At 41.3% G+C, this 72,089-nt stretch overlaps 1 protein-coding gene across 5 annotated transcripts; it reads right to left on the reverse strand.

Annotated features, from left to right (window-relative positions):
* Positions 1–4,311: 4,311 nt before the first annotated feature.
* On the reverse strand, positions 4,312–53,727 carry elavl2 (ELAV like neuron-specific RNA binding protein 2). 5 transcript variants are annotated; one of them, XM_042070789.1, is made up of 8 exons: positions 53,356–53,727; positions 34,114–34,204; positions 31,888–32,128; positions 21,303–21,406; positions 11,602–11,755; positions 9,045–9,270; positions 7,656–7,694; positions 4,312–5,329 (listed from the first exon to the last, which is right to left on the reverse strand). In XM_042070789.1, exons 2-8 carry the CDS (start codon positions 34,183–34,185, stop codon positions 4,999–5,001), a joined length of 1,167 nt encoding a protein of 388 aa, XP_041926723.1. In that variant the 5' UTR covers positions 34,186–34,204; positions 53,356–53,727; the 3' UTR covers positions 4,312–4,998. The 5 variants fall into 5 exon arrangements, with proteins under 5 accessions (XP_041926723.1, XP_041926724.1, XP_041926722.1 ...); XM_042070790.1 differs by lacking the exon at positions 53,356–53,727 and adding an exon at positions 52,815–52,937; XM_042070788.1 differs by lacking the exon at positions 53,356–53,727 and adding an exon at positions 51,819–51,956.
* Positions 53,728–72,089: the final 18,362 nt, after the last annotated feature.

Consider the following 72,089-nt stretch of genomic DNA (forward strand, 5'->3'; position numbering starts at 1 on the left):
CTAGAGTGTGTAAAACCTGTGAAGGTGCTGCTGGTGTCTGTGTGTGTGTGCGCGGAAGAGGTGGGAGAGGGGAGAAAGATACGGCGCTGTATTTCAGGTGAAATTTATGTGGCCCTTCCAGCACGGCGGCCTGATAGGATTGGATTTGGCCAAAGGAAAATAAAACGACCCAGACTCAATTTCGAAAGCCATTTTGGCCAAACGCGGCCTGCCATCACTCACTCTCAGGGCCATTAACCGAGGCAGGGGGACTGCAGTGGGGGATGATGGGCTGGGCAGGGCCTCACAAAGCCCTCAGACACACACACACACACAGACAAATGCATGCACACAGCTCAGGCGTCAAATGCACAGCCAATTGCACATACAGTATATGCAACTGCCTCCATAACACATTTATATATACACCCTCATTTCCTCAAAGTTTCCTTATCACTTGGCTCCAATGGAGATGATCACTAGTTTTTCACACACACACACGTGCATTCACACTCATGAACACACTCTTAGCATGCATTTGGAAAATCCTGGTGCTCAATTTAAAATACACAATACAGTAAATAACTACACAGTGGTTATTCACAATATGGTGCACTATGAGCTACAGTATACGAGTAGCTGTTGGTTGAGAACAGGAGTGTTGGTAGCATTAGTGATGGTAATGTTGCCCAGAAACACAGGTTCTGAAAAAGCATCAAGGAGTAGAGCTTTCTTTTATGCTTTTATGCTGATAAGGTTATGGACATGATTCTATTAATGAAACAGGTTCTTCCAAATTGACTCTTTACTTAAATTACATCAGAACAGATGGAATTAAGGCCCTGAATGTCTTACTGTCTTGAAGCCTGAGCATTTTTTTTTTTTTGCAATTTGCAAAGGTCTGTGTACGGGCTTCATTACCCAGCCCAGTTTCCATTCTTCCGAAGATTTTAAATGCCTGTTTGTAGGGATGAAAAAGAAACAACTAAAAAGTGTTGGTCCAAGAGAAAAATAAACCCAAAACAAACCAAAACGGAGCACGGAGGCATCTGTTGGTGTGCCAACAGCACTGTACAAAGTCAACCAAAGGTCATAGCGCTAATGCTAACAGAGTGCTGGGCGCCTCTGAGCTACTTAGGGCTTTGAAGTGTTTCATCTTAGCGAAGCAGCCAGCTTTAAGTGGAGCTACGCCCGGCCCTGGGAATCAATACTCTCGATTGGGTACTTCCACGAGATGTTTCCTCCCCCTAGTCTTTGTGTTCAACCCACACACGGCTGAGCTGGTGCCTAAAATCTGCGGCAATTACAGATGTCGGCAGGGGAGAAGAGCTACAAAGCGGCAAGCTGAGGCCTAGTCCATTAATGTTACCCAGGCCCTGAAACCACAAGGCTTTCAGGATAGCACAGCGATGAATCGATTGAGGAGGAACCGTCTGACACTGAAGTTGTTTTCCTGTCTCGTCACAGAAGTACATCAGAGGATTCGACTGTTGTAATCCTGCTTGTACAAGTAAGTAACACAAGTGGCAAGGCACAAAGTAAAAACTCTCAACTAACTTTTAAAAAGGCTTTTTCTTCTTTGGCCAAAAGTAAACCTTCAGTTCAGAGCTAAAAGCTACCTGTTAAATGATTTTCACTGGAGCTAATGCTTAAATACTACTCATTGTGATTGTCTTTTGCCAACTGCTCCAGAAGGTTGAAATTGCAGGAACGTTGTATTTCACCTCTCCAGACCAGATTGTGTGAATCAAATAATAAACAGCTGTTGGATGGATACACACACACACACACACACACACAGCACAATGATCTCTCCATTTACTTAAATGCAATGTAAAAGGTGCCGTGGACAGAAAGTGAGGCGCACGGTACCTGTTATAGCAAGGACAGGCCGGTGGCAGAGGGGCTCCCCGTCTGAACAGAGTTCTGGTCTGTAAACTGTAGATCTTTTGCCACGGTCTCGCCATGTGGAATCTGGTCCTCAAAGAAGTGCCTTTTTGACAATAACCTTTGTGAAATCCAACTAGTGTATTAATTTGACATTTCATAATAAACTGCTCTTCATACGCTAGCCTGGATGAACACAGATGAACCTGTTGGCAAATTTGAATTTGCTCTGCGGGACCAGTAAATTCAAAGGTTTGTCTGGGTTCTCTCAGGCTATACATTCATAATTGCCAACAGTTACCATAGCGCCTCGCTGATTTAACTACTACAACTTGGATAATACTGGCAAAGGTAGTCTTTAACTTTATGGATAAGCTTCAAAAACAGGCAAAGACCAAGCACAATTGGCATAATTTGCCTTCAACTTATTTATTGATGTACTGAACATGAAAAAATACAAAGTATTCCAAACACAAAGAAAAGAACATGTACATCTCTTTTAAATCTTTTTTTTTTTTTAAATACTCAAAAGATATACTCTATATCCCAAAAAAAGAAAAAAAAAATAGAAAGAAAACGGCTGTGAAATCAAGTCATACTGTACAACTTCAAATAAATAAATCATCCCCACAAAAACAATAGAATTGAGACTAGGTGGGATGGTGAACCTCTGGCCCAAGTCCTACCTGCTCCACCACACCACACCACTACCAACGCCCCATCCTCTGACCAACAACAACCCCCCACCCACCCCCGTATCTTTTTTCGATCCACCCTCCCTGCCTCCCCCCAATCTCAATACCTTCAGTAGAGGAGCAAGAGAGGAAGGTGAAAGGGGAAAAAAAACAAAAGTGTGTGTGGAGGGGACAGGCATGAAAACAGAGGTTCCCAAATCCCACAGCAGCAAGTATCTCACAGCTCATTTAGACTCATGTTAGACCTCTACACTTCCAACAATCAACCAAGAATAAACCAACTTGGGAAAACAAAACAAACAACAATAAAAAAATAAATAAAAAAAACAAGTAAACAAAAAAGTTGCAGTCGCAAAGATAAATATATAATGCATAGCACACTGCTTGTAATAAGAGGAAGGAAGCATGAATATTAATCAGTTATAAATACAAAGCTGGATGCAATACAGTCATCAGTGCATCTAAGGCTCGACATGCCTTCCTTTGCATGAGAGTGAAAGAGAGGCAAGACGTTCAGGATTATTTATTTTTCCCCCTCTTTAAAAATCGGAATCCTTTTTTATAGTCACTATGGCCGCAGAACTGCCTCGTCAAAACTCTCCCTTGTCATAAATTAAGCAATATACACCTTTTTTACGATTTTTCTTTTTTTAAAACAGGTTATATGCATTATGTATACATGAATATGGAAACAAAAAAAGTAATCAAGTAGTTCAAAACTGTGGCTTATATTCAATCTTTACCACATAAATATATATTTATGATGTATATTTATATAGATATAAAAAAAAAATATCAAGTCAACTCAGACCAACTTAAATGCCTATAATTTTTTTTTTAGTAGCATAAGCAATACTATCTACAGACCAAACAACCAACAAATCTGATACACTTAATGCTAGTCCATATGAAAACAAAATAAATCAAGTATTTCTTTTTTTAAAGTATACCATACTTATTCTTATAAAAAAGGAAATAAAAAGCACTTCGCAAGTCCAAAGGAAAAAAAAAAGAACCAAATAAACTCACTCAACATGAAAAAGTACTTATATACATATAACTCTGCAGGAAGGAGCAGATACCCCTCACACAGAGTCTCATTCAAACTAAATTTTTGTTTGTTTTTTTACCTATTCTTGAAGCTGCTGTTTTTGTTGGCCAAGTTTAATTTCAGCCTTCACACAAAGCATGTCAATCCCTTAATTTTAAATGTATCCTCTCTCTCGCTTTTTATTTTTTGAAAGACAAAGCGTCTTTGACAATAAGTACACCAACAAAAACACCATGAGCTTTTGCCTGAAGGGAGTGCTGAGGGAAGATCTGATTTGTTAAACCCCACCAAACCCCAAACCTTTTGAATGATATCCAAGGACAGAATTTTGCATGCAAGTTTTTTTTTTCTAAAGTGGAATAAACCTTTGTATTTTACCTTGTGTTTCAGAGGAAAAAAAAAAATCTAATCTGAACACGGGTTGCTAGTCACAACAATCAGGATGATTGGGCAACCCACAGACGATTTTTTTTTTTTAAATAAATGAAACACTGCCATTGATTCTAGAATCTAAAGATATTAATACAAAGATCTCAAAAGGTATCTTTTACATCATAAATCTTTCCAGAAATTTGAACCTCTGCAAACTCTCTGGTAAAGATCAAAAGCTCACAAGGTGTCATATGAAGATATTTCTCAAAGTATCCAAGTCAAAATATTTGTTCCAGGTCCTGTAAAAAGTTTTTCCAAATGTTTCTGTTTATAAAAATAGATGCTCTTAAACCCACATCAAAGAGGTTCTTAGCTCTTTGGCAAGGTACTGCTTTAAGAGTTTTTTTTTTTGTCTTTTTTTCCCATTCATTTTACATTAAGCAACATTACGCAGCCAATCAATAATACAAAATGAACAAAAAACAATGCAATGAAAATAAATACTTTTAGCACTTTAACTGTAAACACACCTAAGGCAACGCAGAACATAAAAAAGGCAAAAATCTACACAGAACCATAAGCTGATGTGCAACAAAAACACAAGATGCAAAAACACCTCATTGTTACTTTTTTAGACAATGCTTCTTTATTCAACATAACTCAAAATTTGCACGTCTACTTAACAAAAAAAGCACAAGTTCTCCATACAGGTTTCTTTTTGACGTTTTGAAGATTAAGCAATGAAGGGGGAAAACAAAAAGAACACTAAAAACCAAACCAACTGAAAAAACAAAACAAACAAAAAAAGACCACATTGCTGGACGCTGAATACTGGATCGTTTTTTGTAACACTGATTTAGAAATGTAATTTTGTTTCTTTTTTATATTTTCTTTTATATACTAATGTAGAAAGGATACCGCAACACTCCCCCAATCCCCTTCCCACACCCACACCACAGGGATGGGAGGGCTTGGGAAGTTTTTTTCTTAAGAAATGATCACGAGACGAGAAAGTTAAGCCTTGTGCGTTTTGTTGGTCTTGAAGGAGACCTGCAAGACCCGGTCGCCCAGGCGGTACCCATTCAGACTGGCGATCGCCATGGCGGCCTCGTCGTAGTTGGTCATGGTGACGAAGCCAAAGCCTTTGCACTTGTTGGTGCTGAAGTCGCGTATCACCTTGACGTTGGTCACAGCGCCAAACGGCCCAAACATCTGCCACAGGATACTCTCGTCCGCGTCCGGCGCCAGGTTGTACACGAAGATGCACCAGCCCGTGCCCGCGTGCCCCGGGAGGTTGATGCCCGCTAGGCTAGACACGCCTTCAATAGCCATGGGGGAGAATCTACTGTAAGACAGAGCGGACAAGGTGGTGGTGAAAACCGAGGAATCACATAAAAACCACCAACCAATTAACAGACCAGGAAATGGTGAAGTGATGAGAAATGGTTATTGTGCATCACACAATCATTCCCAGTGAACTCAAAAGCTATGTTTGCTTTTGTCATTTTCGACTGGCATGCTGGGGTCCATGAAGCACCAATAACAGTACTACATTTGACAACCACGGTCACTTAGGTCGAGAGAAAAGGAGGGTGAGTAACTAAGCTATATTTCAAATCATGTCCATCTTTTAAACAGCTAAAGACATAAGTAGCACAAAATACTCAAACTATTTTTAAAAGTGCTAAGAGTACAATTTTAACCTTACAACACAAAGGTCAAAATGACCGATTCAGTCATCAAAAGCATGCCTTTAAAAGGCACTAAATGCTTTCTATTAAACCGTAGTCGCAGTAAAATAATAAAAGCCCTTTTTCTTTAGATAGAATAAACAGCCCTCTGAAGAAAATAAATGACTAGAAAGAGACTTCCTCTACTCTCAACCTTTTTCATTGAGAAGAGAGAAAAAAAAAAAGAATAATGTGGGAGCAGCTCATTTCAGAGTGAACACTGTACAACAAAGCCAGAATACAAAAAGGTAAAAAAAAAAAAAAAAATGGTGAACTGACAGCTGTGGCAACGCAAGCAAAATGTGACCGGGGGGGGGGGGGGGGGGGCGGGGGTGGGTAAACTACAAAAAGGAAAACGAATAGACAGAGGTGGAGCGGTGCATTATCCAGGAGTGCATGAATTATTGCAACTGTTTCACGTGAGATTAGATGCCCTAGTTGCCATCTCTGAGCACACACGACCTGACAGGTGTGTGTGTGTGAGAAGACTTCAGCAGGCCAAGAGCCTAGACAGCGCCTGTGTGCATGTCTGAGTGTAAGTGTAAGGGAATTAGCATGCGAGAGTACGCACGTTGGGACAAAATGTGCACATGCAAGGGTAGGAGGGAGTGTGGGTTCGTGTGTGTGTGTGTTTCTCATATGAGTGTTTTGTTAACCAGGGTCTTCTAAGAGTGACTACAAATCCAGCCTGTACGAACATTAGATTCTCATAATATAAGCCTACTTTCAGATGTACAATCAACAGTCTACACAGCCATGCCATCTCAGTAGCAGCTGAAGAGGGATGTATTGGTATATGGTATATTCCCTCATGGGATAAAAAGACTGTACTTATACTTGAACCAAGGGGATGGCGGTACATTTTAGACGTGAGTCTGAGTTGACAGTGTGTGTGTGACTAAGAAAGAGAGGAGGCATTGGGGGTTGTATGAGAGTTGTCTGTATGAGCTGGGCAAGTGCTGTGTATCAGTTGTGTGCGTGTGATGTGTGCCATGCTTAAGGGAGGGAAGGGGGTTGTGTTTAATTGTATAAGCAGTGTGTAGGGTATTTGAATGTGTGCGCTAGACTTGATTGGGGGTAGGGGGTTGTTTGAGCTGTATAAGCGGTTTGCGCAGTGTGTGTGCGCGCGCGAGAGAGAGAGAGAGAGAGAGAGAGAGAGAGAGAGAGAGAGAGAGAGAGAGAGAGAGAGAGAGAGAGAGAGAGAGAGAGAGAGAGAGAGAGAGAGAGAGAGAGAGAGAGAGAGAGAGAGAGAGAGAGAGATAAGTGTGTGTGTGTGTGAGAGAGAGCGAGCAGTGTGTGTGTGTGCACACGCTTGAGGGGGTGAGGGGGATGTGCCAGAGGGTCTAATGTGCCCAGGGAGCAGGTAGGCAGCAAGCAGCAAACCATGTGACCCGTCACTAGCCTTTGCCCTGCCAGACTGAATCACACTCACTGCCCGCTCGAGCACAGGCTTACAGACCATCACACAAACACACATCCACCCAAACAAACCCACACAGAAATTGCAAAGGAACAGGTCACAAGCCTTACACCCACCTATTACCTAGCTACACCTGAACACAAGCTTGGAAGACAATTGAGGGGGAGGGGAGAAGGGCAAGAGAATGCAAGAGAGAAATCAAAAAGTATTTTCTCTGCATCCATGTAGCTGTAAGGTCTGGGGGGAAAAGCTGGGCAGTGACTACACATCTGTTCTAGAAGCAGAATTTTCAGCAACGCTCCGATTCCATTCCACTGAGTTCTGACTCAAGCTGAATGAGGTGGAATGACTGAGGTAACAGACAAAAGGAAAACAAACCCATAAAACAAAAATCAAAACAAAATAATAATAATAATAATAATAATAATAATAATTTAAAAAAAAGAAAAGAAAACTCACATTTCATAGGGCAAGCTTAAGCACACACAACAATCACAGGAAAAAAAAAAAAAAAAAGTTACCTTTTTACTCCATAGGCCATGTTTAGCAGATTGTCCAACCTAAAATGAAATTCAATGCATTAGCCGATGGACTTATTGAAATGATTTAAACGGCTAAAATAATATAAAATAAATAATTTTTTAAAAAATTACAAGAATGTCTAAAAAGTCTAGCCATGTAGGCCATTTCAGTACAGTTCCTAATCTCTTTGTCTTGTTGTCAAAAAGCATCACTTAGGTTAAACAAGGCAAAGGAGGAGGATGAGTCAACTGAGTCATATTTTAAATCATGGCCCGTCACGTCCAAGGCTACCACCACTAGGTAGCAAAAATATTTTTGTTTTTCTTGTTTTTTTTAATGCTTAATTTACAGGTAGAGTAAAATGTGACGAGACAACAGACAACAGCAGCGCGCAAGCAAGGATGATGGTGAAATGTGAAAGCAGGTGAGTCATCTTTGGCACCATTTTAGAACCATGCTCCACCTAAGCCGCAGTGTCCCATGTTGCTAATTCTTTCGGAGTTCATTCTCTACTGTCCCCGAGACAAAAAAAATCACGGTTCCAGACACATCACTGACTTTTCATTCTCAAAACAGGCACTCTTCACATCCTCCTACTCTTAACTCTTCACAAAGCTAGACTCATAATAGCCCATTTGAGAATGGCTATTTAATGTGACTAAATGGTCTCTGAGCCTCCTTTACCGTTACCATACGCTCTTGCATCCTGCTCTCTGAAAACACACTGATCAAGACTCCATTTTATTTGATGGCTTTTTTGAGGTCAACTGGACCTCCCCTAGTCTTCATCTGCCACTTCCAGACTGCCTCCGCCCTACTTATCCCTTTTCTATACCAAGAACGATGGGGGCAATGTGTTCATATAATAAAGTCCTGAACTAGCTGTAGTTGAAAAAACAAGACTCCAATGCATTTGTTCACTTGTACACTTGTTGAATAGGACAACTAGTTTAATTTAATTAAAATCACCATTAATAACATTATTGCAGTTGAATAATGGATAATACTTGAATGATTTGGTTGTAATAATGCACATTATTGACGACGACAACAACAACCTTAATTGTAAGGTACTAAACAAGTCTCGTAAACAGAACCAACTACATTCTGGTTCTCACTCCTGATGTTGAACCGTTCAGAAAATTTCAACTAAAACATAGATCTAAATCTGGCAACAAGAAAATAGTTGTTTTCCCTGTGAAGTGGGTGTGTAATTCTACGATTAAGTTATGCATGCAACAAACACTGTTGATGATGTACCCTTTCCATTCAAGACTGGTGGACAAGACTGCTTCACTACATAACACCAATGTTTAAAGAACTCTTGAACGGAACCGGCTCAAGACCCCACCCTTTTGTGGTTAACGTTGTGCGGCGTGTTCGTTTACCTGAAGCGCTGCGCTTGCTGTGCGAGGGGTCCAGGGTACCTTCGATTGGGCGACTGGTAGAGCTGCGAAAGCAGTGCCTGACTGGTCTTCTGGCTGGGGTTGTTGGCAAACTTCACCGTAATCGGCTCCGAGGCTCCAGGTGGCTTCTGCCCGTTCAGGCCCTTGATGGCCTCCTCCGCCTCCACTCGACGGTCAAAACGGATGAAGCCAACCCCCCTGGACACCCCTGAATCGGAGGGGAGAGAAGAGAGGGAGACAGCGCACGCACACACACACACACACACACACAAAGTCATGTCAGAGAAAGAGACCGACAGAGGAAGTATTCCCAATTAACCTCTGATGCATCTGCATACCATAACTCTGCTAACTAGCTAAGGCTGAGGTTGTTGGGGTGGGGGTGAGAGTGGGAGTATGCATGCATGCACTAGCAAAGATGGAGATTTACTGGTTACATACATATACTGTATACAAATTGCACATATGTTGCAAATTCTGCACATTCCAGGTCGTTAACATGAGCACCCACATATTGGCAAAACCCATCTGCACAGGAAGACCCAAATAAAAAACACACACACACACACACACACACACACACACACACACACACTCTTACTGGTTCCAGTCACATGAACACACACTTGATATATCAACACGCATTCCTATAACCTAACTGGCAGAGCAGGGAACAATTTCCTTATGTGCTTTAGACAGGTCCTTCAGCCGTATTCTAGGAGAATATTAAAGACGTGCAGTGATGCATCGATGAGAGAATGTCAATGAAATTATTCAATAACTGAAACAACCACTGCCAATCAAAAAACACTGCCACAAAGTTACGCCATCAAAGCTATCAGAATCTCAACTATTGAGACGACAAGCGATGAGTGATGAGCACAGAGTCTGCAGCTGTGTGTGTGTGTGTGTGTGTGTGTGTGTGTGTGTGTGTGTACACATGGCTTTATAGTAGAGGCAGAGAGACTGGACGTTGAATGTAGTCTCTGTGGTGAGGAGTCTAACATTTCCAAGGATAGTTTGGATAGAAATTGTGAGATTTAATTTTCTGGCTGCAACCAGAAACCACTTCCCTTCTCATATTAGAGCCTGTCAGCACGCTTTCTGGAGCCCCATCGGCTGCACTGAGTAGACGAGGACGGGGAGGAGAGAGGAGGAGAAGGGAGAGGAGGGAGGGGGGAGGGAACCTTGGCAACAAAATATAAAACAAGAAGCGAGCGTGTCCCTAATCCGTGTTGGCAAAAAAACACTGTGCGTCTCTCGGGGAACAGGGAGAACGTGTGTGTGTGTGTGTATACACGTGTGTGTGTGTGTGCGCGTGTCCGAGAGCATGTGTGTACGAGTGAGTGTGTGCACTGAGGGGTTGGGGGAAGGGCTAGCGTGTGAGCAAGCTGCAGTTTATTAGCGCTTCATGGCTAACACGCTAACACACACACACGTCCCTCCTCTCCAGTTGGCAGTCGGGGGAACAGATTATAACAGCTGTACATTTATTTTATTCCTCGCCGTGAAAAAAAGACATTAAAGGGCACCTCAGGGTAGAGGTTTTGGGGGAATGGGGGGGGTGTATACGTGTGTGTGTGTGTGTGTGTGTGTAAGTGTAATGGCAAGCAGCATGTTGAGGGAAGGCAGGAGAAGAGACAGAGGATGGTATAGTGGGTGGGGGGTGGGGGTGACGAAACGTGCTTAGTGGTAAATTGATGCTCCTGCTGACAGAGAGGTGGTAGGGAAGGGCACCGGTTGGGCTGGCTGTCGGTGGTGTCTGTGGTGTGTGTGTGTGTAGGTCAGAGAGGGCATTTCAGTGTTCAGTGTCGAGGATGAGGATCAGGGTGTGATTTAAAACGTGTGTGTGTGTGTGTGTGTGTGTGTGTGTGCGCACGCGTTTGCGAGCCCACATGCATGTAAAGGACAAATGGGTGGGTAATGTGACGTGGTATGAAGTTCTAACAACAAGGGGAAATACAAACAGTAAGGCGAGGATCACATCAGCAAGCGGCAAGCGGCAGCGGCAAACGTAACACAACGCTCAGACCATAATAAGTTGTATCTTTCCTAAGCAACACAAACGGTTTGTCAATTGAACACATTGCGCTTTGAGAGTTGAACGTTGCCACCGTTCCGCTGCCGAACCATAGAAAACAATAGGAAACCTGCCGCTTGCCGCTGGCTAATGTGATCCCTGTCTAAGAACACACTGAGAGCAAATTCTCCAGAGAAATGGACATTTAAACATAAACGAATCCCATGTCATTTGATATAATCTTGATGCCCAATGCAAGCAAATGTGAGACTTGTTTGACAAGGTAATACAGCAGCTTAATTTGCAGTGTAAAAATCTCAGCGGCTCCTAAGAGTACTGCGCAACGAATGACCACAGGGTCGAGAGAGAGAGAGAGAGAGAGAGAGAGAGAGAGAGAGAGAGAGAGAGAGAGAGAGAGAGAGAGAGAGAGAGAGAGAGAGAGAGAGAGAGAGAGATAGATAGATAGATAGATAGATAGATAGATAGAGAGAGAGAGAGAGAGAGAGACGCTTGGCTCACCTGTGACCTGGTCGACGAGGATGCGTGAGGTGATGATACGTCCGTACTGAGAGAAGAGTTGCTCTAGCTCCTTCTGGGTCATGGTCTTGGGCAGGCCGCTCACGTACAGGTTGGCATCACGAATGGAGGCCGAGCTGGGGCGTGCGTACGACACCTGGGGGGGGGGGGCATACAAGATTCGATACATATTACATATGGATGCATAAGTAGGGCACATACAAGATTGGATACATATTACATATGATTAAAAACACACCCACAGAGCAGTGTGTGGATTGAAATACACAACACATCTCTATACTGCTGCAGCACAGACTGCATTCTTATGATGGGGGGGGGGGGGCAGAAGGTTTGATGTCAAGATGTGCAGAAACATCAATACTTACACTCTCTGATATCTATGCCCCTTGATGTCAATATTCAAAGCCTAAGCATTTACCGCTAAAACAGTACCAGGTCAGTCAAAAGAAAATCTAAAAAGGGCCATGGCCTTTGTTGCCATTATATTACATTATATTACATGATCCTACCGAATTACCTTAAATTACAAGATCCTACCCATTTACATTACATTACATTACAAGGTCTTACCCATTTACATTACATAAGATCCTATTCATTTACATTACAAGATCCTATCCATTTACATTACATGATCCTACCCATTTACATTACATTACATTACATTACAAGATCCTACATATTTACGTTACAAGATCCTACCCATTTACATTACAAGATCCTACCCATTTATATTACAAGATCCTACCCATTTACATTACATGATCCTACCCATTTACATTACATTACAAGATCCTACCCATTTACATTACATAAGATCCTACTCATTTACATTACAAGATCCTACCCATTTACATTACATGATCTTACCCATTTACATTACATGATCCTACCCATTTGCATTACCTTACAAGATCCTACATATTTACATTACAAGATCCTACCCATTTACATTACATTACAAGATCCTACCCATTTACATTACATTACAAGATCCTACATATTTACGTTACAAGATCCTACCCATTTACATTACAAGATCCTACCCATTTATATTACAAGATCCTACCCATTTACATTACATTACAAGATCCAACCCATTTACATTACATGATCCTATCCATTTACATTACATTCCATTACAAGATCCTACATTACATTACAAGACTCTACCCATTTACATTAAATGATCCTCCCCATTTACATTACATTACAAGATCCTACATTACATTACAAGATCCTACCCATTTACATTACAAGATCCTACCCATTTACATTACATGATCCTACCCATTTACATTACATTACATTACAAGATCCAACCCATTTACATTACATGATCCTATCCATTTACTTTACATTACATTACAAGATCCTACCCATTTGCATTACATGATCTTACCCATTTACATTACATTCCATTACAAGATCCTACATTACATTACAAGATCCTATCCATTTACATAACATTACAAGATCCTACATATTTACATTACAAGATCCTACCCATTTACATTACAAGATCCTACCCATTTACATTACATGATCCTACCCATTTAAATGCAGTCCTTTAGCTGATGCTTTTGCCCAAAGCAAATCACAACTATCAAGGTTCTACAAACTCCTTGTATGCACCAACTCCCATGATCAACAATGTTCTATAGTGCAAAAGCGTTCAAGAGTATCAATGTTCTATAGTGCACAAGCATTCAAGAGTACCCAGTAGCAATGTCAGAGACGTCTTTTATGTATTACAAGTCAGTGAGGAATCAAGTATTAAATCAAGGGTCAGAGCGAAGTAAATTCCTTTTGAATTTCAGAGGGTGCACTAGTGTTAATTTCGTCAGACGAGAGGAAATATGTTCGTCAACGACCTTTTTTTAAATGACTAAGACGAGACGATGAGACTGCAGTAATGTCCTGAAACACTGACTAAGACTATCTTAAGATGCATTATTGTTGACGAAAAAAGACGAGACTAAAATGTTTTGCATGAAATAAGAACTAAGATAAAATCTCTCTTCATTTTCGTCTACAAAATGAGAAGACAGAATATCTAGCTGTTACATTTTCAAAATATTCTGAATGAGTTCATACGCAACAGCTTTCCTGTAGGCTAGTCTACGTGCTGTTGCTGCAACCCTGTGGCTGCAACACGAAACTACATGGAACAAGAACACTGGAGATTTCTGCCAGAGTTAGCAAGCTAACTACCTAAGCTTTATGCCACAATGCTACATACCCAGAAGTTGAAGCTTCTCTCATACAAATTAACATCCCCCAGAATGTCCATACGAAAATGTTCATCATGTAATGTCAAATATTTAACTAGTTAGACCGATGATGCAAGTTTGCTAGCAAGTAAGCTAATATGGAAAGTTCGCTAGCAAGTTAGCTATGGCTAAGATGGAGAGTCTGTTTGGGGAATGTGTTGTGTTTGAGCGCATATCGCCATCTAGCGAGGCGGAGTAAAACATTAATACTTGGCCTATGTCAGTGTTTCTCAAACTTTCAGTTTCAGGACCACTTAACTAACCCTAGCTAAAAAAAAAAAAAAAAAAGATTAGACCTACTTCAACAGTAGCCTATAATTAGTCTACACAATAGGCCTACTCACTGAACCACCCTACTTATTGTCTTTGCACTTCGCTTATTGTGTGGATTCATACTGTATGATTTAAACTGGCATCTCTTACATAGACAGTGTTGCAGAACTGTTTTTACATACAAGTTGGTTCAATATTGCAAACAGCTCATCTATATTATATTTTACCACGTCTGCTCACGGACAACTTGGGATAGCTTGCGGACCACCAGTGATCCCCGGACCACACTTTGAGAAACACTGGTCTACGAATATGACAGTGGTCCAGTCAAATCTTTTACCGTCTATGGTCAAATCCCAGCCGAGCTATAACTGTAGCTCGACTTACCTGTGCATGTAATCATACTGACTGACAAAAAATCAGAATGAGTAATTATAACAGACGAGTAGCCCTGTGGACATACAATATTGTTGGAAAATTGAGATGTGTGAAACACTATTTGACTCAAATCGTAATTAGAAATAATTTGTTATAAAATAAAGACTAAAATGTGTTGACTAAAACTGACTAAGACTAAGATACTTTTAGTTTTCTTTTGACTAAAACTAGACTAAAATGACGAGACTTTTAGTCGACTAAAACTTGACTAACAAAAATGATATTCAAATGACTAAATATGACAAAGACTAAAAAGGACATTTCGTCACAAGACTAAGACTAAATTAAAAATAGGTGACAAAATTAACACTAGGTGCACACGTGTCTGTGCGCAAGTTATAAAGACCTTATCATTATCACAGGTGTCAATGAGAGAATGCTTAACATATTGTCCATACTTATAGGATTTCAGTTTTGATTTTCTAACAGGAGTAAATCTTTTTGAAAATGTATCAAGACATATTGTTAACATATGGTTAAAATTGGGCCACACACACACACACACACACAAAGGACATAGGGGGTGATATCAAAATGCACACGCAGTCACACAGCCTGTTCAGACATGAAGAGACGCGAGCATAACAGGGATCATATGTAGATAGACATGAAAAGCATCGTTGGAAAGGCATACAAGACATGCATACCAAAACGGTAGTTTTGCATTTAGGAATTTCAGCACTCATCCCTTGTGCCGTTATTGTACACACACACACAAAATAATGGCAGCACGTACACACAAGACAACACAAACATAAACATAGCACAAGCCCCGTCGTCTCATCACGGTTAATGAAACCGAACCAATTAAAATCTGCGAATTGGGCGATCATCTTGTGCTCGTCTGCCCTCCGCGAAGAAAGGGACTGCTAATTTGGCGAGTGCCGCGTTAACGCTTACAATGAAACACTTCTGCCACAATTATGTAAATGGAAATATTCATGAGCAGCTTGCATCTCCCTGTTGACTTTCACATGCCTCGCACAAAAAACATGCCCGCCAATGCCAAGGGTGTGTGAATAAGTGTGTGCGTGTGTGTGTGTGTGTGTGGTGTACATGTGTTTGGAGCGGGGGAGGGGAGGAGAGAGAGATGGAGGAAGAGCTGGAAGAGAGGATGGTTGCTTTTAAAAGCATCACAGCAAGGGCTGGAAGAGATTCATTCATCACATTATCAACGCCAAGTGTTGAACAAGAGAAGAGGGCGGCCATATTGCTTTCAGCTGGAAAGGCCTGACAAGCTGGAGCGGCCAAGGTGAAGAGAATTATGGGTAGGTGGAAGATAGGTGTAGGTGTGTGTGTCTGTGTGTAGGTGGGGGTTGGAGGTGTGTGTGTATGTCTGTGTGTATATACTGAAAGTGTGTGTGTGGATGTTATGTGTGGAGGTGTGTGGAGGCATGTGTGTGTGTGTGTTGGGGGGGGGGGGGGGGGGTTGGAGGTGTGTGTGTGTGTAGGTGGGGGTTAGAGGTAGGTGGGTCTGTGTCTGTCTGTTTTAATGGGAACCTGCTACTCAACTCTGGAGTAAATGACAGGGTATTTGCATGCACCTGAAATGTCACTGAAGCATCGCGACGCATCAAACAAAAAAAAACAAAAAAAAAAACAGGCAAAACAGTCATCATACCGTCAAATGCATAGTAAATATCAAGGAAACAAACAGAAGCCCAAGTGCATTGGCTCATTATTGAGTCAGCGCAGGGCATTATTAAGCCCGCTGACAAGGTCTTCAGAGTCAAGCGTACCAACAGCACCAGTGGAGAATAGAATAGAATAGAATAGAAGCTCGGCTCATACATGCAATCAATCATCTCAGTCACATGATCTGCAACTGTGATTCTCAAATCCTACTGCCAAGTCTACCTGCTCGACATTCAATGGGGGTACTTTAGATAGTTTTACTAAAAAAGCAAGAAAAGCTTTTTTCCCCCCCGTGGAAAGCAGTTAGCAAGCAGCAAGCATCCATTTAAAATAAATAAATAAATAAATAAAATAATAAATAACTGGGAACATGGAAGCACTTGTTCTATAAATACTATTCATATAATCAAGGCTTGTGCTGCCAAATTCTCCATGGAGTGGTTATCTTATCAACAATCAGCAGCGACCTCAACATATAGGCCTACAACTCAAACAGTGTGCACTGCACACCGCATGAATTGTCAAAACAAGCCTGTAAAAGGCTTTCAGGACAGCAACAAAATCCTCTTTTCCCCTTCCGAATGGAGGTAAGCAGTGTGATAAATCATCTGAAATAAGGTGCTTTGAAAACTAGCAATGGAAGACGTACGCGTGTGATTTGAGTAACTATAATCCTATGAGTGACAACACACACACACACACACACACACACACACACACAGCCCTGCGGAGTAGAGAGTTTTGTTTGTTTGTTTAATTTAAGGCCATTTCCGCAACTAAGGCTATTTAATGGCCAGAGCACTGTGTGTTTGCGGAGTGGAGAGAAGGGACAGATCAGAACCAGCAGTGGATGTTTCTGCGGTTCGACATCTGGCAGCTGCCTTCAGTAGGTTCTCACTGACTCTAGTGTACATTAATCCTCTCTCTTCAATGGCCATGCTGGCTCAGTTGGATTCACAGGGTTTCCTCATCTTCCCTACCTACCCACCCACCTACCCCTACCCCCTCCTCCACTAGCCTCTCGCTCACTTAGAACACAATAGCCAAAGACCAGATTTACTTCAGCTGTTTCATCTCCTGCTTATATGAAGAGGTGAAATAGAGTTTAAAATGTTCAAGTTGTGGCCAAATGGTGTTTTTTTATGTTTTTTTTTTACCTAGCTAAAGAGACATTTTGTACTGAGTTGACTAAACATAGCTGTAAATTATGATTGCACAATTCAATTGAACTGATGATGCTATACTCTTAATTTTGACATTTCTAACTGAGCCAAATAAAAGCAGACACATCACAAAATATTGCTTTGGATATAATGTCTGGTCAATTCCCACACATGACACTGGTTTGAGGAGTCCTGATGGTGTCACTATGCAGGTGACAGACTGACCATAAGAATAGTTGATTTCAGATCTTCCAAGTTGGATCCTAATTAACCTATTTTTTTAATTTGCAACCATCTGAAAACTGAGGAAAATCTCCTTTTTCTCCTGCGTCACACGAACTCTGTAACAGTGTATATTTGGAACGTAAATATGTTATGCATCAGTGTGGTCATGCATACACACATTTAGAATTTAGGCTGGTCCCGTGTGTGTGTGTGTGTGTGTGTGTGTGTGTGTGTGTGTGTGTGTGTGTCTGCAGTGTTTCCCATACATTGACTAATCTGTGGCGGGGCGCCACAAAATAAAAATCGGCCGCCACAGATTAATATTCTATGTTTAATTTAAATTAAATATAAAAAGGTCAAATCCTTGCATTGCCATTGAGCTGCGCTTTTTACGCACGCAGCCTTTCCTTGCCCCGCCCTCTCTTGTAGCCGGCTGCCACTACTCTGTATGTGCATTAACAAAATATTCACGATTGTTGAAGGATTGTTGTTGCCACATAGATGCATGGCATAGAAGACGTCTGGCTAATTGCTATTAAATCCGCTTAGCATCCATGACCATGCTGTGCAAATATGTTCAAAACTGCTGCATTGAAATGAACTCTGCTAAGGTCTTATCACAACATAGTAGGCTACGTTGAAGAGACTAAACTAAGTTCAGTTATGAAATCAAGCAGTATCTCAAAGCTAACGTTAGAATACTGTTTGGATGTCGAATTTAGCATGCTTAGCCTACTTACAGCTGCTTGTCAATTTCTTTGAAGGGCTCATTTTATTGACTCGGACACTGAATGTTTGCAAAATCCCAATGTAAATGGAAAAGTGTTTTCCAAAATTCAAAAGTGCTTGTCCCAAGGAGAAGTACGAACCTTTATTTTAACTATGTAGAAAATGTTATGAATTGCATCCACACATCAGCAGCCTTTCAACTGTGTTACAATTGCAAGGGTTCCCTCAAACGTCTTAAAGTGACAAGCACTCAATTAGACCTATACACTACCAAGACGATCTTAATACCCCCCTCCCCCTTGTCCAAGTCAGCTACCGCCACAAATTGAATCCAATTCTATGGGAAACACGTGTGTCTGTGTGTGTCTGTTATCTGGACTCCGCAGATCTTCTGTCTGTATAATCACAGTCTAGCGGGCCGCAACATGCCTCCTTTAAGACGCGTCTCTCCCTCTCCCCACTTCAGCCTCTCTTGCTCGGCCCGGCGGATCCCCATCAATAAACGCCCCCACGCTAATTAAACCTCCAGATGGGATCCTTTCTCGGCGCAGCGCAGCGATCGATGGACGCCCCCCCATCTCCTCTCGCAGACACCCCCCGCCTCCCCTTTACTTACCCCACCTCGCTCAAGCAGCCTGAAGGGCAGACCATCAAGGAGAAACCTTCATCTCACCACTCATCCATCCCTCCCTCCCTCCATCCATCCATCCATCTCTTCTCTTTCTCCACACCATCAGGCTTCATTTTCACAGTAATGCTTGCAAAGTATATTCCATCAGCTCATGGAAAAAGGTTATTTGCACTTCTGAAAGAACTGCTGGAGTATTTTGGGGGCTTTTGTGTGTGTGTGTGTGTGTGTGTGTGTGTGTGTGTGTGTGTGTACTGATGGTAGTGGTGGTGTTGTAAGACCTCATGCTTTAGTTCTCCTTTATGCCTCTGTTCCCTCCTGTTAAATTCCATTCCATCAGAGATGCCAGTCAAATCAAGCAAAAATACAAAACATATGTGGATACAGGCCATTTAGATATAATTTCCTTCAGTAGCAAACACAAGTACACACACACCGCACAGGAATTTGACTAGTGGGTTGCTGTGCGGCTGTTATGTTTGAAAGACATGGGATACCAAGGACAGGATTCACATGCATCTGCCATTCCCAGAAATGTGTAAGCAGAGGAAAGAGCAGTGTGTGGAAAATGACACCTCAACCAACCATTCATCTGTTCTACATCTCCCTCTCCCTCTCTTGAGGTCGTGTGTGTGTCTCTGTACATGTCTGCGTGTGTGTGAGCTAGAGGGTGTGTGTGTGTGTGTGTGTGTGTGTGAGCTAGAGGGTGTGTGTGTGTGTGTATGTGTATGTATGCGTGTATACAGTATGTGTATGTATATATATATATATCCGTCTGTGTGCGTGTATATGCGTGCGTGTCCGTCTGCGTGCGTGTATATGCGTGCGTGTCCGTCTGCGTGCGTGTATATGCGTGCGTGTCCGTCTGCGTGCGTGTATATGCGTGCGTGTCCGTCTGCGTGCGTGTATATGCGTGCGTGTCCGTCTGCGTGCGTGTCCGTCTGCGTGCGTGTCCGTCTGCGTGCGTGTCCGTCTGCGTGCGTGTGTGTCCGTCTGCGTGCGTGTGTGTCCGTCTGCGTGCGTGTGTGTCCGTCTGCGTGCGTGTGTGTCCGTCTGCGTGCGTGTGTGTCCGTCTGCGTGCGTGTGTGTCCGTCTGCGTGCGTGTGTGTCCGTCTGCGTGCGTGTGTGTCCGTCTGCGTGCGTGTGTGTCCGTCTGCGTGCGTGCGTGTCTGTCTGCGATAATATCGTGATTGTCGTTTTAACGATGTGCAAATAGTATTTAAATTACTTATGGGTGTACTTATGGGGAAAAAACACTCGAAATCACACACTGAAGACTCATACATTCCCAGGAGGTAGGCTATGCGGGAGAAGTGCAGCAGAGCAAGTGTCACGTGATCACTAGTGGGTCACAACGTTGTCCCACGCATGCCTAATGTTTATTTTGTGCAGCAAGAGTAGCCTACTTGGGATTTTATGCGGCTACTTCTGTTCAAGTAGCATTGATGAGACAGTCACGTTTTGTCCTACACAGTATTATATGGAGAGAAAACATTAGCCTTTGAGTATTTTAATAGTCAGTTGTAAACAAATAACTATTGTCATGTAACTCTTTTGTAAATGGACTGAAGTTCGCTCTAAATATCTACGTTTACTGATTATGCTAACCATTAGCATCTCTATGGGATTTCTCATATACATTAGCCATAAGCTAACGCATTAGTTTCTATTCTGTAACTTGGAATGCTAACCTACGTGATTGCTCTAAAACAAAACATATAAGGAAATAACTGAGATGTAGGCTACTCTGTTGGTCTGCTCTTAGTTTTACAGTGAATCCTGTAAAGGTTTGAAAGGAACTTCAGCTTCAGACTTTCTCTTGGGAAACTGTTAGGCCTAATTATCTTCTCTAATGTAGCTGGCTAGACCATGTCATTGCCACACACACACACAAGTGAGGGCAGAATTGGAAATGTGTCAGAGTGACAATGCATTGGTTGATTTGGTTAAAAAGTCACAGGTTAGGTTATTGGTTATTATTGTAATGATGCTATTCATAAATAATGAGCTGTAAAGTAACTCAGACTTTAACAAAAACATTTTTTTTTAAAGGATATCAACTAATTATCGTTATCGTCAAAATCACAAAAAAGAGAGATATTATTTTTTGTCCATATCGCCCACCCCTAGTGTCTGTCTGTGTGTGCGTGTGTGTGTGTGTGTGTGTGTGTGCGCGTCTGTCTGTGCGTGCGCGCGTCTGTCTGTCTGTGTGTGTGTGTGTGAAATCGAAAATCTCCCAAGCTCTTTGACCCCATCCCATGGCCACGACGGTGGAAGGGATTCTGTTTTAGGGATCGCGTCCCTGCTGCTGCTCACCTTTATGGTCTTGGTCTGGAGTCTGAGTCCATTTAAAGTGTTGATGGCTTTCTCTGCGTCCTTTGGCTCGGCGTAGTTCACAAATCCGTAACCCAGACTCTGTCCTAAAACAATAAACAGAAAACAAAAGAGGAATGTCATGAATATCATACATTAACCTTTAAAAGTGTGGGTTTTGGAACAATCCAACATGAGATTCCGTTCTGCAACAATTCAAGGTTCTAAAATTCTATGTTGAATTCAATGAACCCAGATATTCTTTAGAATGTTTATTTTCCAACATTCCCATCACACCGTTATTTATTAACCCTTGGGTTAATTCATGCAAACACACACTGTTCTGGACTGCAGACAGCATTCTCTGAACACATATCCACCCACCCTTCCTAATTTCATTAGGTCGTAATACTGTGCAGCTCCCTATAGTGCAACAGTGCAGCTTTCATGTTATCTACAAGGTGAGGTTAAAGGTTTTATCAGCAATTGCAGGCCCAAAAAAGGCCCAAACATAAATGATCACATTCATCTAACCTTTCTAACGATCCGCTAGCTGCCAGCTGCATAAGAGGAGGGAGTAGCGAGCTAGCTGTCTTTTTTGTTTGAACGTCAACAGAAGTGGCGTTATCCCGCCATCGCTGATACAACCTTTAAGACCAGAAATGGTCAATTTCTTTTTACGTTTTGCCACATGGTTCTCTAAAAAGTAACTTTCTAACCACCATGTTAAATGCAGGGTGAGAGAAGACAATGATGATGCATTTACTCTATTCACCCCTTGCATGTGACGTCACGTTTTGTTCGCGCCACAGCAAAATAGCCTAGTGGACGGCAAGAACACGAATCAAATCAATGGGTTGTAATGGGACATATCGCACAGCTAGGAGATTATAGTGAGATTTAACCGTAGTAATGCCCTTCCACGACTGTTGGCTTATTGTTTGGAATACAACGACATCCCATGTTCTTGCATAGATATATTTTGGTTTGTTTTCTTTGTGTTTCGGGAGTATTTCAACCACAATTGCATGGTTATCTCGTCAGTGTATGAAGCACAGCAGCGGTTACTATGGCAACCATAGACTCTGAACAGGACGGCAGACTACAAGCACTTAGGCAAAGTCTATGGCAAGATCTGAATGTAAACAGATAATACTGTTCAAGGTTTTTTTTTATTTCCTATTTCTTTCCTAATTATTTAAAGACATAAGAAGTAAGTTTATTCGCTGGGCAATGTACAAACTGACGAGTTACATTAGCGTTAGCCCTAGCACTATGAGCTACGATAAACGTTAGCTAGAGCTAGCTTCTGTGTGGCAGCTAAGTTATTATTTAATGTTCTGATGTGACATTCTTAACGTTTTGACTATGTTACAACTGATAAAAGCAAGATAAATAGTAATAAAATAGTAATAAATAGCAAGATAAAAAGTAACCAAATCACTTTGCAATATTTTAGTCCAGAAATACTTATGGGTGTTCATTTACCATAATGTTATTTACAGTAGCCTATGACCTAACATTATCTCCCCCTGCTGTTACCACCAGTTTTAATAACTTTACATTTGCGATCATGACCCATTTCATCTAACAACACCACTGGCATCTTTCTTTGACTATCAGACCCCAAACAGCAATACATTGAACTACAAAGATGCTATAGTAAAATTGTTCAGTTCATCATAATGTAATTTGCCGTCCGTCTCCCATCTTTTTGCCGTCAAGCATGGAGCCGTCACGTGACTTAAGTCACGTGTCTGCAAGGGGTGAATACTACATTAACCCTACCAGTAGTTTTGTGTAGATTACAGCCATTAATAATATGTGCAGGAGTTGTGGAAATAAAGGGTATGAGAGTTACATTACAGCAAAGTCATAATGGCTTAATACAACTAGATGTACCGCAGAGCGGTACAAAATATGACCGCCGCCCAGTCCAGCACATTTGTTCCACAAAAAGAAATCACGCTGAAAGGCCTATATGATTCTAACTGTTTCACTAAATTGCATTATCCACACTCAATTATCACTGGTATCTGCTAGACAACAAGTACCAAAAACATGATTAGTTCATAGATTTCACATGTAAAATTAATTTTATACAACCCCACCTCCATCTTGCCTGTTCATAATTTTGAGAAATTCTTGATTGTTTGTGTTATGTGTTTGTGTTATGTGTGTGTGTGTGTGAGAGTGTGTGTGTGTGTGTGTGTGTGTGTGTGCTTGTGTGTGTGCGCCTGCGTATGTGCCTGTGCATGCAAGCGTACATATGTCTACTGTGTGAGTATGTGTCATACGTATGATTACTGTGAATGTGTGTGTGTGTGTGTGTGTGTGTGTGTGTGTGTGTGTGTGTGTGTGTGTGTGTGTGTGTGTGTGTGTGTGTGTGTGCACATGAAATGGGTTAACATGACCCCTGGAGGCAAACATACGGAAAAAAATGGTCATCCTAGGCCCTACTAGGGCTGTCACTTTACGTTCGAAAATCGATTGCACAATCGATTGGACCAAACAACACAAGTTTCGAAAACTAAAATAAGGAATCGATTTTAACCAAATATGTACACTATTAATTTTAAACGAATTTAACAAATAAAAAGGATAGATGTAACAAAATTCACAAACAAGAATATAAAAGAATTCCGAAGTGCCATAAGCATTGCGAAAGCTAAAAAGAAAATTGCCACCAATTTTACGCACCGGAAACAGCTGTTTCAATCAGCTGCTGTGCTGCTAGTGTTTTGCCAAAAAATGGAGGACAACGCGATCAACCTGTGCGACATGAGAGAGACGAGTGATAGGAGGAGTTCGATGTGGAAGTACTTTGGATTTTTGGTATATCAAACTATGGAGAAGAACAAAAGCGGTAGGCTACGCAAACTGCAATCGAGTGCTACGTAAATTAGTTTGACATTTCTAAGCGTAAACACAGACACAGCTACGTTGCAGCCTGCAGCAGTACTGCAGACACGAAACTTAACGCCAATAAATAATCAGAAATATTGCTGCCCTGTGCGTCTACAAGCTCCCTCTGTACGTTCGTCCTAATGCCTGTTAGTTGTTTGTGAATTGGCCTGTATTTGCTGTTGAAAATGGAAACGTAAACATAAAAAATCGATTTTACAATCGATTCAATGAACACTTATGTCTCAAAAATCGAACAGGATTTTTTCACAAAAGTGACAGCCCTAGGCCCTACAGTTCTCAAGATATTCACAGAGAACTGTGTCTGCCCTACCCTCCTTTCGGGGGGTCCAGTCCAGCGGAGGGGCTACAGATCAAAACAAAAAACGATGGTTCCATGCTATCCATGTGGGGTTACATGCCCACCAAGTTTCGTGTACCCCGGTCTTTCAGTGTCCCGGGAATCATTGACGGAAATTTGGGCATGCGAAAAAAAAAAAAATCTGACTAAACCTATAGTCTAAAGCTTCGCTGCGCGGCGGTCATAATTAACTTAATAAACATAATAAAGAGTGTAAACGAGATTACTCTGTTAGAACAGCTGAACCCCATTCAAAAGGATTGGCTGATGAAACCTTGGTAGCACCTACAGAAATCCCTGCACCTGTACACTCCCTCTCGACAGTATTCACCTGAGGATGTCTGAAAGTACTAAAATCACAAGTTAAGGAGGAACATATCAGGCACGGCGAACAAAGACATGTGTCGCAACAGAGCCAGAGTCACGCCAGAGTCGTTTCAGAATCGTCTGCACCCTGGTGCACCACAAAGCACAAAGTTAAACAAAAAAGCCGCCGCTTCTAACACGTGAGTGAAACAACCATGACTCACCATCAATCCCTCAGAATTGATAATGAAATGTGTGCCTGCCTCTCCCTCTCCCTCTCTCTCTCTCTGTCTTCTGCTTCATCCATCATTTCTGTCCAAAACCTACAAAAGATTCCGACGACGCCCACGCCTCTCGAGCGCCACTGCCAATTCAATTTCCTCCCGCCCACCAGCGCCGCCTCTCCTCGCATCCACCTCCGGTCAAGTTCACCAGCTCCTGCAGTATTAATAATATATTTAAAATAAAAAATAAAAAAACCAGATAATCACTTCAGACAGCGCGCGCTGTCTCTGTTTGCCTGGGAGACCGGGCTTTATGTAATTATATCCCTGCCCTCCCAGCACTCCTGCGGCAGCCACAGCAGTAAGCAGGCCGCGACTGAGCAGAGCCAAGGGGGAGTGGAAAGGAACTGGCACAAAGCTTGGTCGTGTGCTAGCAGCACACATCTTTGATTGGGTTACTAAAGAGGGAGGGAGAATAAGTGATCCCTTCCCTACTCCCAAACCCCTTTCCCACAAAGTCAACCAAAACGCCCACGTTTGGGTATTTTGATGAACGGGGCAATTTTTAGCTCCCACCTCATCATCAACCCGCCCCATCTCCATTTGGATCTCCCTGTTAACACCCTCCTGTCTTCCCTCTGGTTCACGCTGGGTTGATGTTGATGACTCACTGCACACACACTTTGGGCTCCCTAGCTAGCACAAAACAAGTAGTTTGTAAACTCTCGTTCACCTTGCGTCTTAGCGTTCCGCTATCGCCAGGAGAAACGAGCTGCCTTTGAACACGACGAGTGAACCCGTGGTGAGATGACGCTCTTTCCGCTTAAGCCTTCAGGCCAAATGGAAAAGGAGATTTGAGGCGGGGGTGGGGGGATATGTGATGTTCGGAAAACCAACCAGCGAAGCACCAATTACAGTAGTCCGATAGATACAACTCATCTTTTTGTTCCTCACAGGCTCTTCAAGCAAACCCTTAGCTGGAGAACCGGCGCCCGTCAAACATGGAGGTGGTGGATAAACCTTGGAAGTACCCCGTTTTTTTCTTCCATTTTTTTATTTTTTATGAGGGATTGGATTTGGGATTGGCATTAAGCTAAGGCAGTGACTTGGGGGAAGGGCAATGTGGATATTAAGAACTCAAGGTCTAATGGTTTTGTGCTGAATGACTCAGATTGTTCACCTGCTAAGTATTAGCCAGAGACCTACACACACACACACACACACACACAGCCCTGGGGTTAATAGAGAATATGCAGAAATGTGTGTGCGCGTGCACACACACACACCTCCGAGACTTCACATGCAAAATACACAGCTCTTGCAATGCATTATGGGTGTGTTAAATAGCCTCAGCTGAGCAAATCTAAAGCGTCAAAAGTTCACCCACTGCACACATGCATGAATTTTAAGGCAGATATTCACAAAACCTGAAAAACAACGCACAAGGATTGCACCGAGTCTTCTCAAAAACTATATTTAATTAAAAACAAAAAAAGTCATCTCTATGGGTTTCCAAGAACCCAGTCAGGCAAAGAGTTCCTTTCAGCTCAGTTACACACACAACCTCGAAGTAGCAGCACGCGATTCAATTAGTCAAAGAGAAAACATGGAGACGCTCATCCATTAGTGTGTAATGCAAGCATCCATTTCCTCTGGCCCCTAAACCACCCTCACACACACACAGCTGGGAATTGGCATAAAACACACACACCACACAACTTTAATGAGCTACACAAAAGCACATCATCATGTCCATTATCGTTTCCCAAGCTGCCTCCTTCAAGGAGGCAGACACTAGGCCACATCCAGCACTGTACAGGACTCTATCCAAGGGAGTCAGTGTTTTTGCTGACGGGAAAAGATGACTGGCGAAAGTGGTATTACAAGAGTAAAGTGTATGGCATTGCACTACTGTTTTGACAAAGAAAGTAGGAAGATCCCGCACACTGTCTTCATTTGCAATTGTACTGTTTTTTTATTGCAACGTTTCGGTCAGATGACCATCATCACGGAAGCTTCCTACTTTCTTTGAAATTGGTGACCCTGTGGTCCTTCCCCGACATACCCGACCCAAAGAGGTGTGCAAAAGCACAAGTTTTTTTTTACTACTGTTTACTACTGCTGACTGGCTAATAGAGGGTGATGGGGGAATCAATTGTCGCTCCCATCCCCACGAAATACTCCAGTCATATCCCGATCACGTGACTTGCCCTCCCCCCAGAAAAAAAATCCCTGCAAAATCCCGAGAGAAACACTCCCGCATCCCGTCCCACCTTGTCGGCTGCTTGTGGCAGGTCAGGCTATGATGCTGTAACCCGCTAGTACCACTCCTTTTCAGAATCCATTTTGCTGACTCTCGGTGTAGTCGCTGATGCTGATTGACTGGCTTGTGAACAGGGCAGCTGCTTTGTCTTTGTCACTCTGATTGGCTACTCTGCGGCTAGCAGTAGCCAATCAACAAATGTATTGTGAGTTTGTAAGTGATTCTCTTTTATAAAACAAGATGCCTCGCAATCTTTGGGCGCACTCATCGCATTGCAGCATCATTTTTTTATTTATTTAATCTCCAGCTCCGTCCCGCTCCCACCCACATGATTTCTATACTCTATTCCGTCCCTATTAGGGATGCAACAGTATACGGTATATTATCGTACCGAACGATATGCCCCCCACGGTTCGGTGGCAGACGTGTACCACGATAAGTCGGTAGATCTGTCATTAATGATTTGCAAACGTTTTATCATTGTGCTGTAAACTACACGAAAGTTAAGACATTCACAAAACGCCTCCAGAGAAACTGTGCATGGGTCCTCTCACTGTCGCTTGTCAACAACAATTTGCGATTAAAACATACAAAATAAACATTCTCTGCCAAGACACGTCTTTCAAATGTATTTAAAGTGAAACTAGGAAGTCTAATGGACTCCTCCGGCCCATTCTTCCCATGTTTCAAGGGAATTTGGCCGGTAGCTTGGCATCGTCCTTATAGCGCCAAAAACTTGCTTAATATCTCCCAGATAGTACAATAATAATAAAAGCCTATTTGGTTACTGCCTCAGGATTCAGTCACAATGTAAAAAATATTTACATTCACATTTTTAGGCTATGCCTAGACAGTTATATTCAGGCAGCAATGCAACTTTTAAATTCTATGAAACTCGGGACCAGAAAATGATTTCACTTTCGCCACTGACTACAGATCATAAGGGGTGGACTTCAACTGAGCAAAAAATGTAAAATAGATTGACACAGGGGCGCTTCAGCTCTCTCCACTGATAGTTCGAACAAAGCAGTTGAAAACTACCCTATAGTTAGGTTAAAAACTAAGCCAAGTCAGTCAGTCACACTACCATTTTTTGTCTATAGGCAAAATATAGTTAATTGTTTATATCAGTGTTTTATCTATATTAAAATACCGAAACCGTATCGTTATCGTGGCTCGCAAACCATGGGCACTTTACCGTTGCATCCCTAGTCCCCATCACATTACCAACACTAAAATTGACTCCTGTACCGCGGGACTCTTGCGGGAATACCGTGACACGCTGGAGTCCCGAAAAATTGTCACCCTCTACTGGCTAACACGGGGGACATCCAGAACACAGTAAAGGGGTGAGAAAGACTAGGCTCTATGCACAATGTATTCAAGGCGAAAGGTGTTGGACAGCTTGTACAATAGAAACGTTCAATGTCATCCAAACTCAGGGGCTTGTAAATAGAACGCGATTGCAAACACACTCTTCTCCTAACACCTGTGTTTGAGACTGCACAGTGAGTTCTTGTTTAGTTTAGTGAGTCGTATTTCATGCTTTTTTTTTTTCTTTTTGTACACCCACTCTTGCCTTGAGCACAGTGGAAGCCACTTCAATCACCCGCCTACATGAAATTTGAGCCTTCACCGCCTGACTAGACCTAGTCTGTCTTTCAGTCTTAGTATTGTTTTTTTAAACACGCACATCCTTAAAAGCAAAATCCCAGATCAGAGGTAAAAGAAACCCATCTTACACTAGACAATATTAAAAGCAATATACAAGATTAAGTATAAAAAAACAAAAAAAAAACACAATCTGCTTCCAAAAAGTATTTATGCAGGAAAAATTAAAAAATATATATTACATGTTAAGCTGCACAGCACTATGTGCACCACTACCACCAGTAGCCTGCCGTCTCTGATTTCCCAATTTTACAATGAGGCAGAGCAGTTTGATGCAGCTTCAACATCACTGCAAACCAACCTCACCCCTCCTAACTGACAGTTAGCTTCTGAAGTAACCCCACACCTCATTAGGAGTTTAAAAGCCACACACACACACAAACACACAGTACCTTTTTTTCTGAGTCTATTTTAGATTCTCACCAGATTTGTAATATCCACCTAGGGCCACTTGGAGGAAATTAAATATATACATAAAATAAAAAACTAAATATAAAAGTTGTCTTATAACTCAAGTAGTATTACTTACAAAGTCTGAAAACTGTTTGCTGTGGAGCTACAGTACGCTTTGGAACTAATTGCGAGACAGCGTCAGAAGAACTGTTTGCATGCCTTGAGAATCCAACCATCTGCTTAGATTAAGAGAAAACAGGCAGTGAATTCAGCATGGTAAGCTGATCACAAAACTAAGACTGCCAGTTTGACAAATGTCTGACAACCCTAATGCTCTCTTCTGAGGGAAAATGAGGCCAAATACACTTTGAAAACTAGCAAGGTAAAAAAAGAAAACATTAGCTGCAAGATCAGAACAGTAAGCCAACACAAATGTGGTTTCCAAGGATTCTCAAGGGTCACAACTTGGTAAAAAGACAACTTGTGGTATGATCAAACTAAATGTGAATTCAGTCAATCAAATAATTTAGCCCAGTCAATTATTACTAAGACCATAGCTCAGTTTCTGAAAGTTTAAGACACACATCTGTGGTTTGACAAGTACAATGTAATTTCTGCATCATCTTGCATCACACAGAGGCTTTATGGGACTGCATCGCTGGGATCATGAACAGCCAACATGAGTCCAAGGCTTAAAAATGACACAAATGGACTGACATAGAGAACCACGGGCAGGTTTAGTCACTCATGACTAGGCCTTGCAAAGCTTTTTTGGCAGGGCGTCTTCACCAATGCACTGGGGTGAGGCACTGCATTAGGTTAGGAAAACCGAGAAGGGGAGACTTAAGGAGGCGGAGGGGGACTGACAACATTAGAAACCGTAAAGTGTACATTCCTGTTGCCAGCGACGCCATTTTCAAACAGGCAAAGGGAAGTCAATGGCTCTGTGGGGGTGCTGATAACACATTTAGTTCGATCATACCAGAACCTTTAAATAAATGCTGGGCGCTAGTTATTGCAGAGCCGAAGCTATAAATGTCAAGGTCCCTAACAAAGTAGGCTATTCTGTAAATGGAAGAAGAGATCTTATGCCTCTCCTTTTGTCTAAGTCTAAGGGGACCAACACATGTACTCAGTAGAATGTATTTTAGTTGATCGAGTCAGTGTCACCTCGTGATGTAATTGCCATACATCATATGGAAAATGCATGTTATGCTTTATAAATTTCACTTACAAAATATTGTATAGTTTGATATATTTAATCATTGCATTATGTTAACAGTAAAATAGTATTGTAATATAGAAATCAGAATATGAAACGGACACTAATTAAGAACATCATTGAAGATCTATTTATTTACCGTTCGCTTAATACAACTTATTTATACTGGGTATATTTCATACCCTTCCTTCCACTGCAACTGTCTCAAAAACTGATGACTGGATCTGTAGCTAGAAGATGATGCATTAATGTTAATTAGAAACATTGCCCTCGACGCCATATAATAGTCATCAGGCATTTAACAATCTCATAAAATCTAAAAGGAAGACCAACATGGAACGTTAAGCCCCCTGCTACTAGCCTACTACCTACAAAAACAAACGTGGGCCACTGCTAAGGCTCATGTTCCCATCTCCCAGCTATGCTACTTTCAGAGCAACAACTCACTGGTTTGATGGGGGTAGTGTGTGTGTGTGTGTGTGTGTGTGTGTGTGTGCGCGCGCGTGCGTGCGTGCGTGTGTGTCTGAGTGTTTAAATGTTTGAACAGGCAGCTTTAAGGGAAGTTATGAAACCAGTGATATTTAACAATTAAATGAGTCTTTTAATGGTGTAAGCCAATCTGGTTTGTTGCTGTGGGGAAGTTTCATAATGGTCTTCGCTTAGAAAGGGGGGTGGGGGTGTGGGGGTGGGGGGCATGGGGAGTATATGAGCATATAATTAGAGCATTTTGCTGTGCTGAAGTCTAACCCTTCATGCCTCAATGGCCATGATCAAGATGAGCCCAGTGTTTTAATTGGGGCTAAAAAGCAAAGAAAAATGAAAAAGACTTCCATATTGCATGGTGCTAGAGATCAAAGCCAGACAGCCAGCAGGCCAGGCCATGAGGGACAACTGGGATATAACCAAAAAATAAATAAATATAATAAGATATATCTAATATTATTAATAATGTAACGCTAAGCCACAGTGAGTTATGACCACACCGAGTGTTCGCTGGGACCTTGAGTAATCGGAGCAAACAGGAGCCCATGGAGGGGGATTTAATTGAGGTTTAACATCGCAGCGGGTGGAGAGAACCACTAGGGAATGGCCACTACTCCTTGAAGAACTCACAAGAACAACTAGGCCTAATTACTTGAAGACAAGGGGACAAAAAAACGGTCCAAAAATAAATAAATAAATAAATAAATAAATAAGAAAACCGTGAACCACCTATATATTTCAGAAGTGAGCAATTTCCTTACCTGTTATTTTGTCTCGTACAAGTTTGCAGGACTCGATTTCACCGATGCTGCCAAACAAGCTCTTGAGCTCTTCCTGGGTCATATTCTGCGGCAGGTAGTTGACTATCAGGTTTGTTTTGCTGTCCTCTATGCTGCCCGATTCCACCGGGGATGAGCAGTTGTTCGAAAGTGTGGCAGGACCATTGGTCGTGTTGTTACAGGTCGGCCCATTGGACAGCTGTGCTTCCATCGCGGCAATCACCTGCCCAGAAAGACGGAGGAAATTTCAAGTCAGTACGAATGAAGGATGCATGACACAAAGCTGACAGTTAGGACCTCCACCCACTCCACCTGGTTAAATGCCACCCTGCAGCTTTCGATTGTAGCAGCATTTCTTCACACTTGGCTTCAAACAGAGATGCTCTTAAAAGCCCTAATTAGCCAAAGTTGAAGTGTGTGCGTAATTTTGTAATTTTGGGTAGCGACTATCCCCAGGTAGTCATGTAGTGTTTAAACAGTAGTATGTAATGTTACATAAGGTCTCCTTTGCAATGTAGCTTGAAAGTTAATACTCATTTTCTTAGTCGCTTTAGATTAAAGTGTCTGCTAAATGAATACATGTTAATGTAAAGTAATTTAAAAGGCTGCAAGAAGGCAGATAACCTGGAGGAGTTTCAAGACAACATGCTCATTAACCTTATTCCATTCTTTTCTTTCCATTGAAAACAAATAAATAAAAAGAAAGAGAAGTAGCAAAGGCTTTAAGTTTTACAGGACTCTAAGAAAGGTAGCCTATTAATTAAATTAGCTCCGATACAAGAGCACTGTATTCTGACCTGAACACTGGCATTACACACTGCAAAAGGAAACAACAAAAGCCTAGGCTTTAAGAACAATAGTTTAGCTTTCTACACTGATTGCATGTTGCAAATTATTACTGTGCTCACTGCCTGAACATTAACTGTGATATTGATGTACACAAATCACATTCTTAAGAGCAAACCTCGCAGGCCAATTGGTCTAATGTTCATAATGATGCAAAATCTGATGGTGGGTGTTGAAAATGAACGAAAGAATAAATAAATAAATAAATAAATAAAAACCACCAAAACCATAGCCATCTTGGAGTTTTTGAACTTTATGAATTTTGACTTCAACCAAAATAAGACAAAAGCAAGTGGCCCAGAAAGTATCTTATTTGGTGCTTCAGAGAGATGAAACTAAGTTGGTGGCTAAAATACTTGATTTTAAGTTATCAACAAGAAAATATGAAGTAACTACCTTAGTAAATCACCACAGCACTACAATACTGCTGCCTGCCTTAATTTGAGAAAATATTTGGCTAAGCTAAAAAAAAAAAAAAAAGAAAAGAAAGAAAGAAAGAAAAAATGTAACCCATTTTGCAAAGAATACAATACAGTAAAAATAATTTGACTGGGCCATTTCTAAATGAATTTGCAGATAATTAAATGAATGCACCACCATTACTTTAAATTAAGCAATTACCGAGAGAGGGTGAAAGAGACTTGGTTATTCAGTTGTGAAGAGGTGCACCACCACCAATTATGTATCGGCCCAATTTGTTACGCTACACAACAAGACAAACTAACTGGGGTCATATACAGTACACTTCACATCTGAGCGATCTACATGCATTCCTCACAAACAAACAAACATACGATGCATTCAAAAGCCATTGCAAAGCCTGAGACCATACCAATGCCACTCACTACCTTAGGCACCCAGTAGCACTAAGACATCCCAAATTCGAATCTGAACGAAAGTGGTTCCAAGAAATGGGACACTGGCCTCCAGTTCAGCGAGCATCTAGAGCAAAAAGTGGAGCGCAGGTATTGAAGCCCACAGTGTCGGCTGGTTTTTCCCCCCCATCTTTTTTGTTTACGTTCACATCAATAAAAAAAAAATAAAAAAATGTAAATGTAATGTAAAAGATGTATAGAAGATGTACCTTGCAGAAGATCAAGGTACTAATAAGAAAGCACAACCCATTTAAAAAAGAAACAAAGTCGTCAGTTAAATCATTAGATTATGACGTCCAAAAGTACTTTCTTATTTCTTCCTTGCAACCACAACCAGCAGAAACTGTGGACCTCAAAGACTGCAGCAAACCTCCTTTGATGGAGGGATTGGTATGGCCTGAGTCCTGACCCACTCCTAATGTTTGTGTATACAGTTTAGATTTTTTTTTTTTTTTTTTTTTAAATAAAATTAAAAAGTCCCACACACCCCAGTCCAAGGCTCTGCTGCCCAGGAACCACTTCTAAGTAGAGAGGTCACATCGCACAGTCTGACTGCCATGTTAGTGTGGAGTTGACGTCTGCAATGTGGACACACACACAAAAAAAAGTACTGGATGTTAGATTGACAAGAGACAAAAAGAGCAACAGTCAGAGGTAAATCACATATAATTCTCTCCCCCCCCCCCCCCCCCGCTTCCTTTTATTTTATTTTTCTTCGTTTCATTTGGTCCACAAGGACATCCATGCAGATTAACTTGAACTACCACAGGGAGGGGCACAAGGCTATTTGTTTTTTTTTTTTCCCCCCCTCAACGCTAGGCTAATAGGCAGATCTTCACATAATTGAGGAGAAATGTTATGAGACTGAAAAAACATCTACACAATTTGCAGTTGAGACAATAGAAATGTTCCATAGAACTGACCCAATAGGACATAAGACATCTCTAAGAACATTGACAATGTAAAGATGAAAGATGTGGTTTATGTTCTAAAATACTAGGAACAAGACAAGAATTTAACACAGCATTGTAACCATACAGTGCTGTACAACACTGTGAACAAACGCCTTTGCAACGCTAGCAGATAACACAATGGTTCTTTGACAGACTTGAGCTTAACAACCATCCATTACCATAACAGGCTAAAGCGGTCTCTAAACAGGACAGTTGTTGATAAAGGCATGTGGAAAGCAAAGAGACTGCACAGGTAAAACCTTCATAAACCTTCAATAATGTCCTCACAAATCAGCTGCCTTAAAATTAACCATTCTAAACAATCTAACTCATTCTTAAGCCTAATAGGAGTTATACCAAGCATGCTATGCAACTACAACATTTAGCCTATAGGCTAGTCATACAGTGTACTGTTTATGAGTCAAAAATGATAACTAGTTTTATTTCTCAAGAAAGAAAAAAAACTTGTCAAACTGAGTGAGCCTGTCTGCAATCATAGACAAGCCTTATTTTCAGCACCAATCACTATGGAATGAAATTGTATGATTGCTGCTTGATATCTTAATATTATGATTGCTGCTTAATATCTTACTAGGCCCTCTTCAGACCTTTCGAAACAGCGAAAAACATTCCCAGTCATACTAATCTCAAGCTCTCTAACAATATTGACACATTATAGCCATGCCACAAACACAAACTTAATACCAATGCAGAGTGTGTGTGTGTGTGTGTGTGTGTGTGTGTGTGTGTGTGTGTGTGTGTGTGTGTGTGTGTGTGTGTGTGTGTAGACTTGGGGAGGAGGAGGATAAGAGGAACTAGGAATTGATTTTTGGGCATTTCAAGAGACCTACCTTGAATGAAAACAAAGCGAATCGCAACAAGTGATGTTGCACCAAATGCACTACTAGCTGGCCTATACTCTCACCCGATTTGGTGCCAGTCTACTGAGCTTTTCCAGCTTTTGCTTATGAAGTGAGCATCAATGGCAGAGTGGCTTACAACTGCATGCCAACTGTCAAGAGCTTACACGGATGAGTGCACAAAGTTCAGTATCTGTATCTGTGTGAACTCGCCGAGAAAACAAGACCAAGCTACACACACACACACACACACACACACACACACACACGGACAAACGCACAAAAAAGGGCTCCCAAAACACTTTTGATCACACAAACATGGAAGGGGGAGCAATCCTGGAAACACAAAGTCATCAGGAAGCATTGCAGACACGTGTGCCGAGTGCTTTTGCACAGTCAGCAAGGGGCAACACTGTTTAAGCATCTTGCCTGAGATACCTGGGATAGGTTCTGTTTGCCTGGCATGTCATCTAATGTTTACAGCACTCGACCCTGCCATCAGTCCGACAAGAAACTATCCTCAAGTTCAGTTTGTTTCGGTAGTATAGTTTTAACATTGTGTTACACTCAACTGGAGGAATCAGCACAGTCACATTTCTAGGAGACTAATCAGCAGGGATGGAAATTAGCACCCGCCGGCAGTCAAACACGGGTGAATCTGTGCACTGGCAGGTGAATTTGGTCAACTTACCAGCCATTGTGGCAGGTATGATAGAGCTAGCATACCACAAATATACAGTAAGATACGGGCAAATTTTCATAGGGCCTGACTGTTAAAAATAAGAAAGTGTCTCTTAGGGATTATGTAACGTTATCAGTAGCCTATAAATGTAAAACCCACTAATTTGAAGTTACCTATAATAACTACCAGTGAGCAGCAGTCTCTGCGTAGCATTCTGTAAATATTAGAATCAGAGAATATACAGCTCATGGTTAAGAGTTTGTCAATGTAGCCTTAATGATTTATTTTCACAAAATACTAAGTGTGCATGTATTTTAAGTTTCTTAAAACTGAACTGTGCTTAAATTGGTCAATGCATGATTTCATAACAGGCTAAATAGAAAATAAATGTTAAAGATAGCCTAGATATCTGTAAATCAAATAAAATCATATGATATAGGCTACATAGTATAGTTAGATCATGTTGGATAGCTCCAGAACTCATACCAACCTGCTCTCATCTGTGAAAAGCACAGGGTGCTAGTGGCAGACCTGCCCTCAGGCCACCTTCATGAAGTCTGTTTCTGACAGTGTGGCCAGAGACATTCACACCAGTGGCCTGCTGGAGGTCATTCTGTAGGGCTCTAGAAGGGCTCCTACTGTTCCTCCTTGCATAAAGGAGCAGATACTGGTCCTACTACTGGGTTAAGGACCTTCTACCACCCTGCCCTGCTCTCCTAGAGCAACTGCCTGTCTCCTGGAATCTCTTTCATGCTCTTGAGACTACGCTGGGAGACACAGCAATCTTTCTGCCAATGGAACATATTGGTGTGCCATTCTGGAGGAGTTGGACTACCTGTGCAACCTCTGTAGGCTCCAGATACTGGCTTATGCTACCAGTAGTAACACTATCCAAATGCAACACTAGTGAAAAAAGTCAAGAAGGATAAAGATGGAAAAATCACCAGTTGCCACCACCTGTAAAACCATTCCTGTTTTGGGGGTCGTCTCATAGTTGGCCCTCTAGTACACCTGTAGTAAATTTCGTTGACATCAAAGCAGGTGAACCTGATTAACAACCACCTCTGTTGCATAACTGGCCAGATCAATATCCCACAAGTGTGACTGACTTGATGCTATACACCTATGACCAAGTGTTCCCTTTTTGAGCAGTGTATTTAATTTCCATCCCTGCTAATCAGCCTGCAATAGTAAAAAGGTCCAAGTTCAAAAGTTCCAAATCCTGCACCTTAGGATCTTGCTCTATACGGTGGCCCTGGGGGGTCATGCATGAAAGAGTTTTTGCACTACCACCATGGCCACAAACATGACCTCTCATTAATTTAATTTTCTCTATCACACACACTTTTACTGGCTGTACCATATCTGCCAGCAGTCCTCCATCCAGAAAAGTCCCTACTCTTGGCAAGAACAACTCATGGGTTTGTCATGGGGTTGAGCAGCAAGACCGTTAATGACCAACAGTGAATTAATCAACAAAGGAATATTTAATTTAGCACATTCTTAATATAAACAACAGGTCAACACTGCAACCATTAGCTTGTCTTTTTCATAACATGAAGAAAAAAAACAAGTTGTGTTTCTGCTATACGTGCTGCATATTTGCATCCATTCCAAGTCCTATTCCACCCCCCACTATCACACATGCTAAAATGCTGAGAGAGAATTCTCTCTCTCACACACACACACACACCTTGATCTTGCCTGACCCAGAAATATCCATTTTGTTATCAAAGGAAGCTCCTGGCCTGACAGCAAGTTTGTTGATCTACCTGCAACCCAGCCATCCTCTACAGGCAAGGCTGGCACCACGAGTCCTTACTTTTCCACTTAAGCCAATTCACACCCTGACCTTTAAATGTGGAATTACAGGCAAATGTCCTAGAGACGCACAGAGAAAAAATCAGATTTTTATGTGCACACATAAGACACAAAATAGGCCTAATGCCTAAGCAAGAATGCAAGTGCACACACACACACACTTAAGTCCATGGGACACCCATTCGCACGCACACACGCACCCACACACACACACACACACACACACTTCATTACATAAACATTTGGATCGCAGAAGGGAGCTGGCAGCAGAACAGAGCCTGTCTGAGGAGGAGCCAGCAGCCCCAACAGCCAATAGGGGAAGGGGACCACTAGAGAGCAAACATGGGGGATGGACCCAAAACATGACATCAGCAGAAATGCCAATTTTAGTGTAATGACACTTAGAAAAGAATTTGGAAGGATGTGTGTAGGTTATATGAACACTTAAGAGAGTGGTTAGTACAAGGCAATGCTAGCGACAACCAAGATGTTTTTCACAAGCTATTGCCACAACCTTTTAACCTGTAAGTATATGTGTGTACTTCATTCCACAGGTTGGGATTTATTGTTGAATATAACTTAAACAGCCTTTTCTTTTATACTACAGTAATTTCCTGTGTATTATCCACATTGTATATAAGCCGCAGAACAGTGTTTTATGTAAGTTAAAAGAAAAAAAAAAACAACATTAACTGCCCCCGCCGTGTATTAACCTCATAGCTGAAGAAATTTATCAAAATCAATGTATAAGCCGCAGCTAATAGTTGGGAAATTACGGTATGTGATGTAACGCAAGATTATATAAGTGATCAATTCCATGCCAGGACTTCCATGATGTCCTGTTACTATGCCACTTTTGAATAAACTCCCACTTGATAACTAGGGCTTTGACTCCGAACTTCGTTATTCGAATATAATTCGATTATTTTTAAAATTCAAGATATTCGAACGAATTTTAGGGATCTCTTAATATTCGAACCTCTAGCCTATGGAGATAATTTCTATAAATGTATTTGGTTGTAAACGTTATTTTCGATTCAGATTCAGAGTTTTTTTTTCACGCCTGGTGAAGTAAAATCACGAGCTCATTAGCAAGGCTATTATTGGTCATCTGGGCTCCTGTAGGTGAGGTTAGCATCTGGCTGGTTCGCGCTTAGTGAGCTCACACATAGACATAATAGACACTTTTATTTTAAACTTAACCTTCCTCTGATTTTAATCACCTCAGTTATCAATCAAAGCAAACAGGGAAAAGAAATGGCAACACAATCATGAAAAACACTCAAATAAATAAATGTGCAGAAAAGTCTTAATTAAAAGCAGCACTGGTTGAAGCCTGGAAATATTGTAAACAAAGTAACGTTAGCTTAATTTGCTAGTGTATCATAGTCTGGTTAGACTGTTCAGTTTCCCTACGTGTGTTTAAGTTTCAAATGAATACTTTTTCTCCTTGGGACAGGCCCGTTTGAGTCTTGGAAAATACTTTTCCATTTGCATCGGGATTGAGATGATTAGAACAGTGCAATGCAACAGTTTTAAACAAATTCGTGCAGCCTGCTAATGATGCTAACCGGATTTAATAGCAATTTAGCCAGTCATCTTGCACGATTAATGTTTGGATTACATGTTGTGCATGCTGAGGAGGGATGCGCCTGTTGAGAGGGAGAGAGAGAGAGAGTGCACGGGGCAAGGAGAGTCTGTGTTGAGGTAGGCCTACTTCTATCGCCTACTCTGGTAGAGTTTGACATACTACAATGCAAGATATATTTAGCCTATTTATTTATGGACAACGTAAGGCAGGAGGTGTGTGTTGCTTTTAATTATGAATGTTCTATCGAACGTATATTTTATTGATATCGATTACATGTCTATTGCGATACATATCGCTATCGTTTTATCGCCCAGCCCTTTTAACCTTTAGTGCACATAGTCTATTGACATTAACTGATACACTGCCCTCTGGTGGACAGAACATATAGAACTTAAGTTTGATACCAATAATCGGTCTTACTGGAGACATTTAATGGTAAAAATATTATTAATACATATTCGAATATATTCGAAATTTAATATTAATAAACAAACGAACTTCGAATATGATTTTTGGGCCAAAGTCAAAGCCCTATTGATAACCAAAGCGCAGTATGTGAAAATTCCAAACTGAGAAAAACAGCATTGTTGTTTATCTTTCACATTGTATTTTAGCAGATACTGAAAACCCCTATATCTTCAGGAAATGTTTCAGTAGATCAATGATATTTTGATAGGTTGATCGGAGGATATGGCATTTTATATTGGAGTAAAAAAGTGAATCACACAAAATATGCAGATACTGCACTTTGGCTTTGTAGGGCACGTTAGCTGGTTGCAGACTTCTCCCTTTTACTTCCACAGTCTCACACACCCTCAAGACACACAAAGGACCGAACTCTTTGCCCTCATCTCGGCCTCACCACTAAGAACCCTTTAAAGACTCTCCAAGAGGCTGTGGTTCCCCCAAGAGCTGTATGCTTCAGTTAGCCTTCCTTTTTCACTCGCTATTCCCAGGGCAGGAGGCAATCAAAAAAAAAAAAAAAATAAAAAAAAAAAAAGAAGGGGTAAGGAAGTCAATTCTACAATGCTAACCAATGTTTTTTTCTGTGAATGGCGGCTATTTCTACGGAGATCTACCGGGGGTGTGATTTGAAGTGTGGACACTTTGAGAGCTGAACCCCTCTCGACCCCAAAGCTTTGAATTATTCAGGGCAAACTTGTGAACCCCTGAAAGGCAGTGAATCACCATCACGCCATTGGAGAGCTGTGCTATTCTTGAAGTAGCCTAGCCACCACACTGCATTTAGACAAATAACGTGTGTGTGTGTGTGTGTGTGTGTGTGTGTGTGTGTGTGTGTGTGTGTGTGTGTGTGTGTGTGTGTGTGTGTGTGTGTGTGTGTGTAGGGGGGTGGGGGTTGGCACTAAGTGACAACCAGGTATTTAAACTACTGTCAGACCTAGTCGTGGTAAATGTACAAAATCAAGCTCATTCTTTTGAAGTTGACGTTTTTTTAAACTATATGCCACTGAAGGCCGTTTTTGACTCAACCAGTGTTTCCCATACATTGACTTATTTGTGGCAGCCCACCACAAAATCAACATTGCCACCACACAATGATTTTCCAGGTTGTACTAAATTGCGCTGCACTAATTTGTTAAAAACTGTTGCATTCAAGTTAATTCTGCAAATCTACCACCACAAATAGAATTTCATTCTGTGGGAAACACTGCACAACACATCCCACACTACAAGAGCTTCCATATCCATAATGTATAGTGCAAAGAAATAAACAAGTTACACAATCACTAAGCCATTATAATTAGACAATTGAATTACTTCCATGTTTTTGTTTGTTTAAAAAAAAAAAAAAGTGAGGAAATAAATGTGTCATGCTGTACACAATGTCAAAAAGGCCCAGGCTATGTGTTGCTTAGATAGCCACTTTAGTTTGCATGCAAACCAGCCAGTCAGAGACTGTTTCTCTCTAATAAAACCCTTTTCAACCTAGTGGCCCTGAAACGAATACAATGCAAGCTAATGGAAGGGTGAAGTTACACTCCAAGACAACTCCAAGCCTACGGCATCCTACACATATCCCATCACATGCAGCAGGCACAGAGATCACGAGGTGTAGGCTACAATAATGTCTCCCTCCTTTTCATGAGGAATTAAACATGATGCGTTTGTTCGCTGCCTTCACATATGAAGCCCTTTGATTAACCCCCAGAGGATGACCTCACAAGCTGCTGCAACGCATACACACACACACACACGATCACGTCAGCCATCTGGCAACACATACATGAACACACTCTCAAACTGCATGCAAAACGCTCTCTGACTTTGACCCCTTGCTACATGTTTAGCAACCTCTTGCTGCAGTACAGTTGCGCATGATGTTTTGCCCTCAAGCCTATGACCTCCTCTTGGCTGTTCCATCCCTGCAATACTGAAGAAAGTCTAGCCCAGCAGCCAGCCTTACCCAGTCTGTGAACAGATGCTGAGCATGATTCATCGAACACTAAGTGTACTAAGAGCAAGTAAGAGTAATACATGAAAGCAGAGCAGCCTCTTCAGCATATAGCCCACCTTGACTCATTAGTACATTAAAAAATGGAAATGTACAATATTACAATACAGAATAATTAAGGACAGAAACAAACCATTAAGACAAGATTGAACCACTTATTGGTCTGCTGAGGCTTAGGTTTGTAATGTTCCTCAATAAGCCACACTTGTATAAATAGCACAACTAAACACTCATTTAGTTTCCTCACTTCAGGTGAAAGTCACAGATTTGGCAAGCCTGCAACCACACAAATAGATTGCACAGAAGCACCGCGTTTACCCGTCCCAAGACGATCATGACAATCAAAGAGAGTGACATCAATGGAGGTAGAATGCAAGAGAGAAGGAACACAAAAAGCAATGGAACTCAAGTGCATCACCATAGAACACCGTGGCAAGATATTGCAAACTACCGGCCGTGGGTTTCAAAAAATTAAGAGTTCTGTGTCTATAGACGAACATCTGGCTTCAGTTCAGCGAGTAGCCGTTCCACCATAATTTTACCTGCCTCAAATCAAGGGGGCGACACTGCCTTTACTTCAAAAGAGCTGCTTTGGTAATTGAGCCTCTTAGGAGTTTGTAAACACACACACACTCAAATTTCAACAGTGTAGGAGGACTTATTTATAGCACAACCAGGCTGTGTGTGTGTGTGTGTATTTACTGTCAGACAATGTTGTGGTATTTGGCAATCTTGCTTGAAAATATGGATTTGTGCATCAACAATGGAAAATGTTCAGAGCAAGGTCTTCAAAAGTACAGTTGCTGGTCTAACTTTGCTGCAGTTTCTCTAGACTACTCCCAAGACGGCAAGGCTCAGAATGTATTTGTACTTTTCAGAAAAGTATTTGCCTTGAAACATACTGTTGGGAAACTGAATAGTTAAGGACAGGTTCTGCTTGCGCGCGTGTGCAATACTTACAGGCCACAATCTTGCTTAGAAATATGGATTTATGCCTGGTTCTGAAAAAGCTTGTCTGAGGACACACACAAAACAAACAAGACCTTCAAAGCAACTTCTCTTTCTGAATATCTCTAAAAAGACTAGGTCTTTCAGAATATGAAACAAGATCCAGGACACCCACCACAATGGGGTAACACTTAACACAAACCACTTTGCTTACACTTGGCATTAGACAGCAGCTGTTCATTTTATCTGCTCTGACCATACCAGACCTCGCACGAGTAAAACGTTTGAAAGAACGACCTGTCAAGAAAACACAATGTAGCCATTTTACCTTAACATAATGGCCAATATGGTATGGCATTGCTATATGTAGCTTTCACTTGAAAAACTCTCCATCTTGCTCCATTTACATGACCCAAGAAATCAGACACATTGTTAATTAGCTGTACACACCTGATGAGTGAGAGAGAGAGTGAGAGAGAGAGTGAAAGGGAGAGAGAGAGAGAGAGAGAGAGAGAGAGAGAGAGAGTGAAAGGGAGAGAGAGAGAGCGAGAGCGAGAGCGAGAGCGAGAGCGAGAGCGAGAGCGAGAGCGAGAGCGAGAGCGAGAGCGAGAGAGAGAGAGAGAGAGAGAGAGAGAGAGAGAGAGAGAGCGAGAGCGAGAGCGAGAGAGAGAGAGAGTGAGAGTGAGAGAGAGATAGAGATAGAGAAATACTTTATTCATCCCGATGGAAATTTTAGACAACCAGTAGCTTATACAACCATAACACAACAAACACACATATCGCACAGACATAAAAATCATGTAAAGTGATTGCAAAGGTCTGGGAAATTAATTGCAAAGGTCTGGGAAATGAACTAACTAATTAATTAATTAATTAATTAATTGATTGTTGATTTCATAATAATAAAACTGTAATGATTTGATTCATAATGAAACAAGTGGGCTTGCACAAGGATACATTGAGGAGTTTGGGCACTGAATACCTGGTTCAGAAGCATTTCTTTAAAAATGCAGTTTTCACATGTTGCAACTTGGGCAAGCTACAAACTGATCCATCCAATCAACTTCCAATTTTGACTTAAATTTAGTACAAGTGCCACTGAACAAAATCTAAAATCCTTTTAATAAGCCCTGTTCTCCTAATCTAATCCAATACTTACCTGATTTATCATCAGTGTTTTTATTTTTTTTCAAAATAAATAAATAAATAAATAAATAAATAAATAAATAAATAAATAAATAAGCATAAAGTAACACTCCGCCTCAATTATTTATATTACCTTTTTGTTATACAATCGTTCCGCTACATAATTCATAGAGAGAGATATTATACATTACAGTAGCCTGAGTTGCTGACAGCAGCAAAGCTCAAGCAAACTAACATGACTGGCTCCATCCAACAGTACAACGCTTATAGCTCACACTGTATTCCAAGTTGCCTTAGGGTGCTACGTGCTAATACCACCTCAATTAGTCTACTTACAAGGCTAACAAAAGCATGTGGTCACAATCTGCACCAGCAGTTGAGGACAATAGAAAATACTTGCTTATTATATATTAAAAATGATATTCAACTTGCAAACACACAACACATAGTACCTCAGGCTTAAAGACCCTAATGTGTAAGACTTTTGTAGGATCAAGAATAATCAAGAAATATTAATGTAAAGAAAGGCTTTTTTTGATATTACATCAAAAAATGGTGGTTATGCTTCTTTGTATATACCCAGACATCGATATGTTAGCATGCTAAGCTACTAGCGTCAGACTTTATGTACCCTCTGTACCTCAAAAGCTGCTGTATCAAATCTGTTTCTCAAGTGTATGAGTGTTGCTGCAAACGTGACCTGGTGATACAGTCAGACAAACTTCCTCCACCTCCGGCAGGGGTTAGGAGTGGCGGGCCATGCCGGAGTTCCACTTCCTGTCGTGGCTCCTCAAAAAGGAAGAAGTGACGAGGAAAGCGGGTGAGTAAAGAGGAGGACAGAGAGAAAAGAAAAAAAAAGAGAGAGAAAAGAGAGAGGTAAAGAAAAAGAAAGAGCAACATACAGAAACGGACAGGAGAGGCAGCAGCGCAAAGTAGTCAAATTACAGGAGAAACAGTGTGCGACAGCAGTGGAGGAGAGAAGGAGGGAGGAGAGAGTTCAGACTCAGCACAGAAAGAATTAAGAATCAAGAACCTCAAACATGAGAGTTCCATGACTGTAGCAGAGGCAACTTGGATAACACTGTGAAACTGTGATGAAAACAGCTAATCGCATGATGCTTCTATCATAACAATAATATATGATGACTAACACTACTGCCCATTGCTTTGTGAAGGAAAGCATCAAGCTTCAGGTTTCAGAGTACCATGGAAAGGTGCATGTCAACGGGATGGCTACACCAGGGTTATAAACAGCATCTTACCAATGTTCAATTAATGGAGCCACACATCCTGTCCAACCCCTTTTCTGCCATGTATGATGATTTTAGTACAGAAAAGCTTGGAGGAACTCAAGCCATCCTGTCAATTTACTCTACCCCCCCCCCCCCCCCCAAACAACATTTTGTTCTCCCTCCTTTGCACCCTCCCCACTCCAAACTAACCCAATTCCGAGACAGGCCTGTGTTCCCTATGCCGCACGCTTTTACATCACCGCACATCAACGCACGCACACACACACACACACACACACACACGGCCTTCAGACTGGCAGCCTTTGTGTGGCGTCCTTAGCGTTTTGTCAGCCTGCTTTATTTAGCACGAGGAACGTGTGGGCTCAATAATACATCAAGACAAGAGATCGCATCCGCCACCACTCCTGATCTAAGCCTGCCTGCCTGCAGTAGCGGTTGCAGGGACACCATGACTAGGACGCCATGGGGACGGGGGATGAACCTTCCCTCATATATATATAAATAAATAAATTATCCAAGCACAAAGGGAGCGGAACACTCCCGGCGAAAAAGGAGATGCTATTTTTAGATATGGAAGGAGTGGGCTTGGTTAACCCACTGTTTGCAATAAATATATCCCAAGATCTTTTTTTAGGACATTTCAAAAAAAAAAAAAAGAGGCTTTGTTGAACTGAGAAGCTTTCCCCATCCTCCCCTGTGAGCTAAGAATAATGGGGAGACTGTTCAACTGCAATCCTATTTGCATAAACAGCAGCAAATGTGACAGTCAAGAATAAACCGGGCTCGTAGTCGTACCCCTTGGAAGAACGCACAGCACCATCTGCGGCGATATTAGTAACGCTTATGACCGTAAACTCAGCCACCAGATCGACCGCAGCTGCCACTCTACACAGTTTAAACAGAGACGACCCAGAACCAACCACAACACCAGCACCAGGGTGGGTGGGTGTGTGTGTGTGTGAGTGTGTGTGTGTCTGTCTCCGCATGCATGTGTGCGTGCAAGCCTGTCTTTTAGGTGAAGGGAGGTCAATTGTGGCAGTGTGTATGCATGCAAATGTGACCATGAGTCTGTGCAGTATGAAGGACAAGAGGCGTACTGGTATCCGCATATATGAATTGTACATTGGCCAATGATTTATAGGGGCATGTGTTATTATGGGGAGTGAGCTACGTACAGTATGCTCTGTGAAGGACAGCCCTTGCCCTTCACAGATGACCCACCCCGCCCCAGCCCACTACAATAAGCATGTGGAGCCACCAGCACAGATGACGCTAGTCAGCAATCCCCACCTTGCCATAAATCAACTCTCTGCTTCATGGGCCCCTCACTTCATTTATCCAGAACCCGTGTCTTAATGGATGCTGCCTGGCACAGGCTCAGAGGCCATCTTGGATGTTTGCATGGGATTTCCCTTGAGTAGGGATGCACTGATACCACTTTTCTGACTGAGTGTGTAGTGTACGAGTTAGGCTATTTACATTTGCCACTACAGATTACTGATACAGTTTGGAATAAGGCAGTTTATCTGCCATAAAAATAACAATAACCATCAAAACGCAATTAATTTAAAGATGGGTTTTTATTTTCATCAGATACACTCTGGTGTTACAAAATAAAAAGGGATACAAATAACAAAATATAGTGTAGGCCCAACAGGAGGCCGTTACCAACCAACATTATACATAAACTTTATTGACATAATCTTGCCCTGTAGAGGTATCAGTGCATAGCACGAGCACAAGTTTGAATTCAAGCCACAACTGTTGACAAGAAATATATTTTAATGTGTACTAGGTGCTCTCTTGTCTGTTTTGTTTGTTTTACTAATTGTTAAGTCTTTATGGTGTTGCACAACCATCCTCTGGTTTATAGTGTATCTGTAATGAAAAGCATGCCTTGTTGTCATAGCTACTCTATCACTACTCTAAGGTCTCGTATCCCACTTGTAGCATGATCGATAATCCTCACTTTAAACTTGCTTTGGAAAAAAGCGTCTGGTAAATGTAGCCTAAATGTCTTGGTAAGCTGGAAGACAAGTGTCCACCCCTGTTGGCAATAAAGGTATAGGCTATAGGCCTACTATTCTATAAGAACACCCAATACCACCAACACCAGCATCTGCCACACCTCTGGATTCCAAAGCAATTGGGTGCTGGGGCGGAGTCGGAGGCCAGCTCTTGTACTAATGGCTGCTTCGGGCTCTATGTCAACACTGGAGTCCCCTCAGTATATCAGCTACTGCTAACAAGACAAGCAGCCGGGCAGACATTTAAACTAATGGGGAGACAGACACACACACACACACGTGCGCGCGCACACACACACACACACACACATTATGTGCACTTCCAACATTTAAATACCACTCGAACAAGATTTGCTCAAAAGTTTAGAATTACAGACTGTGATGGGTATTGAGTCAGTGAGTGACTAAAACTAAAATTAGCCTGGTAGCACATTGCCTAATATTTTTAATCTTTCATCTAAAAAGTGTAAGCTGATTAATAATGCATTCATCTTTTACCATTTGGTAGCGACAGATCACACGTCATTAAAACTAACGACTACTTCAAAAACCAAGAAAAAGAAAAGTGGGATTCAGGAAGAGATCGACAGAGAGATAGTGTGTGTGTGCGCATGTCTTTCAAAGATAAGGACATGACCATTTAAAACAAACGTCAATATCTGTTCATCCCCAAGAGAACGTGGCTGATTACTCACACAGCCCCTGAAGGGCAAAAGCCTAGCTCTGGGGTAGCAGGAAACCTTCACAGCACATCCCGAAGAAAAATATATATATATACAGGAGAACTGGGACTACAGTGGAACTGGTTTAAGATGCAATGTGTTACTTTTGTTCAAACGGCTATGTCTGGTTGAAAATGGTTCCTGACCGACTTTTGTGATGGATTATTTAAGAAATGGTAAAACGACCATTATCACTATCAAATAACGATCATCAAGATATCAATACCTTCATTACATCGCCAATTTTGTTAACGCATACAATTATATTTTCTTGTCTAAATAATAGTGATGCACCGATATATCGGCAGGCTATCAGTATCAGCCAATACGGGCCTTTTTTGCTGCCATCTGCGAAATGGCCGATATTAGTGGCCGATATTTTCAAATATGCTGGCCACGACTAAATTGCTGATAAGCGTCACCAAACCATTCTAAGAGTGCAGATCTGAAAACTTTCCATAGGGAGTAGCAGAGGGATATGCAAGATTAAAGTTATTTTCTTCTCTCTCCAGGGCCTAAACTATCACTGCGGGATTGCAGGTATTGCGCAAAATTTGTTCAAGTCCCGCAACTCTAGCCATCATAATGTGAGAAATTCCCGCATACACTTTACAGTCTGTCTGATGCCGCTAATCTAATCATGAAGAGGTGTGAATGCTGGGCTATTGACAAGATGGCTCAACTATCAACTTGAATTGAACACGCAGACGCAGACACACACGCAGAGAGAACCACTTTGCGCTTACACAACTTTTACATCTGGAGAGAGCTCCTTGCTAACTGTCCCGCTAGCTCAGGTCACGTCTGTCAGTAGTGCTGACTAAAATCATTAATGCACATTGTAGGACACTCGGTGTTTCCCATACATTGACTTATTTGTGGCGGCCCACCACAATTAACCTGACCCTCGCCAGATGAATTTCGTTCCGCCTAGCTCCACTCAACCATCTGGGATCAATCCATTGAAGTGTTGCTTCAGAAGGCTGGGCCTAATCAAAAAATGCTTGCATATGATTGGATAAGCCACTTGTCCGTCATCTATTGACGTGCTACTTCAACCACTCAGATCGAAGCCAACCCGTGACGCTGATAAAAGTCTCACAGTCGCTTCTACGCTATGTCACATCTATGAAACTCCCGCCCTGCGTCCTGATTGGCTCTACCATAAAATCTGGTGCAGAAATCACTCTCAACGGACGAGGTCCCAGATGGATGTGAGTGAAGCTAGGCGGAGCTAAGCGGAACGAAATTCATCTGGCGAGAGTCAGGTTACACCACAATATCAACATTGACCACCACACAATGATTTTCCTGGTTGTACTAAATTGTGCTTAAATCTGGTTAGAATCATAACCGCGCTGCACTAATTTGTTAAAAACTGTTGCATTCGAGTTAATTCTGCAAACCAACCACCACAAATATAATTCAATTCTGTGGGAAACACTGACACTAATCTCTTCTATGATCCCAGAAAGATTTTCTTCGACTTGTTAGTTATTTATTTTATCTAATGACATAGAAAACATAATGAATTGCATCCAAATATCCTTATGCACTATGTGCAACTTTTATTCACTAGCCTAAAACCGTGAGACTGAAAGCTAATTACTCACGTATGTCTTAATGTGACAGGCACTCAATTACACCTACACATCACCAATGTGCACTCAATTAGACCTACACACCACATTAAAGATATGCTTAAGTGTAACAGTTTAAAAAGCAATATGAAGTATTCAAATTACTAAACATGTTTAGCTACTAGTAATTATGATGATTATATAATACTATATATTATTAACTAAATACACTTATACTACAATACTTTTTTTGCCAGCAAAGGTGTATCAAAAAATGCCTCATATCTTGTCTGAAAAAAATACTTTGTTCAAACCAAACTCTGTATATCTGGTCCATCCATGATGATTTAAGGGTACTGGGTCCTTGCTAACTACGCTGGCATTTACCAAGCTAAGCTTATCGTTTCAAATCATGAAGCCATTATTGCAGAGTAAAATAAAAGAGGGGAGGACACTACAATACAGACCCAGGCTATTGGCCTGGTGAACACACAGAAATGTTCATTAAAGTGATTCAGTGTTTTGTTCACTGGAAGCCATACTGCGATAGTCAACCTAAATCCGGACATGAAACAAGGACACGGTACATGTATTCAATGCTGCATAAATGGCCTAATAACAGCTGGCAATTAGAAATACTACCAAATACAAATAAAAAAGGTAGGTACTTTCAACTATAGCAGGCATTTCGATATAGACAAGATCCTTGGGTAGTTTACAGTAGCGTGACTGGAATGTGGCAAGGCTAAAAGATGGGGTTGAAATCAAATATGTATGTTAGAAGCATATAAGGCCTTCAGTTTACTGCACCGACTGACTCCAAAGACAACACGGTGGAAAAATGCATCCTGGGCGTGCATGGATTCCGGTGCATGAATCAGCACAACTACCTGCACATACTGCAGCACACCGTTCTGTAGGTAGACCCAACACCCAGACAGGGCAGAATGAAGTCGAACCCGATTAGTCGACTATAATAACCAATACTCAAAAAGCAGAATTTTGTCAAGAAGTCATTGGTCTCACGTGCGATCCAGATGCACATAATTGAACTGAATTAGCAGAATGATTGGTTGGATTAAGGTTAATACTGATATTATTAAATTCACACCCCAACATTACCATGTTTGCTAGTTAGGGTAGTTACAGATGTTAAGGTTAACGTGACGTTTAGTTAACATAACGTTAGGATTTAATCAACAAAATATTTCACACCCCAACATAGTAATGTTATTAGCTAAGAAAATATTTAACAGCCAAACATGGTAAAACATAGTAATGTTACCAGCCAATGATAACCGTAGGCTAACTAACGTTATAGACCAAGCTACCATTTGGACAAATGTGAGGTCAAATAATGATTGAATTAAATAACTTACTGGCTTGTTAGGCTAGCTAGCTGGCGTTTAGCCTAGCACTACTGCTACGGGGGCATGTGCTTTTTGAATCGACTGTTTGAACCATAGACTGTATATATAGAACAGTCTATGGTTTGAACCCGTAGTATAAAGTATAAAAACTCTATAATGTTACTCTATACTATGCAGTTAACTGTTAGGGCTTATTCATTTTTTTCTACAGGCTGGTCTATTTAACTTAGGCTACATTCTAGAGAAAAAAAAAACGCTCAAAGCCAAGTTATTCAAATCAACCTCACTTTCCTATAGTTAAGTTACAACTAAGTTAAACATATTGTAACGTAATGTGCAACACAACAGTAGACTATTTCGCAATCATAATTCTAGTATAAAAATAAATGGGTAGCTGCTAGCCCAGTTATCACTGTAGAGTTATATGTTCATTTTAGCCAACGCCCACTTCACTTATGTAACAATATGTGAACACTAAAGCTAACGTAAAGGCTAAAACTAACGTGAACTACTTCAGACCATGGAGTTATAAGAAAACCCTTAACAATTAAGCCCAAATGGTTCAAATGACCCAACAGTTCGCAAACACCACATCCAAAACGTCTTGACTAAGGTTAACCTTATGGGCACGTTAATGAAGAGGTGACATTAATTCTGTCAAAATGAATTTACAACCGCAGTCGTTAACTTTACAGCTTAAGCACATTGCATTTCCGTCTAAACATATCAAATGCTAAACACGAAATTAAAACTGGTTTGCCCTTACCTTCGTCGATAAATACACCTCACAGTGGTCTTTAAATAAATGCTGGTCCATAAACACCAAATGTCAGTTCAGTAGCTTGATCTTTCCACGACGAATTAACAAGAGGGTGGCCGATGGCGGGAAACCTTGCCTAGCTTTATAAACTGACGGGATCTCTAACCAATCAAAAACGACAATTTGTTCGAACCCTCAGCCTTGATTCGAACTCTCATGTAATTGGGTAAGGGAAATCAGCTGTGGAATGCGGCCACCTGCATCTTGTCAAAAAATGACCAATGAATTCAGGTGCAACAATTTTGCTTCAGCACAACAAATTGACAAATCACCACAAAATGCGTATTTTGTAATTATTTGTTTAGGCTATTTGAAAGGAACAGCAACTTATAGTAGGCTGCATGACCACAAATGACTATTAGAAAGCCGATAATAAAAGTTAAATAGCCTTGAGCATAGAACTATGACCAGTGATGTTCAAACAATAGGAGATGCCTATCCCATTTCTCTCGATTGAAAACCAAACAAGTCATGGCCGTGTTCTTCCCTTTATAGTCAATAGGCTACATGTTCTTGTCTGGTTTAGGGCAAAGGCTAGCCTAGACTGTTCACAAGGTAGGCTAATGCAGGCTCAGACGTGGCAAGTAAGATTTATTATTTTGCAGACATCCAGCTATGTCGCTATAGCCTACGCGGCACTGCCCATGAGGGCTACATTTGGGACAACAGATCAAGATTCAGCTATGACTGAATCCTGTCAATTGTGATTTTATTTACAAACCACCCCATTTAACTATTTGTGCCCTACATTTTAGAAGAATATCAGCTGTGCCCCCCCAATCTCAGGTTGCTGGCATATCCCAGACAAGGTTGCAAAATGTCATTTGGCTATGGATAAACAGTTGCCGGGTGCACCTTTACAACTAACACCAAATTATATTTCGATAACCCGATAAGGCTTTGTGTAGTCACTACCAAAGAGATCGAGTGCTAACTTATTACCTGCAATGATAATATCACGTTAAAATAGCCTGCAGAGTGGTTCAATCCAGCAATCTTCAGGAGTAGTGGTGGGCTACGGTTCAGCTGTTAGAGGGTTCTGAAAGCGTGGATCTTACATGAGACCTACGCATAGGGAAAATGTGAGGCGATTGTAAAGCAGCCGCAGCTCCACGTTTACAATGCCACGGACGCACCTCCAGCATCAAGACCATCAAACACACAGCGATTTTAGGTAGCCTATAGCCCATTTTCTTTAATTTCCCAGTGCTACTGCTGGCACGCTTAGGAGGACCACAATTGGAAGTCTTATCCCATAACTAAGACAGTCGTTTTACAATAAAGATTAGGCTATTTGCAGTGAGACACTATTGCTTTCCATTTGGCATGTACAAAGTCATGGCATAAATCCTGACAAACGGCAACACTGGAAAACTGAACAGATGTCAAAACTCAAAGCAATGGAATAGCCTAAATGTAGCCTAAACGTCAACATCAAACCTGTTTCCAATTTTAGGGGGAATGAACATGTAAAAAGCCTTACCGTATATATAAATGAAAGTTAAGGACGTCCACAGCCAAATAACGTCTTATAATAGCCTAGTGAATCAAGATATCGCTTGACAGTTAAAAAAACAAAAGCGAATTCCGTAGCCTGTTTTCTTATCTTAAACTTGTGAACCTAAAAAAATGAACAGACAAAATCATGTAGGCTAAAACGATTATCTTAAAGATTCATTAAAACAAAAATACACAGGGTCCCTTTCAGGTAGCCTACTAGACCAAAGTAAAAAAAGATAAAATAACTGAAGAAATAAAAGAATGAATCAAATAATTAAAAAAGGCCGACTTGTGCCTGTCTTGATCGTTACAGGTTCACCACACCAATACGCGACATCACTGAATGAAAACCTATGTTTGGAGAAGGCTGTCTTTAAAACGGTGATATAGTCCTGCCATGGGATATATAGTGCCGCATCACAGCATCCCTATACCTCTCCGCTCTGCACACTGTTTCATCCATCCAACCTATAGGCCAACAAACGCGCACGCAGACGCGGAAGTATACTCAGAGAAGCTCCATCCATTGAAACGCATCGACTTGCTTGGCCCAATCGACTATAGGAGAAATAGTGATTGACAGACATCTTCACCAATGACTACTTAGCAACGGTAACTAGGCACTACTTCCCCCTTCAAGGTGGAGGATCCTTGAACGTCTGTCGTGTTTGCCTCCCCACCGAATTAGATGCTATTGGCCAATTATATGTCATTCATACCGAACAGGCACTTCCAGTTCCATAAAGTTATCGCACATATTGCTTGAGCCATGCAAAAGGGCAGGCAACAAACAAGTCCTGCCAGGACGGTTGGCAATATTAGCTCGATGCAGAGGTAACAACGTGTTGTCAGAATAGCCTGCTATTCATTAAAGCATTCGTTTCATTCAGCCTAACACGCTTGAGTTTCTACCAGAACATCTGTCATTTCCAAACTGCATTACCATGCATTTAAAGAAAATCTTAAATTAACATGTATTGTCAGGCCCAGGCCCTCTATATGTCAAGCCTAGATATTAAAAGTGTAGTTTATATAGCCTACTATACCGTCAATGCAGATTTGTTTGATATTTTATCTGAGAAACTGTAGCATCAGACGCATGCTTTATGTTGCAAGTGAAAATGTGTAAGAGTTAAAGATGCATAGCTTGCATGCTCTATAGAGACATATTAGCCTACAGGCTAGGCTAAAAAGCATGTTCATGCGTGAGAAAAGATAGAGCAGAAGGATACTATGCGATATTACATGAAAATCAAATGTTGGGCATATCTCCATGTCGATTCTCCCAGATTATCACATGCGTGCAGTTGGCGAAGGCTAATCTCTGCCTTCCAAACTATAATAGGCTATAGCCTCAACCATTCAGACTTTGCAACAGCATATTGAAATATATATCTAACTACCGAGGGCCATAAACCACAGAATGTGTATGCTAAGACCACGGGAAGCAGGCTATACAACTTACCCTAACTGACACGCAAGTCTTACTTCCGCGTCAGGGATTTCAGCACCACCGTTTTCAGCACCAAGGACAGAGAATGAAGGATTTGTGTTCAGCGCTCTGCTTTAGCTACCGCCTTTAGCACAAATGCTATGTGAATATCGACTGTACGTTGTTGTTGTTGTTTTAATACTGTTCGCGACTGATTTATCTGTATGTAGGTTATGTTTTTTTCCCCTTCATCATTTATTTATTTATTTATTTATTGCTTGTTCCTTTGCGATGATGCGGGAGAAAAGTGAAAGGACAGCTACAAATAGTGACTTACAGTCACAACTTTTTAATTCCAAAAGTTTAGGTCATACTGCGCGCCAATGTACGCGTAGTGATGTAGTATTATTTTTTGTGTAATTAATTTTGTTCTGAGATATAAGAACTATAGACTACAATTAGTTTGAGAGCTTAATCAGAGAGTTTCAGAGTGCTATAACAGTCCCTGACTGTATCAAATATATGGCTCTTAATTAATACCTTAAGAGCCTCTGTTTTACAGCTCATGCTTGGTTGTTCAAACAGCACCCTATTCCTTAGAGAGAGAGAGAAAGCAAAATGCACTTGTCTCTGTAGCCTACCATTACTAAACCAACAAATGCAGCAACAAAGATTTTGAGTCTTTACCATTTAAAATGTAAATAGTGGCCTATTGGAATGTGTTTGGGAATGACATGTAATGGAGTTTAAATAATAATAATAATGATAATAATAATAATAATAATAATAATAATAATACATCTGTTCTAGTATTATATCTATACTGGTATCAGCACCAAGAGCTTAACAAATGGATTTAAAAAGACATATTATTTTCACTTTGGGCTATACTGTGTTAAATGGTCTGTAATGGAGGAGAATGATACATTGAACATGTCCAGAATAACACATCATCAACTGAGACAAAATCTGGCCAAATCGGCAAACAAAAGCTTAAGCCATTGTAGGAGATTTCTTTACATTGTCATAGATTCATCAAATAACTGAAGTGTACTCATAAATATTGTAGGCTGCACTGTGAGGTATCCTGTGAGCACACAAAATATGCAATAATGTATACAGGCAGAGATCTCCATAACCCATAATGAAGTGTGTCTCCTCTTTGACAGAGATCTGTATGCCTGTTTGCATGCTTTCAGAAACAGAGGTTTCTGACAAAAATGATTCAAGTTTAATTCCTTTTTAATGCCCATGTAAGGACTCTGAGTGGCAATTAATCAATGAAACAGTGCATATTCAGAGCATAGGCTCTTTATTCATGATGCCACATATAGGTGTATGGGTTTCATGAGGCTTGTTATTGTAAAGCTATATCACCCCCAATGGATTATGTTCCATAGACAAACCACGTTTGCTCCCAAGGTCAGAGACATATTTCAGATATAGTTCATATCTCAGGCTCACAAATAAATGAATCCTCATGAGGGCCCTTGGTTCAATGATAGGTCATTAACTCAATCCATCTCTGTAATGCAAACAGCCAAGCAAACAGACCATTTGTATCTTTTTTTATCCCTATACTTCCCCCCACCTCCTCTCTCTTCCCTCCATCAGTGAGACTCTAGCCACAGTGAAAGTTAAATGTCCTCGACCTTCGGCTCCTCTGAAGTGCTTGCATCTCGACTCAAAGGCCATTGACTCTGGCCCCACAAAGCAATGTCCTATCCTTTCTGTCCTACAATACTGCGTCTGAGGAAGTTCACAGTGCGATGTCAAGAGGTCAATAGCAGGGCTGGTTAGGCAATAGGCATCTAAAGTAGGCATGCACAAAATTATCGGCAGGACATCGGTGTTGGCAGATAACATATGAAGAATTGTATTATCGGAATCGATAATATTACCTTACCTTACTATGCACAGAGAATCACAGGCTCAGTCCCTGCCTTAGTCATTGCAAGCGCCTCTTGATTGATTAATCACCACTATGTGGATACTGTTTTTAGAATTGATTTAGATTAAGTGTTAGTTAGTATAATTTGTATTTTAGTATATTTAGTATATTCTTTATCTTCTACTGTCCTTATTGCTTAGTTGTGTTTTTATATTATATACTTTTAATTACTTTTTCTGCTGTTAGTGAATGTGTGTGTGTTGTCTGTATGCTACTGAGACCTTGAATTTCCCCTGGGAATCAATAAAGTATCTATCTATCTATCTATCTATCGGCAGATGTGAAAATTTCATATCGGCAGATATCCCAGGCGGATAAATCGGCAAGACTATAATTGGACTAAATAAGAGGGAGCATGCAAATCTATTCAAAAATGGTGATATCTACATTTTTATTTGAAAATGTCATATGTAAAATTGCTTATTTTGCACCTGCACCGTGTTACAATGAGCCCTTTATTTGACACAAGTGACTGTGTACATTTCTTTAAATATACATTTAAGGTAGAATGAATAACAATGAAAGTTTAATGCCTGTACCTGCAACAACTAGGCCTTATCACAATAAGAGTAATAGGTTCATTTTTGTACATAAGAGACCCTTAAAGGAAATAAAAAAGATGTGTGTTTTTTGGTATCAGCATTGGCAATCAGCAAAAATGAGTTTAAAGATATCGGCATATCCAAAAGTGATCATAGCTATTCCCTGCGGTTTGTCAGCCTTTGTGTAAAGGTGATCAAGGCAACATGAGGGGAATGCACCTCTAAGATAAGACAGGTTTCCCATTGTTATCCATTGGCATTTTGTAAAAGCCCATAAAAGTGTGTGTGTGTGTGTGTGTGTGCGCGTGCGTGCGTGCGTGCATGCATGCGTGCGTGCCTGCGTGTGTGGGCGTGTGTGTGTGTGTGTGTGTGTGTTAAACATAGACGAGGAATGTTGTAAAAAGTTCTTGGCTGCTGGACATTGTTGTAAAGCTGACAGCCAGGGAAGCACAATAACAAAAAAAAAATCCTGACCACACTGTTCTGAGTATAACTTTTTAGGGGAAAACTGATGAACCTTTGCGAGTATTAGACATCACTTTAACCTTTAAGATTGAAATGTGACACTCATTTCATGGGGCAGTCCTGATAGAACACTAGAAAAAAGGGATCAAATGTGTGCCTTAAGGAAAATAAAACTATCACCATCAACGATGGTCGCTCAGACTTATATATTTCTCAAGGTTACACAGCTAGTAGAGGGCCAGTTTAATATTTCTACTTATCTTCTAATTTAAACAACGCAGGGTGAATAGACAAAATGACATAATGAAACAGATCTCTGGGGGATGATAATTAAGGAGAGTGGAGCTTGGTGTCGCCTTTCATATTTAGTTATAAGCATAAATCTGACTTGTTCTTTAAAAAAAGGCCCTGCTGCAGAAATGGTGAGTCCTTCGGCCTTTGTATTTTACTGGGAATGACAGCATTGGCTCACAGGCTCCTGAGTACCTGACATCATTCTGGGGCCACCATATTCCCACAGCAAGCAAAAGGTGATGGTGTATGATGTCACCGATTACTGCACATGCAAAATGAATCATGCTTGAGAGGCACAACTCCCCCAGTGCCAGTAATGGAAGTGTAATGGAACCTTAGATGAGGTCATACAGTACATGGAACACACAGACTACGGAATGTGCCACCAAAATGCCATGGTGATGAACATGACATAATGCTTAAATTAGGCACTTACTGTGAGATCACAATGGTGTGCGTGTGCGTATATTTTTGTTCTATTGAGGTTTCCAAGGGAAAAATGTTGAGATGAGCAGTTGACATTGAAATAAGTGAAATTTACGTAGATAGAAGTGGTGTCTGCGCCTTTCGTCTTATACTTATTATATTACCGCTGCGTAACTCCAAGATAAAGTTCAGTCAGGTAGGAAAGAAGAGACCGCCCTCAGGGACTGAGTCATATACAAAAACTGTATTTAAAGTGCAGAGAAAGCATTACAGGCCATGACCAACAAAACAAAATAGCATTACAGCATTACAGGCCATGACCAACAAAACAAAATAGAGACCGCACTCAGGGACTGAGTCATATACAAAAACTGTATTTAAAGTGCCGAGAAAGCATTACAGGCCATGACCAACAAAACTAGACAAACGTTTCAGGCCTAGCCCATCGTCAGTGTCTCAATTTAGAGAATTTAAGAATCTAAATTGAGACACTGATGATGGGCTAGGCCCAAAAACGTTTGTCTAGTTTTGTTGGTCATAGCCTAATGCTTTCTCGGCACTTTAAATACAGTTTTTGTATATGACCCAGTCCCTGAGTGCGGTCTCTACTTTCCTACCTGAATAAGTGAAATTTAGAAATGTATTCTTTAATAGTGTTTCTATCTCTTTTGATTTTCTTTCTTTCCCTTTCTCCCTTTATATAATTACCACAAACATATTAATTGGGAGCAAAGCTCTAGACTATGGCGAAAAGTCAAGTTTTGTTCTTTTCTTCTGTAGCAAATAGTCTACATGAAAACTGTAGTCCTACTTTACATTTGGTCTCATCAATAGTGCATCTGTATTTGCTTGAAATGGCCTCCCAGACAAACAGAACCAGAGGCTCACTGTTCATCTTCTCAATGATGCATCTCTTTTTGAGAGGCTGTTGGAAGAGAGGAAGACACAAAGTCCTGAGAAAGCACTCTGTAAAACTAAATAAATAAGTGAAATAAAAATATTTCATCAACCTCCACAGGGAAATATGACTTACGGGTGGGGTTGGGGGGGTGCTTTAAGAAGGAGTGATATTTTTTCTCACACTTTTTTACAAATCTGCTTGAAAATAGGTCATGAAATCTCAATTAAATGTGTCAGGCAGCTGGGAATTCTCACAATGTCCCTCATGACACACTGCAACTCCCACGCCCAATACACACACACACACACACGAGCGCGCGTACACAAAATTATCATGTATACATGCATAATTCCACATATGGATGCAACATACACACACATACTTTCAGGCACACCCACCCAGTACTCACAGCAACTGTGGCTGGTGGGACGTCCACCTCGCTCCAATAATAATAACCTGGCCTAAATAGCCTGATTAAAGACATGGCATGCGGACACCGTCCCCATTTCCAATATGCGGCAGGCCACAGGTGTGCCCGAGACATCTATCGATCCTGTTGTGTCTGCAGACGACAGAAAGAAAGAAAGAAAGAAAGAGCGAAGGAAAAAACGAGGAAAATCAGGTCCTTTTTACTGAGTGGATGGGGTTGATGGTGCATGAGGAGGGCGGGGGGTGGAGGGGTTGGAGGCAGGAAGATGAAGGAGAGGAAGAGGAATGGGTTCCTTGGCACCGGTTCAGACACGCAGAAGATTACAAAAACATTTCCAGGCACCGAGCTAAAGGGGGCCACGGCTGGAGGCTGCCGAGGCTGGTGTCGTTGCTGGCGGCCTCTTGAAGGCTTATTGAAAGTGAAGTGCTGCTTTTAAAAGGGGATGCAGTCTGCTGATGGAGCTGAAGAGATATCTGACTTCCATCGATCTCTGGGACCTCCATTATCGTTGAGTACAGACCTGTTGTGAAGGAGAAACAGGCCTCATGGTAGAGTTTTGGCGGGCTGGTACACCAAAGGCACAAGATGTTTTTGGCAACAACTTTAGCACATTGACAAACTCTGTAACATAGCAATCACTTTATAAGCTGATGATACAATGGGAATCCATATACTGACAGTAACTGTCATAATATTTGTCTACACTCTGATACTTGGCACATGCTGAACTCATTTGTGCCACCACCTCATTAAAACAATGCACACAACAGAAGCCTTTTAATTATTAAAGAACACGCCGACTTTTTGGGACTTTAGCTTATTCACCGTATTCGCCAGAGTTCAATAAGTCGATACATACCCTTCTCATCTCCATGCGTGTAGTTACTCGGTCTGACACACCCACCACTAGCCTAGCTTAGCACAAGTGCTTCGAAGTGGCCGGCTTCATTAGCCTACATCTTCCAATAGTGACAAAAGGATTCCAACATTTTCCTATTTACATGCGGTGATTTGTATAGTTACAACGTGTACAAATAAGAATCTCAAATGAGACACTGCCCTTTTGTAAGCTTATACATACTCGGTAGTTCACATTCCGGCGAAGCACAAGTACTTGGCCAAAGTGATTTGCAGACAGCACCTGAAAAGCTCCGGTGTTACTTCTTCAAACCCCATTGATTTCCCTGTATGAAAACCGAATGGATCAGTGTCAGCTCCAAATGAACTCTGTATCAGATCTGGACAAAATCTGGATCAGATTCGGACCAAGCCTGTATCAGATCCAGAACATCTCTGTTCTAGAATCAGCTGGGTAATGGCAAATGAGCCATGATAACAGGATGAGTCATTGAATTGAATTGCTCAGACACACTATGTCTCTGTGTTGTCTGCACAACAAAGGTCCATGCCCATAAAGGCTTGCAAGACCTTAAGTGTTCTCAAGTGAAAGAGCACACTTTTACCTCCTCCCTAATATATTCCATGTGCTGAATATCAACATCATATGAAATATGTTTTGAATAAATGTGATAATGCAAACAGTGATATGAAATATTTATTTCATGGCTGATTATCTGGCTATAACTTAATCTTAAACATTTGATTGAAATGGGCCTAAAGGGAAGTGGAGAAGCAAGTATTAGGAAACAAACAAAACAATACGTTTCGACTGTGTCCTATGGAGAGGTCAATATCTAACTTTTGGGACTTGACACATCTCATTTGTCATTTGTCATTTATTTTCCGTTGACATTTTTACCATATCGGTCACAGAGAAGTTCAGAAATAGATCACTCACACAAATAAATCTCCCATCTCTTGGTTGAAGAGGATGATAATTAAATGATTAATTATTCAGTTTTGGGTGTTTGCTGAGACAATGAACTTGAGAGTCATCCCTTTTCCAAAATAAACACTTCAGATCCGTTGCAACCACAAACTGTGCCAGAAAATGGGTTTTAGTAATGATGACCTTCCTGCTGACAGTTGTTGAATATTTAAAGGAGTTTATTATATATAGCTTAGGAAGGTTCTAAATTGCCACACTATATGGTGTCTGAGTCCATGACCTTTACTTTATTCTGTGTGTGAATGTGTGTAGAATAAATATGCACAAGGCATACGGGCAGGCAGACAGATAAATGTTTTACTTAAATAATAACAACAAAAAACAAAAAGGACAAACAATTCAACCATACACAAGTATAGAAGAGGACCTATGGCCTATTGAGAGTCATATAACACTGGCAAACCATACTCTATATTCTGCAGCTTTCGTTTCACAACAGCAATGCTGTCATAACATTGCATGGGCAACACAACAGTCAGAAGCATATATGGGGAGGGCCTATTATACTTAGTAGGTCGTCTCTGAGTGCTGAGAGGGTGCAGGTGTCAGTCTACGAGGAACAGAAATCAATGGTCATTTCCTGAAGCTTAACCTGGATAAATGGAAGTGTGATGGGGGACACACAGATACACTCCCATGGTGTATCTAACAGGTCACAGCTATAATGGAATGTGTGTGTGTGTGTGTGTGTGTGTTTGCAAATTCATGTTTCTCACTACTGAGTACAGGTTTGGATAGTGTGTTGGTGTTCTAGTACAGCGAGTAACCATGAAAATTGTGCACTTTAAGAAACATGAAACTTCTACCATAGTTAGGTTATACCATGAGGTTTATTTTCAGATTGGGAGGGAAGTCAAATTTGACCTCTGAGGCCCGGGAGAGGTCAAATCCAAGATGGCCACCAATCATATTTAAAAGTGCCTCACGTTGGAACCAAACACAGTAGAAAAACACTTAAGGTGTAATTTCCCACTAACTTTTGGGTGCCCATTCTGTATCTGATAACTTTGAAACCACCAGAGTTCAAGAAAATGCATTTATGTAAAGGTCAAGGTAAACAAAACATCAAAATATTCATTTTTTATGTATCCCAATTCATTTCTTTGTTGTTGCTGTATTATTCAGTTATTAGTTGTTATTTCATGAGATGTGTGGCTAATTTCATTTCTTCACAGCACAGAATTATCCACAGGTGACCCCCCTAGACCATTTTCACAGACCACCTGCAATACCACCGCTGGTTGAAAAAACCCTGCTTTAGAGAGTTGTTGCTACAGGCCACAGTATGCACAATGTAGAGAGCACTTCAACCGACATATTTTAACAGGTAAACAGATTGACTATGAACAAACAATATTATTAGATAATTACATAATATTATTCATGTTGCAAATTAATTTAACCATAGCCAGGAAGGAGTTTTCCTTGGTAGTTAGCTTTTGAAGTAAAAATCATGGACATTGATCAAAATAATTATCCTAGCTAAACTAGAAGATAGTCTGGAACATTTATGTGAGCTGAAGCTAGTTTAATGATTGAACAGAGTATATTGTAGATATGTCAGCTTGGTAATGTGAAATTGCATTTTCTTGAACTCTGGTGGTTTCAAAGTTATCAGATACAGAATGGGCACCCAAAAGTTAGTGGGAAATGACACCTTAAGTGTTTTTCTACTGTGTTTGGTTCCAACGTGAGGCACTTTTGAATATTATTGGCGGCCATCTTGGATTTGACCTCTCCCGGGCCTCAGAGGTCAAATTTGACTTCCCTCCCAATCTGAAAATAAACCTTATGGTATAACCTAACTATGGTAGAAGTTTCATGTTTCTTTCAAAAAGTGCACAATTCCCCTTGATTCGAGGGCTTAACCGCTGTACTATTCATACAATTTAATTAAAATAAATTAACTGCATTGAATTGAAAGTGTCATCTCATTCTTCTCTAAGACAGTTACAAGTTACAAAAAGGTGAGTATTTGTCACATGAAGGCAACATTTGTCACTGATGTATTGAACGTGTGGCAGCTGGCATGGGGAAGCTTTTGTAAGTGTATTTTATTGATGAAAAGATGAGCACACACTGACAACTACAGCAGAGCAATAACCATCTTAGACAGAATGTTTTGCAAATGCATTAGGCATGAGATAGTCACTTTTCTCTTACAGTTGAATGCAGCAAATCACAATACATATTCTTTCTTTTCCTTTCTGCTTCAAAAACATCCAGTCATGGATTTCGCTCAGCTCAGTCTCTTTCAAAATGGATCAGTAATTGAATCAGAGATCCTGGCCTTTGAGATGCGCTTCGGAATCTCCACAAAGCATGTGCAGGTGCAGGGAAAGTCTCAGGAGATTCCTTTGGAATGTCACGAACGCTCCATGTTGAGGCGTGTCACAGAGACAGCACGTGTTCCGCGTTCCTTTGCCATATCCCTCCCCAGATGGACACCTTCAAAAACAGCAAAGAGGAGAGGATGGCGTGTGAGTCGCACAATGCAGCCGCATGTCATTTTCCATCTGCTTTTTTATGACATTTTAAAATATGTATCTGAAGTTCCTTCTTCACTGGTGTATTTTGTATTCCTTTAAAGATAAAGCCCAACCACAGTCCCCTGGGTCTACGTGTTGAGCCGTCTAAAGCAAGCTCTGGAGGGTGGACTTCAAAACTGAGCAAGAAAAATGAAAGGAAAAGAACAGGCAAGGAGGAAAAAGACTCATATATTTTAGGCAGCCAGAGCATGTGCGTGTCTTTGTGTGTGTGAGAGAGTGTGTGTGTGTGTCTGTGTGTATGTGCATGTGTGTGTGGGTGTGTGTGTGTGTGTGTGTGTGTGTGTGTGTGTCTACCAGAGGCAAAGTACTGAGCTCATTTTGGTGAAATGACTAAAGTTAGGGTTTCAGTGATCTCTTTTCTCTCTTTCTCACTCTCTCTCTTTTATTCTCTTCCCTTTCTTCTTCATCCTCTTCTCTAGCACTTATGGTGTATTCTTCCAGCTCTCCCTCTCTCTCTCTCTCCCTCTCACTCACCCTCCCATTTCAACCATCTTCTCCCTTCAGTGACCTTGTTATCTTACCTTTTATATCAATTAATGTGCAAAAAAACAACCTACAGAACATGTGGTGTTCTAAACACAGATTCCTTACAGCTAGGGATTCACTCTGTGGTGAACAACAAATAGTTCTGTTTCCCCTTCTTCACTCCTCTCTTATTCCCTCTCTCTTTCATTCTCTCTCCATCTCCACGTATTCCCTAGCTTCCCAACAGATCAAAATCAATAATAATTTATGGGGGCAAATCTGAGCACATTAATCTTCCGAGTTTGTCAATTTGACGCACTGTAATTAATCAATGCTGAAAACTGCAGGGAAATTGGCAATTAATCTTTAATCCTCCAGAAGAGACACCACTTCAAAGACAATATGTGTCTCTGTATATATATATATATATATATATATATATATAATACAGTATGTGTATTTTCTCACTGCTTCTTGTGCTATGCTTCACAGTTTGCCTGGATGGTCCGCGGGCTCCAATATGGAGGTCATTATGCATTCCCCAAAAAGCACGGAGGTACTCGTGGAGCCCAGGCATGCTTTATGAAGGCTGTGTAGAGAGGGTTCTCATCAGCATAACTCTCACTTGTTTTGGGACACGCGCCAGCAGCTGTGTGGTCAAGACCAAAGATTCTAGAACAGAGCTCTGTTCTAGAATCTTTGGTCATGACATACAGTATCTGATGAAGCAACCTCACATAAAGAGGTACAGCGTTTCCTGAACAGCAACAAGCATCGGAGGGCAAATATTCAGGGGGATTGAAAGGTTGTATCAGCAATAGCGGGGATACGTCACTTCTGTTGATGTTCAAACAAAACAGAGAGCTAGCTTGCTACTCCCTCCCGTGCAATTAAAACTCTCCTAAACGCGCATCTTCTCAGTTATTGGTTGAAACACTTTATTTTGCCTTTGAGTGGGTTGCCAACCCTTGTTGGTAGCAATTTTTGTGTACAGATCTCGAAGCCTAGGCTGCCTACAGAGACGGGTTTTTTTGACGGCCTGCTTATGGGGCAGACAGCTAGCGGATCGTTAGGAAAGATTAGATGAATGTGATCAGATAGATAGATAGATAGATAGATAGATAGATAGATAGATACTTTATTGATCCCCGAGGGGAAATTCAGGGGGGTCTCAGTAGCATACAGACATCACACACAACATGCACTTACAGCAGAAATGGTAAATATAAGTATAAGTATAAACATATAACCAAACTCCACTGTACAATAGAGACAGTAGGAGAAAAACTAACAAAACTAAATACTAAATATACTATATAAATAAATGTAAAAGATCCAGTGTGCTTGAGGGTAATCAAGCATGAGACGCTTGTAGTGACAGGGCCTGTAGTTCTGTGTGCATGGTGAGGTGCTCAAGAGAGTGAGTGTCATGGTGAAGGAGCAAAAAGTAGTCCAACATTAGTCCAACAGTGCAACAGTGCAATAATAAGGTCTAGAGACCAGCATAAATAATATGGACAAATCGGAGAGTAAAGTATAATGTAGACAAGGTAAAAAAACTATAAAAAACTATGTCAGTGCAAGAACAGGTTGAGGTAATAGGGTTACAGCCATTCAGTATTGTAGCAGAAGCCATTGATCATGTGTGCTAATATAGCATGAAAAACAGTGTAGCAGGAAAACAGTAGTTAAAACATTAGGCTGTGGACATTAGTAAAACAGTAGTAAAACAGTAGTAAAGCAGTAGTGGGCAGTCAGTACTCAAACATGGAGAGGGTGGAGAGGCAAACAGACTAAGCAGAGAAGTCTATCTCTCCTCTTCCCTTTAGTGAAGAATTGAACAGTTCAATGGCCCTGGGGACAAATTACTTCCTCAGTCTATCAGTTGTGCATGGCAGTGAGCGAAGTCTCCAGCTGATCAAGCTCTTTTGCTTTTTAATAGTGCTGTAGAGTGGATGGCATTCATTGTCCAAGATGTTGATCAGTTTGTTCAGGGTCCTTTTGTCAGATATTGAAGTGATGCACTCCAGTTCAGCTCCCACTACAGAGCCAGCCTTTCTTACCAGCCTGTCAAGTCGCCCAGCATCCTTCTTCTTTGTGCTTCCTCCCCAGCATACCACTGCATAGAAGAGGACGCTGGCCACAACAGACTGGTAGAACATCCTGAGGAGCTTGCTGCACACATTGAAGGACCGCAGCCTCCTCAGGAAGTACAGCCTGGTCTGCCCTTTCTTGTAGTCAGTGTTGGCTGACCAGTCCAGTTTATTGTCCAGGTGGAGACCCAGATACTTGTAGGTGCTCACCACCTCCACATTGACCCCATCAATGGAGACTGGTAGCAGAGCGGGCTTAGACCTGCGGAAATCCACCACCATCTCCTTGGTCTTTGAAGTGTTGAGTTGAAGGTGATTGAGTTTGCACCATTGCACAAAGTTCTCCACCAGGCTCCTGTACTCCTCCTCTTGCTCGTCCCTGATCCACCCCACAATTGCAGTATCGTCAGAGAACTTCTGCATGTGGCATGACTCGGTGTTGTAGCAGAAGTCAGATGTGTACAGGGTGAACAGGACTGGAGAGAGCACAGTTCCCTGTGGCGCTCCGGTGCTGCTGATCACAGTGTCAGAGAGACAGTTCTTCAGTCTGACGAACTGTGGTCGCTCGGTCAGGTAGTCTGTAATCCAGGTTACCAGGTGAGCGTCCACACCCATCTGCAAGAGCTTGTCTCCCAGTCTGAGGGGTTGGATGGTGTTAAAAGCACTTGAGAAATCAAAGAACATGATTCTCACAGCACTTTTCCCCTTGTCTAGGTGAGAATGTGTCCTGTGTAGAAGATAAGTGATGGCATCGTCCACGCCCACTTTCTCCTGGTATGCAAACTGTAACGGGTCTAGTGCATGGCGTACCTGGGGTCTGAGCATACCTAAAACCAGTCGCTCCAGTGTCTTCATCACATGTGATGTTAGGGCGATCATTTATGTTTGTGCCTTTTTTGGGCCTGAATTCGCTGATACAACCTTTAAGGCTATTATTTAGAATCACTCTCTAAACTCACTGCTTAAATGGTGGACAGCTAGAATGTGCCACCTACCTACTTAAGCTATCAGCAACCCATGTCATTCATTAGGGAGGGGGTTAAAAAAGGACTCAGAACAGAAAACAAGCATTGAGAAGTCCTGATACAGATTTTTGATGATGTCCTCTGTCTTTCTTTCTGCATGTGTGTGTGTGTGTGTGTGTGTGTTTTTGCTTACATAAGAGGAGACTCCTTTGGGGGTCAGAGAAGACTTTGCCAGACTGGCAAGCCCAAGTTGGCTGCCCGATGATGGAAGTTATCCGGAGAACAGAGCGATGACTCAAATCTGGCTCTGTTTCACATCTCTCAATTAGGAAAATGAACAGGCACTCACTCAATCTGCCTCTCTCTCTCTCTCTCTCTCTCTCTCTCTCTCTTTCTCTCTCTCTGTGTGGGTGTGTGTGTGTGTGTGTGTGTGTGTGTGTGCACACGTGTGCCAGTGTGTATTTACTCAAGCAAATGTATTTGGTCAGAAGTGCATATTCTTAAATTGTGTTTGTGTGTGTGTGTGTGTGTGTGTGTGTTTGTGTGTGTGTGTGTGTGTGTGTGTGTGTGTGTGTGTGTGTGTGTGTGTGAGATCGAGGCTGTGCAACGTTATGCTGTGCCCCTAGGGTAATCCATGTCACTTGTGTGCTGAAATGGAGCCTGGATTGAAAACACAAGTGCAGCAGTCCAGCACTGCTCTGCCATCTCCATAACAGTTCTGACTCCCCATTATGTGCCTCGGGCCCGTAGAAACCCTCACTGCTCGTTCTGCACTGTGCAGAGATGGGAAAGATGCACCATTTAGGAAGCTCTTTCCCATTTATTTTTGCTAGGAAAAATCAATTGAGTGCGGGTTCTCATTTTCAATAAAGACCTGGCCAAGACACGCCAGCAAAAGAGCATAAATCATCTCAGCCCACACAAAAAGCCCCCACTAAACCACACATAGGCTTACAGCTTATAGTATACAATATGGCATACATAATCTATGGTATAACAGGACAAATAATAGTCTGTAAAAGTTTTACAAAAAGTGAAAAAAGAGCTGATTAGTAGCTGCAGTAATCAACTTGATAATGATAATGATTTGTAGCTAAATCAAAAAATAACATTCAGGTGCAATCATTCCCTCACTCAACTCCAACTCTTTTTGACAAAAATGTTTTTAATGGGGTTCAATTAGTCTGGTCTTGGCCGTATCCTTGTCCTTTTTGGGAAGGTACAAGTTTGACTTCAACTCCTTGACACTGCGCAGGGTGCAATTAGCATAACTGGGATGAACAATGAATAGTGTTTTCCCCCACATTTGACATTTGTTGACATTAAATTAGTTGGTTGTATCTTAGACGTTTTACAGAAAGGGTGAGGCTTTGAATGAATTCAAATCAAATGCAACGAGTCTGCACCACAGACAGGGAGGTTGAATGATTGGTGCTCTGGCACAGTCAGAAAATAACTAGGAGCTGAACACATTCAAGATTCAAGATGGTGGGTGGAGATGATCTGAATGGACTTCAGAAGAAACCCCTAAGCAATAGCCCCCCCCATCCACCCTTAAAATATCCAACAGTCTTGTGTTACTGTCGAGACCTTCAAGTTCCTGTGAACTAGCATTTTCCGAGTCCAACATTTAACTAGGCCCAACAATGAGTGTACTTTTTGAGGCAACTGAGACCACAGGAGCTGGTGACCCAGTTCTACACTGCAGTCATTGAATTTGTCCTGTGTAGTTCCATCACAGTCTGGTTTGGAACACAAAACAGGACAGGAACAGACTGCAGCGAATAGTAAAGACAGCAGAAAGATTGATTGGGCCCCCCTGCTCACCCTCCAGGAACACGGCGACTTTTTGGGAAATTAGCTATTTTTTACAGTCTATGGAAATTAGCTTCTACTATAGTTAATTGGAAGTGGGTTAGATCAGTTAGCTTATAGATAGCCTATACTGTAGATTCTAGTGAATTTATTCTAAGCTAGGCTAAAAGTGTCAGACTGAGTTATTACATGCACATAGAAGAGAAGGGTATGTATAATTTTATCTAACTCTGTGGTAGACGGTTTACATCCCCCAAAAATGGCATGTTCCTTTAACAAGCATTAGCCTGATGCACTTCAAAGTTGCGTAAGGCAGTGGGTTACCATATTTTGGCCCGTCTACATATTCATGTAGATCTGGTTCAGAATGCAGATGCTGTAATTTAGTTTAATTACTACATTATTTTTCATGATTTGGGGGTGTTTTTATTATTTCTCTCTCTCTTTCAGGGTTTCAAAGAGCAAGACTCCTGAGATTTCCTGAGCAAGAAAACCTGAGTTTTGTGGGCCATGAATTAAGTAGACTCGTGCCTTTCTTATATTGTGCACAGTTATTGGAATCTGTCGTTAATGTTTTTTATGGGTACGAGCCTCTGCAATATGAGTAAAGAGCTAAATAAACGTAAGTTATAGCTATTGGGTCTACTTAGGAGTTTGCGGTAATTGGGGAATAACTCTAAAACCAATTACTCTTGTAGATCAGATTTTGCTTTACAGCAATCATGGGCTTTACTCATGTGTTAACATGGCATTCTTGTTTCATCTATCACTATCACAGTCACATTAACTATCTGAGTTTGTATCTCTAATGGCCCCTCATACACTTCCAATGGATATGAGATTCATAATGAGGAAACATTGTTAATGGCAGCATATGGCACTGTTTCATTTTTTTAAATGTTTTAAATATCACTTCAAACAGACACTTGCTTACCCAGTATGAGAATAAAACAATGTTCCCAACCATTAGATGGAATAAAATGGTGTCATTCCGTCTGTCTTTCTGTCTGCCACACATACTCACAAAAAAGGATAGGTCAGTAACATGGAGACTGTACAGTTGCACCACATATAGCTAGAGGTATTTCATGGGATTCAATTCAATTTTATTTATATAGCCACTTACTGTAACTGAAATTATCTTCAAGGTATTGAAAGGAGAAATACGGCGATTTTTCACATAGTCAAGCCGGGTTTCTCCTTTAATTGAGCCTGAGTCACCTAGAACAGTACAAAGGAGACAGAGGCTGGGAAAAATCCTGTAACCTGAGTGGTGGCTAGCTCATAAGGGGGGCCTGCTTTCAGCCAGCCGGGTAGAGACAGAAAGAGGGGTATTTGAAACTATCAAGTACATTTCTAAAGATAAATCTGAATACATGTTGCTTGTGATGGTCTCACATTTATGAACCATGTCAACCCACGGATCTAAGACCCTCGTGCCTCACAACCCCAAATATTCAGTCAGCCCCTGAACTCATTCACAGTCCTCACCTCCACCTGTGCCAGCCTCGTCGTGCGGCGTGGGTCTCCAGAGACTGACGGGTGGGCACCAGATATCCAACCTCTGACACGTCTCCTGTGTGATGGGGTCTGTCTGGGCTGGACTCGGGGTGGGCGGGTCTGTCATACGTTGTCACGGAGATGCTGTCACTCGGCAGGTACACACCAGTACCCCCCCCCCCCCCCCCCCCCCGCTGTCTCCAGTGATGGGATTTTTACGCTCCATCACACACACAGGAACGACAGAGTCACGCCAGTTTGGAGAAGAGAGCCACAAGGGCAGAAAAGAACGAAAAGTTCGAAGGAAACCCAACTCGAGTGACTCTATAAACCATTTCCATTTCTATTCATAGATTGCTCAAACACTCCAATTGACCATTTCCCCCCGCTCTCAAAATAGCAAAAGAAGATTCAGACACACCATTAAAGTATGGTATATGCACTTTGCGTCTCAGACTATCCATTTAAAAAGTTAAAATGGGCCCAATTGTGCACGTGAACTAACATGCGTTGTAGAAATAACTAATAAAACAATGTTTTTCTCTGGATTTTGGGGGTACATGACATTCTTCAGAGCTGTGCTTTTTTCAAAGATGAAAAAACTAAATTATAGGGGGAAAAAAGTGTTTTCAATGAAAACACCCAGTTTCAGATTTACACAGGAGAGGTGTTCAATTCCTTGTACTCTAGGTAGGGGCTTTCCCACTGTGGTCAATAAACAACCGAGCCTATTTAAAGGTTGTATCAGCGATTTCAGGCCCAAAAAAGGCCCAACATAAATGATCACATTCATCTAAAAACATAAATGATCACATTCATCTAAACTTTTCTAACGATCCGCTAGCTGTCTGCCCCATAAGCAGGCCGTCAAAACAACGCGTCTCTGTAGGCAGCCTAGGCTCTAAGATCTGTACACAATAACAATTGCTACCAACAAGGGTTGGCAACCCACTCAAAGGCAAAATAAAGTGTTTCAACCAATAACCGACGAGATGTGGGTTTAGGAGAGTTTTAATTTCACGGGAAGGAGGGGGAGGTAG

This window comes from Alosa sapidissima, chromosome 18 (genome assembly GCF_018492685.1).
Source record: "Alosa sapidissima isolate fAloSap1 chromosome 18, fAloSap1.pri, whole genome shotgun sequence".
NCBI classification, from domain to species: domain Eukaryota; kingdom Metazoa; phylum Chordata; class Actinopteri; order Clupeiformes; family Clupeidae; genus Alosa; species Alosa sapidissima.

Excerpts from the sequence above, each read along its gene's own strand:
- elavl2 (XM_042070789.1), bottom strand. The coding sequence starts at position 34,185 with ATGGCAGTCAGACTGTGCGATGTGACCTCTCTACTTAGAAGTGGTTCC. Across the intron at positions 11,756-21,302 it reads TCCAGACCAAGACCATAAAG|GTGTCGTACGCACGCCCCAG; the intron begins GTGAGCAGCAGC and ends CCCCCCCCCCAG. Across the intron at positions 7,695-9,044 it reads CAGCAAGCGCAGCGCTTCAG|GTTGGACAATCTGCTAAACA; the intron begins GTAAACGAACAC and ends ATTTCATTTTAG.